At 39.0% G+C, this 72,089-nt stretch overlaps 1 protein-coding gene across 1 annotated transcript; it reads left to right on the forward strand.

Annotated features, from left to right (window-relative positions):
• The first annotated feature begins 1,199 nt into the window (after positions 1-1,199).
• ABCB5 (ATP binding cassette subfamily B member 5) lies at positions 1,200-35,419 on the forward strand. Its single transcript, XM_036378846.1, is given in 30 exon segments — positions 1,200-1,242; positions 1,950-2,040; positions 3,060-3,147; positions 3,285-3,333; positions 4,168-4,312; positions 4,748-4,814; positions 5,032-5,223; positions 6,378-6,549; positions 7,508-7,632; positions 9,967-10,141; positions 10,435-10,548; positions 11,417-11,527; positions 13,877-14,002; positions 15,242-15,445; positions 16,644-16,814; positions 19,215-19,376; positions 19,849-20,082; positions 22,058-22,204; positions 22,735-22,839; positions 23,675-23,731; positions 23,733-23,753; positions 24,268-24,351; positions 26,235-26,438; positions 27,136-27,236; positions 28,527-28,667; positions 29,158-29,314; positions 31,583-31,780; positions 32,697-32,903; positions 33,849-33,995; positions 34,524-35,419. Coding segments are annotated over 29 exon segments (3,951 nt in total). The 5' UTR covers positions 1,200-1,242; positions 1,950-1,991; the 3' UTR covers positions 34,722-35,419.
• The last annotated feature ends 36,670 nt before the right edge of the window (positions 35,420-72,089 follow it).

The following is a 72,089-nucleotide window of genomic DNA, read 5'->3' on the forward strand; positions in this document are numbered from 1 at the left end:
AACTAGCTCAAACCAAGTCTTATTTCTGAAAAAAAAAAAAAACAAAAAACACACAAATTGTTGGGAACAGGTGAGAACCAAATAAGCAAAACACGTTGCTTAGTTTCTCTAAAAACAATTTTGAATTTAGCTGGTTTCAGTTGTCATGTCATTTAGAAGTGGAACAGAAAAGCCTTTATTTAATAACAATTCTTAGTTGAAATTCACCAGCATATCTTCAGTCTTATTTGAAATTCTCCAAGTGCAGTGATGCAATTTCACAAATTTGACAAGACCTTGCAGATAACTTTCCCAAATCTGAATGTTTCCCTGGACAAGCAGCTCTCCAAATACCCCTTCATCTCTGCTTAGCAACTGAGTATTCTAGATTTAAATTCATCTAGTTTTAGTAATGGTGAGACTCTGTGTCCAGTTCCTGGTTTCTCAGCCTAAGAGAGACATGGAGCTTCTGGAGTAGGTCCAGTGTAAGGCAATGAGGATGATGAGAGTTCTGGGGCACCTCACTTATGAGGAAAGGCTGAGGGAGCTGGTCCTGTTTAGCTTGAGAGGGATCTCATGACTGCCTGTGAGTATCTGGTGCCAAGAGGACAGAGCATCTCTTCTCAGTGATGCCAGGCAATAGGGTAAAGGGCAACAAGCAGAAAGTTGAACACAGAAAGTTCCACCTCAACATGTGGAAGAACTTCTGCATTGTGCAGGTGATCAAGCACTCCAACAGGTTTCCCAGAGAGGCTGTGGAGTCCTCCTTCACTGGCAATATTCAAAATATGTCTGTACCTATTAATCCTACCTTATGTCCTCTAGATGACCACTAGAGCAGGGAGGTTGGGCCAGACGACATCCAGTGGTCCCCTTCTAAGATTAACTATTCTGTAAGAGTCAGGACAGAAGCAGTGCTGGGGCAAGGGGCTGATGGGCTCTCCCTGCGCGCTCTGCAGGTTCGCACACCCTCGGGCGGCTTCTGAAAGGCGACAGAGGGCAGGAGCCGGCCGGCATCCCTCTGCAGGCCCCTCATCCTGGGCGGCTCTGCCCGGCTGCGGCACTGACCTTCATCTATGTGCACGGCGAGCCGAGAGCAGCTCTGCCCGGCCGCGGCGCCGACCTCCATCCGCAACCCGAGCCGCGGGCGGGCGGGCGGGCGGGCGGTGCCGCCGCTATAAAGCCCGGGACGGGCGCTGCGGACCCGCCCTGCGGGGACCGCGCCGTCGGGGCCGCAGCCACCTACGCGGGCGGGCTGTGAAGGTGAGCTGAAATAACGAGAGGGGAAAAGCACAGTCAGAAAGCGAACAGGTGTTTGTTGTCGGTTTGGGGTTTTGGCTTTTTTTTCTTTTTTTTTCCCCACTTTATCTGAGATTGATTAAGCATTTTCTTATCAATGTTGTTTTAGGCTTCATCAGATTCATGTGCAGCTTCTTGCTAGGGATTTTGTTGTTGTTGTTGTTCTTTTTTTTGTTTTCTTTTTAACCGGTATATTTGATAGATTAGGAAGGGAAGCCTGGGGGAAACTAAGAGCATCAGTTCTTTACTGCCTCTAAATGCATCCTAGCATAACATGGCATAACAAGTACGTGTCTTATCATTGTACTTGTGACCATGTTATGGCTGTTCGTTTAGTTCTAAATAAACATAAGGTAATGAGGGAAATCATCTATTCTGAAATAGATTGTTTACAGTAATTTTTAAGTTGGTAATTTCAGGATTTATCATAAAAGACTACTAAAACAGGCTACTGACCTAAGTTGCTTAGTAATACTGTGCACTGTTCTTAATATCTCACTACTAGTACTTATTTTTTCATGCTGTTACCTTTTTTTTTTTTTTCTAGTCTTTCTATTTAGGTAGAATCATGTTTAGACCAAAACGTGATGAGTAATGGAAAAATCCACAGATATGAAGTCTTTAAATATTTACTAAATCAAAGTGTTTTGTTGGGGGGGGGCTTATTGCAGGTTCTAATGTGACTCTCTCATAAGCACACAATAAAAAGAACAATGAAGGACTATTCTGCAAATTCCACAGAAGAAAACCTCTCTGATCCTGGTAAGAAGGAACACCACATGAGGGTTTGAAGAATATGCTCCACAGATTTGAATCTAAAGAATGTTGTAAAGCTCTCCTGATTGCCATAGTGATTTTGTAGGTGATGAGTTCCCTATGAATGAGTGAATTGAAGCCACACCTATAAAATATTTTTTGTTTGAATCATTCCATCAAGTTCAACAAAATCGATTTGCATTTGTAAAAGCTATTCAGGAGAGTCCTAGCCTGGGCATGAAAATTCTCCTGAGGTAAGCTGGAAGAACGTTATTGCTTTCAAATTGTTGTCTCAAACAGCCATTGTAGGCCAACTAACCTTAAAACAATAGGTAAAAATTCTATTCATTGTGAGTCAACAGCGAAAGCTAAGATAAACGTAGATTGGGAGTGGCTGGTATGGGGAGACCTTGTCTCTTTTTGTTTTACAGGTGGCTCCCCACTGTGGTTACTCATCTGTTTCTTTACATATGTTTTTATGTCTTATTTGATGCATTTAGAACTATAAGCTTCCTGGGTAGGATTATGCTTTCATCTAACTTTCTGGAGCTCCCAGCCAGCACAAAGGAAGTGGGACATGTAACAACTACTGCAATCGAATAGTGAAGATGTTTATTAGAGTTAAGGACATGATTCTTTAGTTAACTGCCACCTATTCTGTGTTACCTACAGCAATTATAACCTTCACTATAAGCAATTTTGTGAGGACTTCTAATTTGCATTGAGTTGTGCAGGTATTTGAAGGAAGAATTAACTTTCCTTTTCTTTTAGTCTTTGATAATCTGTCTAGATAAATACATTGCAATTATAAAAATGTTGTTTCCATCTCAGAAATGGACATGGAAGCTTTTTCTAGGAATAAAGATGAACTGAAGAGAAAGAACCTGGTGAAGTTTTCTTGAAACTTCCTCCCAAGAGCATGAGAAAAAACTAGTATTTAAATGCAAAAGAATCAGCAGTGAAAGACACAAGAAGGTAGTATGATAGATGGATTAGTATGCTAAGAAAGCCTTTTTATTTCACAGAATCTGGATACAAGGGGTGTGATGATCCTTCTTTCCAGCATGAAGAACATGTAGAACAAATTGACCGGTCAAAGCCCAAGAAGGAAATGTAGGTATTTTTTTAGCTTAAAGTTACCTGGGGTGTATGTCCACATGTCAGAAGTGCAGGGGAAGGAGGAAAAGAGCTTAATATAGGTTTGCTAAAAAATTCCCTCATCTTAATTAGTCTTTTGTACTTTACTCTAGGAAGGAAGATGAGAAGCCAGAGAAACGAATGGTTGGCATTCTTGAGTTGGTTAGTGTCCTGTCTAATGATCTGCTTTATACTTTCTTTTCTTTATTTGACATTGTGAGTTTTTTATGAATGACAATTCATAGGCAACCAAAAATTGGAGAAGAAGCTTGAGGACTACTGATTCTACACCTGCTCTCTGAAAACCAGTGATAATGGTTTTGTGGCAGTTTTCTGTAAGACAGCTATTCCCAAACAAAATAGCTCTTGCATGTGGACTTGATTACTCTGAAACAAGAAAAGTTTTATTCTTCTGTGTTTGATTTCATATATGTTTACACTTTATGAGATGGTCAGGGCAGTCAGGAATAAAATGCTCTGATTTCAGATTAACCACATCCTGGGATATCTATAGCAGTTTAAATTCACACCCTTCCTTAAACAAAACAAAGCTTCAGGGGTAGGCAAGTCTTAAGGTACAATCTATCTCTGCTAAAAACATTTTCTACTGGTAGGTATAAGCCAGGTGCTGGTCAATAACTCACTTTTGTTTACATAGTAGAGGCATTATCTTAGTAAATATGTAACTCAATGGAACACAAAATACAATATATTCTACAAAGGTCATCATCACTTGCAAGCATGTAGTTTTTTCCCAGACAAAGAATCTGTGTCCTGCCAGTGTTCTCTTAGCAGCCTGGGTACTAATTTAAAGATGTGTTGCACTACTACAAAATCCTTATGTACTGAGTTTACTTTCAACTGGAGTGCTGCTCCTTAGAATATGTGGATGGAGCATGTTCTGCAAGTCTGCTGTACTGTAGCAAATGCATGAACTGTCAGGTGTAATGTCACTTTTCTCTCTCTTTTTTTTTTTTCTTTCTAATGCTTACATAGTTTCGTTATGCTGATGGGGTGGATGTCCTGTTGATGATAGTTGGTTTGGTTGCAGCGGCTGCAAATGGTACTGGAATGCCACTTATGATCATTATCTTTGGAGAGATGACAAACAGCTTTGTGCTAAGTGGCGTGCAATCCAATGGTAAAAAGTTTAAATTAAATTTCTCTACATATTGGCTGTGCTTTGCTACTGAGTCTAAGATTCTTCTTTCCCCCCAGACTATACACTGACTCTACATATCTAAGGAAGCATATTATGAGCAACACTCATCCTGCTGGAAATAACCCAGGCATTTCAATCCATCTTTAATGACTACACCAGGACAAAACCAAAGCATTGGATGTGCACTTTATGAATGTACTTTGACTTTGTTAAGATAGAAGGGAGTACAAGTTATCACTAATTGCTTAAAAATAAATGTGTATTTGCCAAATAATTTTGTATTTAAGTTTGTATTGCAAGACTCCACTCCAAAATATAAAACATACCCAAACTTGATGACCCCATATTGTCATGAATCAGTTCCTCTATATAGCACTTCCACAAATATTCCTGCTTTTTATTTCCTTTTCACAGATACTTCAGAAAACAATTCCAGCTGCCCATCAGATCCAGGTGTGGATATAGAAGGTGAAATGACAAAGTAAGGGTCTGTAGTTATCCTGTATATAATGTATTAGAGGGTTTTCTTTTACTGTGTTATCTGTTTGAGAAGAAGGCATGTTTGCCTTCCCAATAATGCACCACAAGCTCCAGTATTTACTTTGGTGTGATTAATGAAGACTAGTTGCTGCTCTGTGTGTCTAACTTCTCTCATGAGCTACAGTGGGATCACATGGGCTTTTATTCCCTTATCCCAGGTTTGCTTACTACTACGTGGGAATTGGCTTTGCTGTGTTGATCCTGAGCATCGTCCAAGTGTGGACATTTTTGGTTACTGCTACAAGGCAAACTGCAAGAATCCGGCAGAAGTTCTTCTTTGCAGTGCTCCATCAAGAGATGGCTTGGTTTGATACTACCCAGATAGGAGCACTGAACACCAGACTGACAGAGTGAGGGCTCTGTTTTGGTTTTTGCACACGTACACACACCCTCAAGTATGGCACTTAAAAGTAAACTGACATTTATCTCAGGAGAATATCCTATAGAGAGTTTAAAAAAACAAAAACAAAACAAAAAAAAATCTACCAAACCTAAAGTGTGACATATTACAACTCAAAGTGAGACATTCATTATCCTTTTCAGCTTCATTTGTGTGTTTGTGGTATGTGCAGTGGAACGGGTTTTTCATTAAATGCCTGACACTGGCTTTCTGAAGTCCATGAAGTACATGTTCAGCCACTGCTAAACAAACAGTTCTGCTGTCTCCACCTAGTTTATACACACCAAAAGCTGACACTTAATTGAATGGAAATGAGCCTGGACTTCAGTATCAGTACTTGTACAAGTACGGCTTGTACTTGTATCTCAGGCAGTATTCAACCTAGCCAGTTAAAGTCCTTGGAGTTGTTCCATAAACTTAAATAGATTTAGGGGTGAGGACTGTAATGCCCTTGTGCTATGGGATTATATGTGTAAACGCTACTTTTTTTTTTTTAATACTTTTTTTTTCTGGATTTTATAGTAGCTTCGCACACAGATCTGTCCTGAAATGTGTGTGAGAAGCTTAAATGAAACCACTCTCAACTCTAACATCTGTGTGTTCTGGGAAGAGAAAATAAGGAAGGAAATTTGTAAGAAAAATTGAGGTTATTCCAAATAATGGTATGATGGAGTGGAGGTAGCTCTTCATCTGAGTCAGTAGCCAAAATTGCAAACATAAAATGCGTCAGAGAGCTGAGCAGAAGAAATCATTTAGAGATGGTCAAGTTGGATGAAGAGGCTGCTTGATTGTTTACTTATATTGCTCCATTTGGATGCCAGATGAGGAAACTAGGTCATTGGTGACCTAGTGACATGGCATAGATACAGCAGAGAATGTTGAGAATACAGAAAATTAATCTTTAAAAACAGGAGGTTTCTGCTGTGTTTTGGCTACAGAAGAGCCTAATGGTACAGTTCAGTAGCTGTGGTCAGAAAATTTCTTTTTCCAGTTAGGAAATGGCAAAGTTCCTGATATGAGGCCACACAGCAAGAAAAGGGGGAGGGAGTCAAAATGAGAGTCATTCTATATTAACAATTTTTTTTTTATTATTGTTATTTAAAGTGACATCAACACCATCCGTGAAGGCATCGGAGACAAGATCAGTATATTTCTGCAGTTTTTTTCCACGTTTGTGTCAGGGCTTATTATAGGATTCATCTACGGGTGGAAGCTGACTCTGGTGGTTATGTCAGTCAGCCCACTTCTTGCTGCATCAGCAGCAGTTTGGTCAACTGTAAGTGTATGGGGATTTTTGAACAAAGAAACCAGAAAAACCTTAAAATTCTTATGCACAGAAAAGGGGCAGAGAATGGGAGAAATCTAGTGTGTTTTTTAAGTTGGGAGGTTGGCCCCTCTCTTACTTTGATTTCTACTCTTCCTCCAGCCTTTCTCTGGGTTCCCAAGCACACTCCTGTAAGTTGTGTTCCTTCTGTCTGCATATCCTGTCCTCATGCCGTGTTGCATGAGGGTAATCTCCATCAGAGCATCTTTCTGGCACAGCAATTTCCTCATGGCAAGCACTGGGGAAGCCCTCACTTTTCCCGCCTAGTGCAAATACCTTTCAGCCTCTTTCCATCTGCACATGCATGTACCACATCTCTTGCAAATAATTTACCAAGTTTCATGCTATGTACAGAATAAATCTATACAGCTATGCAGATACATACAGCTGCTGAAAACTGAAGTGATATAAATCTGTGAAATGGCTGGAGAGGTTTCCCTTTCAGATAGGAAAACTTTCCCCTTATGCACTATTGGCCACATTAATGTGTACGGCTTATACTCCTGAATGGCTATTTATATGATTTTATGGGGTTTTCCTACCTGAAGCATTACAAATAAGCTAAGAAAAAGAATGTTAGAGGCTATAATGTGATTTTCTTCTTACTTCAATATCAGCTGGTGTTCTAGAAAGAGCACTCCCTGCTTCACTCTTCCCAGTGTAGTTTGTAGGCTTGGGAGGAAAGTAGATCGGTCAGGAAGCTCACCTGGTGTTTGTGTAGCCTTTGATTGTAATGAGGAGACAATGATAAATTGAACTCTATTTGAGGGAAATTCAGGACATGGGGAGGAGCTGACCCCCACATTGCTGAGTCTGGTCTTGTGCACCTTGTGGGATTGTTGTTATTCACCAAGACAGTGTGTATATTCTTTCAGTAGGCTGCAATAACAGCTGTTTTCCAACTTTTCAGCTCCTGGCATCCCTTACTGCTAAAGAGCTCTCTGCTTATGCCAAAGCAGGAGCTGTGGCAGAAGAAATTTTGACAGCAATCAGGACTGTTGTGGCTTTCAATGGACAGCAAAAGGCATTAGAGAAGTAAGTTTTAAAATTAATAACTATATTTAAAATATGGCAAGGACATTTAGTTGTGGATTTGTTTTGTGGGGATTTTTTTTTTGGAGGGGCAGAGGGATGAGATTCTCCTTTGTGTCATTTTGTCTTTCTATAAGTGATCAAATAATCTGAAAACGAAGGTGTGCAAATAGACCTAGTCAGTGAATACAGAGTACTTGGTGTTGTCACTGCAGCAGAGATGAAAATTTCTCCTTTGATTGAGATCTGGAGTTGAACTGCATGTGAAAGTGGTGGGAAGGTTACCTTTACCCATGAGTCAGACGCAGCAAAGCATGCAATAAGTTGCTTATCTTCTAGAGCATTTGTGCTACTGCTCTGGTCTTTGATTGCTGAGCTTATTTTTAAACTACACTGGATAACAGCCTTGGGTAAAAATACATTACTGCCTTTTACAATGATTTGCAGCTTTAATGATTTGCAAACGACATGTGTAGCTGCCCAGTGTTGGCCGTAGTCATACATACAAGGTGAAATGATTGTTGCTGGCCACAGACTTTTTGACATGCATATCAGATGCATATCAACAAGCATAAGCAATAAATTTTTTTATATAAACACCAGGCAGCACTGATTCCATGCAGCTGGGAAAGGCAAAGCAGATGACCTGATCCATATGCTCCATGAAACTCTTCTATCTTTTTCAACTCATGTTTGCCTTCGTCTTGTGCAGAATTTTTAAGGTGGTGTCAACCCTAGCTTAGGCTCCTATGGCCTGCTCCTGTATTTGCTTCCAGGGACTGAGCTCTGACTATCTTATAGCCCTGTCTTCTTCTTACTGGAATTTGTTTTTAACATGCAACAGTATTTGGACTGTTCCTGTTTGGACAGTAAAGGCAAAAAAAGCCCTAGGATGACCCAGATAAGTTGCCCCCTGCCCTTCTCCCCATATTCTGCAATTACCAGTGTCTGAAAATTAAATGACAGGACCTGTCAATATTAATTCAAAATACTTTCTAAAGACAAAATAACTGATACCTGAGTCAAGTAAGGCCTTTCCTTTTTATGATTGACCAGTCAGCCTCTTCTACAGTTCTACTTCCATTTATACTAAAAAGCCCAAACAAACATAGTGGCTCCCCTAGGAATATCTTCTACTAGGGACAAGCTCCTACCAGGGAGTGCATTTTTCAGATAGTGGATTGTGACTCCTACACAGCTCTTGAATGCTGACCTCAGAGTTAGGAAAAGCATCCTTTCACTGCACAGTGCTTCCACTGACAGCAAAAGTTTACTCTTGCAAGGGATCTTCAGTCACCTTCAGTTTCTGGCAGTGGCTTGGCTTTTCCTCAGTATTTGAGTGATCACCTGTATTTATCACACTACTTAAATGCAGTACCCATTTCCCTGGAAGAACTATGATGCTGCTGACTCAAAATTAGGGCCTGGTTTTAAGAGCACAATCAAGTCAAAATATTTCAATATGTTTGACTAAAAAATACAGCACTGGTGGCATCTTAGAAATTTACATGAACAAAATGAATGCAGTTTTTTTTAAGATTGCTTCCCAGCTGAATGAATTGCATGTTTTCCTATAATGGGGTTGTACTTTATTGAAAATACGTACCAGGACAAGAGTGCAAGCTACTGACCATGTTGATTATGGGTAGAAAGTTACAGTATTCCTAGGCTGCAGTTTGCATAAAGAGCTTGAGTAAATGAAAGCTATTTGTTGAAAACTATGGAATTAATTTGAACCATCCTTGGAAAAAATAATTCTCTAGTTGAACTTGTTAGTCTCTACACTGATCTTCTGTGTCCACTGGTTATATATGTTAATCAGTAAACTGACCTAAGGGAAAAATACTTGACATCCCAAAATGGCCAGTAAGAGAACAAGTTCCCATTTGGAGGGAGCTCTCATTTTTCTCCTTCTCTATTGCCTGGGGTTTTTGGAGGATTTTCTTTTTATTTTGCTTGTTTTAAATGTGGACAACTAACTTTTATCTTTCTGATGAACCCTGCTGCTAAAACCTTTTAAAGGTTTCCTTTCAGGATTAATGGAAACAATGAGTTCAAGAGTGCTATTGCATTTTCCATCATGTCAATATTTTTGGCATATGTCAGAGCAAATTTATTCAAATTAATTATCTCCCTAATAGTCCTCTATAAAAAAAAACACCACACCAAAAAAAACCAAAACAAAACAAAACAAAAAAACCCCACCCTGTATTCTCTTTGAGATTTTAATTGTTTTTCTTACATAAATCCTGCTAATTAAAAACAGGGCACTGGAAAGTATTCACCAGAATGGCATGTGGTACCTGTCAAATTAATGGGTTTTTTACTCACTTTCAGATATGATGCTAACTTAGAGATGGCTAAACGTGTTGGAATGAAAAAATCCATTACCACTAACACATGCCTAGGTCTTTCACAATTTTTTATCTTTGGATCCTATGCCCTTGCATTTTGGTACGGGACCAAGCTCACTGCTGAGGATCCACATTATGACATTGGCCGTGTGTTAATTGTAAGTACAGCAATGCACCTTTGAAAAATGCTCTGTATCTTCAGGGAAAGTTATATAAGTGATGTCTTTGTTTTCTGCCACATGCTTGCTAAATTAGCTCTTAGAGGCTCACTTAGTATAAAACAACTGAATGGTATTCATCTTGCCTAACTTTCAATAAAACAAGTTTGATTGTCTTGGACTCTGTTTGTAAGGTGGGATGAATAACCTAGAGCTGGTGTTTAAGTCTTTCTAGTGCCCATGTAGGCATTAATGTAATCATTAATTGCAATGCTCCTCTCTGTCTCCCACAGGTGTTCTTCTCTGTGCTTGTCGGAGCTTTCTCCCTGGGCCAGGCAGCTCCTAACCTGGAGAGTGTGGCCAATGCACGTGGGGCTGCCTATGAAGTATATAAGATTATCAATAAGGTAAACATCTAACTGTATAGAATAGAAGCCTTTCAACCAACTTAGCTTCCACTTCTTCTCCTTTTTATTTTTTTCCCTTGAGAAATGGAACAAAAGCACTCTAAAGCCCCAAATCATCAACTCTATAGATGTTTGCTACAGAAACTCATAATATTTTCATTGATCTAAAAAAACTCAGCCTCTTTGTTACAGTGAAAGCTGGAAAACCTGGCATGTGTGTCTGAGATATCTGGTTGAGGTTTTTCTCTAATATTAGACTTTCAGCACCAGAGGGAAAGTAGTATGGCACTATTCTAATTTTTAAAAATGCATGTATGCACAAATTCAGCTGAGATGGGGTTTACTGGGGAGGGGGAATTGGTGAAGAGGGATTAGTATCACTATTGAAAGTTATAACAATAATAATCTGTAATGCTCATGTTGCTGTAAAAAAGGTTTTCCATATCATTATCTTGACTTTGCTGTGCTATGCAGCAATTGCATATCTGTGTTTATAAAATATTTTAAAGTAGGAATCAAAAGTTCATGGAGAAATGGCTACATCATTCTTTTTGATATGAGTATAAAACCCTCCTATACAGATTACTGAGGCCCATGTTTTGGTTGCAAGATTATGCATCTAAGTTCTGCAATTATAGATTTTCTGCTATGGATTTTGTTGCTTTTGAAATGCACTATATTTGTCAAGTAAAATTTACAATTTGATGTTCCCCCATATTCAGCATTCTGCAGGTAAAATGCAGCAGTTCTGCAACGACGTACTGCAGTGCAAACCAGCATCTGAGAAAGTAAAGACCAATGCATGTAGCAGAAATAACAGTTCCAAAAGTGAAATAACCACCAATATATTTTACAAACCTCTTTCCAGAAACGGCTCATAGATAGCAGTTCTAAGGAAGGCTACAAGCCAGACAAACTCGTAGGAGAAATTGAATTCAGAAACATCCATTTCAGTTACCCTTCCAGACCTGATGTTAAAGTAAGTGTTCTGCTTCTTATACTGAACTTATTCAACTTGTGTCCATGTTGTTTGGCTAATTTTGTTCTTGAATGCGAAATGCATTCCTCTTTTGGGGGATGTGGCATAATTTTCCCCCCAGTGATGCACAAAGACAAAGCTCTAGATCTACTGTCATTGTGTATCTCATTCTCTTCTGCAGGACAAATCTGATATGTGTTGCCCCTAGTCTGAATTTCTATGAAAAAGAGTTTTGATAAATCAAATAAGATTATTCAAAATCTTTCATTAAGGCTTCTAGACTTTAAGCAGTTAAACCAGAAAATTACTTTTTTCCAGTTTCTTGGCTCTTTGGAGTTACGACATCCTGTGTGAAAAATTATCAGAGAAAGACTTTCAATACATTGATAGTGTATTTTTGTGAACATATCATCCTAAATGCACATTTGGCAGTCAAACATTGTTTTGGGAATATGTTAAAACTGCTGTTCAAGAAACTGTTGTGCCTGCTCTTTGCTAGTTCAGTTTCCATTAGTGACCTGTGTCCATCATGTCATGGTGATTACTTTTGTGGTGACACTCTTGGTTTGACCTCTCTGCTTACAGCATTTGCTTACAATCTTTTAAACACCTTGATGAAAGTGAAAGAGAAAGAACAGCAGCAAATTCCTTTCTTCCTCGGTGAAGAACAAGGTGGAAATAGAGATTTCAAATGTCAACAATTAAAAACTTGACATGCTAATTTAGTGGTGAACATGGGAATGTTTATACCTCTCTGGCTATTTTTTCAGGTGGCTGTTCCCAACTCAGTCATCTGAGGTCTATCCCATTGTGCATCAAATCTGTTTCCAGGACACTGGGATATCTGGAGGGCAGATTCAGAGCGGGGCCTTCTCCTTAACTGGATTTTGTACAATGCATCTTCTATCCCTCTTGGCTCAGAAATCAGAAGGCACAGAGCAGAGTCCTCATCCTTCTTCCTAAAAATCCTATTCAGGCTGCTGAGCTATGTTGTGGGTCAACACACCAAATGGGAGGGAAATAATAAGAAATATTTCTCATCCTTCCCAAATCTGAGTTAACAGCTCTCCCTACTAAGAACATCAATGTTATTTAGTAGAGCCAAAGGAATCAGCAAAGCTGTGTAGAAGTTACCCATAATCTCTCAAGCAGTTGATGCAACACATAATCTTCCCTGTCCCCTGTCCAGGTTAAACCAAATCAAAGAGATCTAAAGAGTACAGTTTCTATTAGTTTAATCTTGGCAATACCTTGCCTGATGAAAGAGAGTTAGAACTAGCCTAGTGTGTGGTAGTAATTAGTTGCATCTGGAAATGTTGTGGTATCTAGAATAAAGTTCATTCTTGATAATGCAGGCACCAGGATATCAGCTTCCTGGAGATGTAAAACTGGGTGGATGTAATACAGGGAGAGGAGAGGAATATTGCAACTATTTTAATCTCTCATTGCAAAAACATGTGTAGGCAAACTTATAAATCAGCCTGGTATAAACAAGAAGAGTTCCCATAGCAGCCAAATATTTTGGCAACTACACAGCATTACTTGTAATGACATGGGCATCTTTTGAGGTAAAATGTTCTCTAAATGTGAAAATAGCAAAAATTATATCATTAACTGCAGCTACTCTCCACACTGCTGAGGTTGTTAAAAATAAGGAATGGGACTTATTAAGGGCTTCCCAGCAATTACTTTGTCAAAACAGCCATTTATATTTTAAAAATAGAAGAAAGCAGGCTTGGTTTTCAGTGATACCTTTTAGCACCTGAAAATAATTTTCTGTGAGATTCATAATTATTACGCTCTGGAAAATGGAGGACAGCAGGATAATTTAAAACCCCAAGCCTGCTACTAGATCACACAAATTGGAGAAAATTAGCTATGAAGTTCAGAGTAATATGGCTGTGTCTATATTAGTTTGACTGTGCTGGGGAATTTTCCCAGGCAATGGAATGCAATAGTCTATGCAAGGGAACTCTTGAAATGTTTCTTGGCATGAACTTGGCCTGTTCCAATTATCAATCTTAAAAAATTCCCAGGCTTGTTTTGGTAGCCAGAAGGATCTAGGGGCCGTTCCCAAAAGGCAGGTTGCAAGCAGCCATCCTCTTTCAAAGGCTAATACATTTCACAAGCATAGGTGAAGACTTTTTCCTATCAGTGCTCCAGGATATTCCCAGGTACATTATATTATTGTTGTCAATTATACAATTATATTATTAATGTTACCATACCTTTAAACTATGTCCCTTACTACTGCCTTGATAGAAACAGCTACACTTACCTTGACAGACTGTTCTCTATTCAAACTTGTTAAACTAAGATATATACCTATTTTTTTTTATTTATTTGCAGATCCTCAAAGGTCTAAACTTGAAAGTTCAAACTGGGAAGACCATTGCTTTAGTTGGTGCCAGTGGCTGTGGAAAAAGCACTACTGTTCAGTTGCTGCAGAGATTCTATGATCCTGACCAGGGAGAAGTGAGTGTCTGCAAAGGAATTGTAAAAACTCAGAACTATTAGGACATGCATGAATTTCCCATATTGACTGAACCTTGTTTTCTAATTTGACTGAATTACACCATATATCTGTATAGTTCATATTTCCACAATTTACATTTCAAATGAACTATCTTCTCTTGTTAACTTGAGTTCATTATTCTCCTCCTTCTTACAGTACTACATCACAAATAGCAAATGCCACAAGTTTTGGAGTAGACTTGCAAAATCTGAATTTAAAGTAATTATCAACTGTTCATTTTTAAAATTCCCTAAACATTTTTAGGCAAAGCATAATCCAACAGAGTCCTGCTGTATTTTGCTTCCTTTTCATTGAATGTAAGCTAAAACCTGGAGAGAGTTTTCCTGTTTTAAATGGTTGATTTCTTGGCCTGTTTTTCACTATCTGCTAACCCACAGAAGTTTCCATCATTAAGCATTGTATGTGTTTTACCACTAAACACTAAATCCAGTTGTTAAGTGGTAAATATGTCCCACATGAAATTTCCAAAGGAAAAAAATGAGGTAAATGAAACAATGTATTTTTAAGAAAATTTGATATTTGAAGGATGCTACTTAATAGTTACCACTGCTAGTTGAAAATAGCTAAACATTTCAAATATTAAAAATTGAACTATCAGTATTTAAGGTATCAAGGCAGCTGTTTTCAATACAGCTCTTTCTTAAACTTAATTTTCCTGTGGCTGTTCATTCCTGCCCCCATGCCTCATTTTGCTGTGTCAATGCCAACGTTCATAGGACCACACTGCAAATTACCTAGGTTAAAAATAACTTTCCCTTTCCTTTTAGTCAATTTGACTCTCTTTGATCTGGTGTTATGCACAGCCACAGAGATGATTGTGTAGCCGCAACTATGAGGACATCAAACTGGCATAAGGGCACGAGAATCACAGTAAAAAGTGTGCAAGGAAGCTGTGAAATTCTTAAGCCAACTCAGACATGATGGTTATTGGGGGATAACATACAGGGGGGAAAAAGCCCCTGATGTCTTCTCTGTTTATGCCACTCATCATAATTTTCCATCTTGTGCAACAAATGGAAAAACTGCAATTGTAGCTTCTCCCCCAACATAGCTCTCTATTAAAGACTTTTTTTTTTCTTGACCTTGTGGCTGATACTTCATTCAAGTAAGAGTAATTAATTGCTTTATTATGAACAGAGTGCATTTCCTTGATTTCTTTGACATTCTTTTCCTCTCAGATTACCTTAGATGGTCGGGATATTCGGACCCTTAATATAAAGTGGCTACGAGAAAATATTGGCATTGTGAGCCAAGAGCCTGTTTTGTTTGCAACCACAATAGCTGAGAACATTCGCTATGGCAGAGAAGACATTTCTGATGCTGAAATTGAGCAAGCAGCCAAGGAAGCCAATGCTTTTGACTTTATATCTAGACTGCCTGATGTAAGTTCCTGAACTCACTTTGAATGTAAGAACGAAAGGTCTGTTTAGGCTGGTGTCCTGTTTCTGAGAGGCAGAGCATGGGAATCAAAGTTATATTACAACTTCTCAAAATATACTTATTGCCTCAAGCAGCTTTCAGTTTAGAGAGTTTTTCTACTAGAGATTGTGTATTTGGTTGCTCTCAAAGGACTTGTACTGGAGTCTGGGAAAAAATGTCAGTGCCTTAACTCAGGAGAAAGGAAGCTTCACAGCTGTATTGCCATCCCTACCCATCCCGTGAGGCATAGAAGAGTTGGTTTTTAAAAAGAAGAACCAGATATCCAGAGCCCTTTGTCAGGAGCTGTCTGTACATTCACAGGAAATAGCAGGGAGTGGGTGGAGGTAAATAAATATGACCTGAAGTAAATAATTATGCTCTTTTAGCAGCTACAAAGCTCTTCCTCTGCCTGAGATTCACAGCTTTGAGCCATCTCTTAGCAGTAGGTGCCTTACTCCATTCAGGAGGAGACTGAGAAGCAAGGTCAAGAATTCTAAACACATCCTCATAAATGGCTAATATGTCTTTGTCTTTGCTCCTGAAGTTAAAAAACATGGGAAAAGTGCCCACCTGGAATTTGATTTCAAATCCTTTTACTACTTTAGAGAGGTTGGCCCCATCTCCCAAGCATGTGCCATTTCAAACATATCAATCTGTTCCAAGGTTCCTTGTTCTGAGGAAGAGAGATTTGTTCATATTTACTCTTAAATAGCTATGTAATAAAAAAACTAGAGTGGACTTTGAGACTTATGACTTTGCAGTAAGTGATATGGTCAGTAGGAACTAAACCAAAGCTCCAAGGAGGAGGCACACTATTGGTGTGTCCCTATAATTCCAACCCTTTTGGAAAGGTAGGCAATCCTCAGAAAATATAGAGATCCCTTTTACAGGCTTGCTTTGAGAAACCCCAGGGTTTGGAGCACTGAGTGAGCAATAAAGATCTTTAAAGAACCATAAGTTCAAAGTTGGGCAGGCACAATATGTGGGGTAGGAGGGTTTGGCTAAGGGCTGGTTGGATGGACGTCCTTCCATGTTTGCTCTGCCTGTGCTCAAGTCAGCTGGAAGAAGCTACATTTTCCAGAAGATGAGTACTTAGGGTTGCACTGAGAAGTGAGGATTTGAGGTGTCTCACAACTTCTGTTCTGTTGTCCCCTTTATCAGAAATTTAACACCATGGTGGGTGAAAGAGGGGCTCAGCTGAGTGGAGGACAGAAGCAACGAATAGCTATTGCCCGTGCCCTAGCAAGAAATCCCAAGATTCTTCTTCTGGATGAAGCTACATCTGCATTAGATACTCAGAGTGAATCCATAGTGCAAGCAGCTCTGGATAAGGTAGGACTCGCTGAAGCTAGCAGCTGCCATGAAAAAGAGCAACAAGCACTTAAGGAAACTTAGTGTACAATTTTCAGGGCAGGCTTCCATCAGAATCAAGAACATTGGAAAATAAAATTTGGATGGATGCTCAATTTCAGTGTTTTAACAAGGAGTTTGAACCATCAAAAATTTATTTGAAAATTGGGTGTGATTTTTAGGGGTTTTGGTTTTGCATTATTAATAATTATGAAGACACTTAGTCATGTGGAACTGTAACTTAGGTCTCCTGCACTCCCTTTCTCAAATCATAATTGTTCATTTGCTGATAAAACATTGATGGCATCTTATCAAGGCATGTTATGAGGACAGAATGGCCTTTTCCAGGTGGATTACTAGAAAAGTATATGTTATTGGTATCCCTAGTATTTGTTCTTTATTGGATAGTTGCTTCAAAATTTTAAGAAAACTCTTGAAATTTAGCTATTTTTATTTTTTCCTGCTTTTAGCAGCCCCACAGCTCTAGGGTGGGTGCTGCTGCAGAGCAGAGCTGTCAGATCTTGTACCCATGTCTCTGACCAGCACACGATACCTTCCTCACAGCCCACCTTCTTCATCTGTTTCCATCAACATACAGTAGAACCCATAGGCTTTGATTGAAAAGGAACTTCATGGTTTGGCTTGAATATTTTTTCTTTTGTCTAATATTTGTTTTAATATATTTTTTTAAATTAGGTGAAAAATCCCGCCTTTCATTTCAGTAGTTATGCAGAGAAAGACAAATTACCATTACGGCTCAAGGGAAACACAGAATTTGTCATCTTCACTTGCTAGTGAGTTTAAATCTGAGGTAGAGTGCAGCTCTTTGTTATAGTCTTGTAATTCTGGTGATTAATATTGAGGTAACATGTAGAATGCAAAAATAATATTAATATTATCTTTCTTCTGCATGCTTTGGTTTTGTTTTTTGTTTGTTTGGTTTTTTTTTAATTTTGTAACCAAGTACTTAGCTTTTCCAGAAGCTTAATGTTTCATTGAGTGCATAACAGAGGGAGGTCACTCAATTAATTGAACTCTTTCTCATCCTTCTTCATATTCTCAGAACACACCAAAATGAGCCCTGAATCATGACTTAGTCATGTTTTCACAGCATTTTCATGTCCATCAGTGTAGTCCCCTAATGAGATTTCCAAATTTCATTTCAACATCCCTGAGCGGAAAAAGTGGTGCTACTATTGTTCATTATTTTTACAGCTGAGGAGCAGAGATGCTAACCTCATGAACGCTCACAGTTTCAAGGCATTCATGTGCAGCTCCTTGTAGCCAGCTGTTTTTAGATAACTTTGCACCCTATAAAGCATTTTGCTAGTTCTGATCACAGCTCCCAGCTGTTGTGGTGAGGCTTTGTGTGCTAGGCCAGAGGCATAAAAACCGCACTGTGGCAAACTTCCTGGGAGTGACTTGCATCAGGTCCATGAGAATGGCGGGTGTAGGGGGAAGAATTCAAACCTCCATGGTAGCAGTCCTCTACTGCAGATGGCCTCATTATCTTCATGCCCCTGTTCCTGTATGATGTACAACTTCTGTAGTAAGAAACTTCCAGCAGGTTCCAGGTTCACAGAACATACTTGCTGCATGAGGTTCCTTTGGACTTCTCCTCCTGCCAAGCTGCCATCTGCTCCAGGCATTAGGGTGGAGGGAAGCCAGCCTCTCCAGCAGTCACAAGGTGTCCTGTGCTCATTTGCTGCATGGGAGCTGTGTGTGCCTCTGGTCTGTGTGAGGATGCTGGAGAGGGGTGGAACATGTAACCTGCTGACTGAGAATTCAGCAGCTATTCCTGCCAAATCCCAGTAGGATTACTGTCAAATAAGTTTGTTTCGGAAGGGAGTGGCTCAAACCCATTTTTGATGTAAATTTGCTCCTCTGTGCTTTCCTGCTAAGTCTTGTCAGAAATTATGCTGATGTTGTACTTCCAAACATTTGCAGGGACAGAGAAAATATCTGCTCTTTATATATTTGTTATCCTAGTTTTTTTTTTCAGAAAGTTCTAACAACTCTTACAGCATTTCCCCATCATGCTTACGTGCACATGGAAACACTTTGTGAGCAACTTTAGCTCAAACAGTTCAAATATTATAAAAGTCAAATAATAAATGAATTTTAATAATGGTCTTTAATACTTGTTGCCTGTCTAAAAGACTAATGTGGCTTTCTCTATCTAAATTAGTCAAATGAAACTGTCCTTGAACTGCTAAACAAGGACACGAAGCCAGGAAAAAATAACAATCTTTGCTTTTAAAAGAAAGAAAAGTATTTTTAAAGTTTCAATTTACTATATATTACAGGTGACTAAAATAACTTTATTTCTGTGCTATTTTCTTGCACAACTTAACTGTAACTGGGTTTTGTGTGTTTGTGTAGGCTCGGGCTGGACGTACCACCATTGTGATTGCTCACAGACTGTCTACCATCAGGACTGCTGACACTATCGCTGGATTTGAGAAAGGTGTCGTGGTTGAGCAAGGGACACACAGTGAACTGATGCTGCAGAAAGGAGTCTACTATTCCCTTGTAATGCAGCAGGTAAAGGCAAATTTATTTACTTTCTTTCTCCATTTCACAACGTTGTCAAATGGTTGGTGGAGTTATTTTCTCTCTAGTTCCTGCATGTTATCCAGCTGGCAGCTGCTCAGTTATTCTAGTCTGGGCACCGACACAGGCTTGGAATTCTTGGAGGTTTTACCCATAAGTGTTTCATATTTATGTAATCCACTATGACAGAAACATAAGTGAGTTTAAGGCACAGACTACATCATTATGCATAACCATAGAGGTGTTATGTTCCAGGTGGATTCCATAGATGGCTTTAAAGGAAAAGAGGGGGACAAAATCAGAATCAAATAGTCTACTGCTCTGCAATTGCAGACTGAAATATATGTGGCCTATAGACAACTACAGTTACACAATTGAAACAGCAGTATTCAGGAGAAAAAAAAAAATGTTTCTTTCTAGTCAAAATGCCTTGTAAATGTATATGCACCTGAATTCTCACTAGGGTTGTACCAGTGATGTTCAAGATGATGGCACATCAGAAGATAGTGAAGGCTCAGGAGCTGAGGAATATGAGGAAAACATAAATCCTGTGGAAGAGTTGACTCTTCAAAATCATTTTGAAATCTCTGTGATACCAGAGAAAGGCAGCATACGAAGAAGATCCAGCCGATATAAGAGCAAGAGGAGTTCATCTAAAAATCCCTTTGGAAAAAAGAAGAAACAAAAGGAGGTGGAGGTTGGTATTAGAACTTCAGTTTAGAATTTTAAGATGTAAGCCTAAACAAAAGCCACGTAACTTGGATTACATTTAGATAGTTGTCTTTTATGCAACCTCTACTCAGGTACTATTGCAGTCAGTACTCACCAGACTGAGGATAATTTGTCTTAACAAAGATCTTCATTTTAATGCTACTGAGTTAATGTGGAACTTGAAAAAAACTGCTATTGGTTTGCACATTTCTTTGTACAATTTAAGAGAATTATTTCAGTGGTACAGATTTTTTTTTTAATTCTTTATTTTAATTCTATCTAATTGAAACTAGTTATGTGATTTTATTTGCAAGATTCTTTACTCCCTGGTACTTACTGTTGCAAATATTGCTGGATAATATAATCCCTGGAGTGTGCGTGCCCAAATTGAAGGCACTTTTGAGTATCATACTACATTTATGTCAAGCAAAAAAACAAAAAAGAATTGAACCCCTGACATTTTGAAGAGCATTTCCATTAAAAGAGATGTTAATCTTTCTGGTTTAGTATATGCTTCAGTTTTGCAGGGTTTTTACAGATAAAACAACTTGATTGACATAATCAATAAAAGTCATGTCAGAAGTTTGTAGGGTTATGTAGGGTTAAGAAAAAGTCATGTAGGGCTAAGAAAAATTATTTTATTTCAAAGTTGAATAAAACTTGCTCATAGCATCAAAAAGAGCAGATTTCTAGTGCATTCTGGAACACACTTTAGATGAGCAGCTCAACAGAAACTTGATTTTGTTTTCTAGTTTGTAGTACTTTTTTCATGAAACACATTGGAAGAGTGATTTGCTATATTAAGGTTGCTTGCATTTTTTTGTTTAGTTTTTGAGGGTTTTTGCCTGATTTCAAGACCTTTGAAGTGAAGAACTAAAATATAAATTGTGAAGTAAAACCATTAATTCTTCTAAGTCTGTGGAAGTTAGGATCTCATCTGTAATAAATATTTAATAATTATGAAATCCTTAGTATGATTTTATCTGTAGATTTTTCTCCTCTCTAAAATTCATCTTCCAGCTAATGAATATTTCAAATAGCAAGAACTAGCTGGACCCATTCCCATTATCATATAAAATGTCATATAACTTCAAAAGATACTTTTTGGTTGTATATTAATACTCCTTAAGACCTTAGAGGAAGTAGTGGGTGTTCATGCTCAAGAATACAATATTCATCACATTCATAAAAAATGAAGTCAAACATCTAGCAGTTGTAAGTATTTCAGAGAAAAATCAGCCCACTTTTATAGTTGAGATTTAGCCACCTTCATTCAGCATCTAAAAAGCAGGATAAAGTAACCAGGGAGCAAGAGCAAATTGCTTATAATCCTGACTAATATTTTGCCTCATTTCTGATGCTTTCATTATTTACTTTTCCAGAAATATCCCTTTGGAGGCATAAGCACTTAAATAAAGTGGTAAAGCAAGACAGAGCATTTTTTGTGCCTTGAAAGCACAAATAGGCTAACTGACTCTCACAAATGCCTCGTTCCTGGCTTTGGTAATGATACATTGGATATAGTTTGCCAAAGAGTAAAAATGACCTCTCTACCCAATTGCTCTATTGCCAGCCCACTAGCATTTAGCTGAATTGGAGGGGTCTCTTCTGTCCTTTGAACTGTGAGATGTTCAGTTCTTTATAATGATTGAAATATTAATTGCCATTCATGGTGACCAGTCCTATCTGGCTTTCAGTGAACTGTCCTGGCCCCTCTCCCCTCATGACTTAGCCTTTTGTTAAGTTTTTTGCCTACACATTTTTACAGTGCAGTTCACGTTCTAGGACACGAAACAGCAAAGCAGCAAATCTCCAGCATGTTTGCTTGATCTGAGTGCACAGAGAGTGCTTTCAGCATTTTACCAAAACAGTTCACTGCTCAAGGCCTAATGAACACCCACTGTCTGAAGAATTTTATGTTCTCTGACTTTCCAAGGAAAACTTACAACTTTTTCCTGTAGGAAGAAAATCTCCCTGCTGTGCCTTACTTAAAAATCCTGGCTCTGAACAAACCTGAGTGGTTCTATGTACTGCTGGGAGTGATTGCTGCTGCTGTCATAGGTGCAGTTCATCCTGCATTTGCTGTTATATTTGGAAAAATCATTGGGGTAAGTTTTTTTGGTTTTTGAGTTTTTTTGGTTTTTTTTTTGTTTTGTTTTGTTTATTTCTTTGGAGTTTTTTGGGGGGGAGTTGTTTTTGTTTTGTTTTGTTTTTTTTATTTTGTTTGGGTGGGGTTTTTTTTGCAACTGGAAGTTGCAGTCCTGAGCTTTCTTCATGATCAACCACTCACTTCTTTCCGTGTAAGTCTCTGAGTGGGATTAACTTCTATAAATACATCCATTGAAAAATGTTGAAGGGACTCTCTAGAAGCAGAGGATGGTGGAACTGCACCTGACTAGTGGAGGAAAGGAGGAGCATTGATGGATCTGGGAGAACAAATTAATGCAATGTAGGTTAAACAGAAAGTTGGACTATTTGCTGGGTCCTCAAAAGAAAGTTTACTGCAGACTGATTTTAGAATCCAGGATACTTGCTAAAAGAAATTAAAATAGGCAGACAAGCTTCTTGAGGTGAAGGCTGGCTTATGTAGTGGATGTTTGTCTATGTAGTCATTTTTGTGGGTTTTTTCTTTTCATAGGCTTTTCAAGAAAGAGATCCAGAAAAAAGGAGTAAAAACACTGTATTACTTTCTTTAATATTTCTTTTGCTTGGAGTGATTATCTTAGCAGCGTACATAATCCAAGTAAGTGTCACTACACTGAAATCTTAGAAGCTCTGACCTTTCCAGCAGGCTGCAGGTATAACTTGCATTAACACAATCTGAGAAGTAAAAAGCCAATCATAGTTTACAAAAATATGCACAAGTGCCAGGGTCTTCCTGAGATACATAGCTTTAATGTTTACCTAAAGACATGGGTCTGTATTTGCTCTTGGTTTAAATAATCCACTGAAGGAAATGTTAATTCAACATGATTGAAATCAAAGTTGAGGGTCTGGCCTTAAAAGTCAAAGTTAATACTGATATTTCTCACTGACTAGTCTATAGGCTCTTGCCAAAGTAAGTATAAAACAGAGTCACTCTTTCCATTGCAGACAGTGCTTTTCAAACCATCAAGTAAATTCCATAATTTCCTGCACTCTTAAAGCTTGCAGAAAGCACCGCATGCTCTCTGATGTCCACATCATAAAAATCCATCAGAATGACTGCTGTGAGTGAATGTTTCTGGTCACAGTCAGGATAGGGAAGCCAATCACTAGACAGGTTGATTTATATTGTAGTGTTGCTGTCTGTGTGTGCAAGATTGACCAGAAAAGTTTAATCTCCCTTTGCTTGGGTGGTTGTGATTCAAGTGTGTAATATATAGATGCCTTCCTTGCTATGTTGCTTCCTTCCTGTGAGAAAATCAAGTTTCAGGTTCAGGAATGTGAATGATGCTTTTCCCAGGACATATATATTCACAGGGGGTTGTATGTGTGATGGCTTTTGTTGAGCTTCTTGGTGTGATTACTTTTGTTGAGCAGATTAATAAACAGTTACAGCATCAGATGAGAAAATGTGACTGGTTTACCTCCCCCAGGGATTCATGTTTGGGAAGTCTGGAGAAACCCTAACAATGAGACTGCGCTCTTTGTCCTTTCAGAGCATTACTTCAGCAGGTATGAATTAGGCAGTTAGGATAAAATGGAGAGGAGGGAAATGGGTGTGGACAAGAACCTGTGTGTTTGTAGAAACATCTGAAAGGGACCAGTAAATTGGTGATTGGAAGAAAAAAGAACCCTACCATAGCCTTTGCAAATAAAAAAAAATCTTCCTTTCCTTTCTGTATGTACAAATCCTTGTGGGTCCCTTCCAACCCAGGATATTCTATGATTCTGTAGCTGATGGAGAGGTAATTTGTAAAAGAATAGTTAACCTCTTCAGGACCAAGGAATGTCTAAATAAATGGGGACTATAATAAAAGTTTCTAAATAGGCATGTCCAGGAAAACATCATAGCCAAGAACACCTTGATTACAAACAATTAGATGTCCACAAAATAATAATATTTTTTAAGCTTTTTCTTTTCATTTATTTGGAAATGCTGACTACACAGAGAGAATATTCAGTTAGACATCCTGTTTTGTACTTTCAGGTAATTTTTTGAAACAAAAATCAATATCTTTTCTTGTAGGAGATTGGATGGTATGATGACCAGAAAAATGCTGTTGGTGTTCTACTAACTCGTCTTGCTACAGATGCTTCCCAAGTTAAAGGCGTATGTTGATTCTTTTATGTGTATTTTTCAAATATCTTTTTTCTTACAAATATTAATTGCAATTGGCAAGGAAATCCAAGATTATTTCAGAAAAAAAAGTAGGAAATCTACTCCACAGACTGGTAGATGCCTTTACATAGCATGCTACAGAAACATTGGAAATGGTTTCTCAGCTGATAATTTACAACTATCAAAAATCCAGCTGATGTTCATGTACCTTTCATGTACCTCCCTGCAAGGCTTTAAGATAAATTTATAACTGTAGAGCATTTCACTGTGCAAAGTGAAATCTTCATATTTGCTTGCACCACAGCCACTGGACCCTAGGTTTTTACACCATCTTATGAGTGTCCCCCGAATGCCACAAAGAGGTTGCATTTGCGGAGGATACAAACCCTTACTCACCTGAAGGTGAGTGAAGAGAATTCTTCTTCCCGTTGCTACAAAATGTGCTTCACAAACAGTAAGAAATAGACCAGCACAATTTAAAAGTGCCACGGAGGGCAATGGCCAAGGAGGGGAACTACTCAAGAAGCTGATATAAGAGAGGTAGCCACTGGACACTGGTGAGAGAATGTGGCAAATTCTGCACAGTTCCTTCAACTTCTCATCGCACCCACAGAACCTGACAATCTGCCAAACATTTCTGTTCCTTTCTGTCTCTTTGTGGAGAAAAGCAAATCACTGCAGGACTTGTGGGGGAAGGTTTACTAATGCATTTTTTTCCCCTTCATATTTGTACATCACTAATCCTTTAATCCCTATATTTTCCAGTCTTCATAGGTTTTTGTTTCTCTCCAGCCCTCCTTCATTATGGGCTTGCAAGGATGAAATAGTCTTTGACAAAATTTAGTCATCTTTACCTTTTAAAGTTTGTTTGCTTCAGTGGGAATGAAGTCTATCATCCTGTCAGGGCAGTAAAAAGAAGGGGTGCACACAGCTCCCTAACTACAAAAAACAACTAAGGCATGAATGGATCTCCAGAGCTATAATGATGCCTGGAGTACCAGACATCTTTATGTCCAACCCCTAGAACATATGGCAACAATTCACCTTGGCATTGGTTTAATTGTTAATATTTTAAATTTATGGAACAAGAAAAGTCTTCTCAGGGCAGGAAACCCTTTGGCAAAAGAAAGAAGACTATTTGCTTCCCACCCAAGAGGTTTTGTTTTTACCACCACGCCAAGGTCTGGAAGATGAACTATTTCCACAGGACTATTTGCAGAAGTTCTTTCCGTAGACCAGAGCCCACCCTGATGCTGGATGCTAATCAACTCTCATTTAGAAAATTTTTTGGTGAAAAGGTTATATAGGCCGGGAGGAGGTGAAAATTCTTCAGTCAGAGTTAGTTTTTCCTTCTCATTATCCCACTGAGATAAAACATTTCTACAGGGTGGCCAAATTCAGATTTCTTTTCTCTAAGAACACAACCTCAAGTGCAGCAATGTAAGAAGCTGAAGATGAATATTTTTCACCACTGTTATTGTGGAGGGTCTCAGTGGCTGGCTGCTGTTAGAACCAAGCCACTCTCACCTACTGCCGGACATCGAACTGCCAACTCGCCCTACTCTCACAGTGGTCACAATTTTCTCTAACTTGGGTAGAGTGTGAAGTCCCAGATACATTTCATTAAACAACTGTCATGTCCATCTCTCTAGACTACATTAATACCTCTTGAAGACCTGAATGCTGGCAGGTGTGAGGAATCTCTAGGAATGGTTACAGAAGTTGGTGCATAATGCCCACACATGTGATTGCACATGGCTTCATTTTCCAGCCAAACCTTTGGCCTTGATTACAGCAATTTGAAGTTGTAATTTAAGCAACAAAATTTAAAAATCTTATTACATATATTTGGGGGGTTTCTGGGGTTTTCTTAGGCAACTGGAAGCCGACTTGCACTGATGACTATGACTGTCTTTACCCTTGTGACTGCCATCATTATTGCATTTGCATACGGCTGGCAGCTAACTTTGCTTATCCTGGCCTGCATTCCTTTTATTGTTGGTGCAAATGCTGTGAGTGCCAGCTCTATGTCTGGTCATGCTGCAGAAGACCAAAAAGCTTTGGAAGAGGCTGGAAGAGTAAGTTCTTCAGTTTTAACTACAGAGTTCTGTGTGAGATCACTTTTAAGAACAACACTGTAATTATACTATAGCTGACTCAATTGTCCAAGATAAATGAAGGGTGTTGAGAGGAATATTTATATATCTTCAAGAAAAGCAAAATGCAGATAACACAAACCACCTGCAAATTAGAATATAGAAATGCATTTGAAAGCCTCCATAGTGGATTTCTGGACAGGGGCAGCTGCAGCAGAAGCAGTCCCAGCACTGGTGCCTAGGGTGAGCAACATGGCTCTGCACTGCTCTGCTGCAGCCAGAAGTGTTGCAGCATTGATACCTTCCTATTCTGTAATAAAGGCAAGCCATTGATGTGCTCAAGAGTTTCAGGGTACTGCCTTCACTCACCTGATAGTGCTCTTCTAAGAGACAGAAGTAGTCCATGCAAAAGAGCAAGCTGTGTTCAGATTACTAGTGCTTGTCCCCATTTTATTAGATTTGGTTTAATTCATGAGGGCCACAACCCATGGTAAGGAAAGACACTGCTGATGAATACTTTCATTGCTTAGGACTTTCCTTCATCTTCATCATTACTCTTAAACAAGCACATTCTGATCTAAAATAATAAATGCTAGAAAAGAAATCAAGTGTTCAGAAGATATCTTGCAGATTGCAGTTGTAAGTGATTACCTCTTATTTTTTTAATCTCTTTGTTTAGATTTCAACAGAATCCGTTGAAAACATAAGAACTGTAGCTTCACTAACCAAGGAAGAAGCATTTTATGAAAGATATGCTGCTTGTTTGAATCATACATATAGGTGGGGTTTTTTTCTTTACAGTGCACTTTAGTCTTTCAGATTTACTGTAAATACCTTTCTTGGAACCTAGCTAATACCCAAAAGACTGGAAAGAATATCAATAGTTGTTCATATAGCTTTGGAATTTGTATAATCTCTATATTTTAATATACATTATTAAGTGTAGAGTGAAAAAAACATTTGCAGGATTTGTCTTTTATTATGCTAACACTTTAGAAGCTCCATTCTCTGCATATGTGTTACAGAACATTGTGTTTGCTTACAATATAGGATATAGTTCATTCCATGTCAGTGTATTGCACTGATGCTACTTAACTTAGGAACTGACAGTTCAACCACACCCTTTATAGCATAAACAAATTTTATTCCCCTCATATGACTTTGAAACCTTGGAAAGAACTTCATACATTTCCCTTATTTGATCCACTACATCCCACTGGCTTTTCTCTGCTGAAATGCATTTGAATCACTACAGTTGCCAGATGTTTCTAGCTCCATTTTAATTAAATAAAATAGCCCAAAATCTAAATTGTTTCTAATGTAAAAGAAGGAATTGAAAGTGATGTATTGCACAATCTGTCCTCAACCAAAATAGTGTTAAAATTCAATGTCTGGTGAACTGCTAAGAGCCCATATTTGGGCAGGGTGCTTGTTTGGACTGTCAAAGGTCTGATTTACAGCTCAAACTAGAAAGGAGATTTCCTCTTCCTCTGAGAGCATCCTAAACAATGAGGATAAAGAGTTCACCAGATTCTTATTTGGTGTGTGTTCAATTAGCTACACAAAATGAAACCCTTCCAGAGGGATAGATTGAGAAATAGTGGCATAGTCTGAATTCTAGTGGGGATACCCAGCAATGTGTCTGTGCTCTGCTCAGATGGGATGAGCTGGTGGAAGCCTGCAAGCATCTCTCAGGCCAGGCTTAAGCCTGATTGTTTTCTTAATAAAATGGGTCATATGGGGTAGTTATTAACTTATTTCATTTTAACTAATTGCTCTAGTGACCTGTCCTGCTATCAAAGCAAAGGAAGGGTATTCAATTTAACATGACTGAGGATCAAGGTTTTCATTGCTTTCTGTCCTAAGGGTGGTTCTATGTCGTGAAGCCAGGGGCTCCTCGGGTCTGGCAAGGATTATTTGTGAGTGTGTGTGTTGTGGGCTGATTTGTTGTGGTTTTGGGGGTGAGCTGGATTGCTTGAAGACTTTATTCCAGAAGTCTGGCTGTCCCCCAGCCAGTGTCTGTTGTTTTTCTTTTACAAGTAATTTATGGAAAGTCTCTTCTTTTATCAGAAAATCTCTGAGAAAAGCTCCTTTCTATGGATTTACCTATGGAATAGCTCAATGTTCAGAGTACTTTATTAATGCAGCAGTCTTCAGATTTGGAGCATGGCTCATTGCTAATTGTCTGACCAACTTTGAAAATGTCTTTATGTGAGTATACTTTATAAAACATAAAAAAAGATCAAAATTAGTACGCAGTGTAGTGATTTGAATGCATGCAAATTATTTAATCAAATTACAGAGGTAATGGGGCATGGGAATCCAGGAACTCAGTCTGGTTGGAAGTTTCCTTTGGGCATAAGGGCTGTTTTGGGGAAAGGTGCTCCTTTGGGCAGTGAAACAGCAAAAGTGAGCAGCAAGCTCAGCACATCTACTTTGGAGAAGCCTTTGCCCTTTGATGTCCCTTCCAGGCAGAGGGTGTTAAAAAGAAAAGTAATATGATACTGATGTCCAGCTATAAAGTAGCTATGGGAGCAAGCTGACCTTTCCAAGTACTGGATGACATCTTGGGGTATGAGGACTCCAGAAATATCATAACCTAAAGATGCTAACAAGCTTTATTCTGAAGGTGTGTTTTATGCAGTGGGAAGCAAATGCATTGTTCCACCTGGAAAATCACGCTTTGTCCTTTGCTTTTTAGAGTCTTCTCTTCTGTCATATTTGCAGCTATGAATGTTGGGCAGTCTTCTTCCATGGCACCAGACTATGGCAAAGCTCGAATGTCAGCTCAAAGAATTTTTCAGCTTTTGGACAGAAAACCTCTAATTGACAGTTACAGTGAACAAGGTGAAAAATTGGTAAGGGTTGGTGTTATTTTGCATGGGAGCTTGGCAGGATATTGGAGATCTGTTTCTTTGGGGTTTTGGGTGTATTTTTTTGGAAGGAGTATTCTTTTTTCACAGGAAAAAATGTTGTAACAAACTAAATTAGTAATTATTGTCAGCAATTGTATTCACAGGTGACACCCTAAGAAATAGGCACCTTTTGTGACACTCTAAGGAAAAGGCACCTTAGGGTGTCACAGAAGGATGCTGAATTAGGATGGCCTAATTGTGACCTGAAAGGAGCCTACAAGAAAGATGGAGAGGGACTTGTTACAAGAGCATGCAGTGATGGTACAAGGAGGAATGGCTTCAGACTGAAAGAGAGTAGACTCAGATGAGATACTAGAAATTAATTCTTTCCTGTGAGGATGGGGTGAGTTGCCCAGAGAAGTTGTGGATATCCCATCCCTGGAGGTGTTCAAGGCCAGGCTGGATGGATCTCTGAGCAATCTGGTCCAGTGAAAGGTGTCCCCGCCCATGGCAGGGGGGTTGGAACTAGATGTTCTTTAAGGCCCCATCCAATCCAAACCGTTCTATGGTTCTGTCAAAAGACAGACACTATATAAACATTATTTAGGGACCATATTATTTCTGGGTTTCAGACAAAATTGCATGGCCTTTAAGGTAGTTTTTCTCTAAATTATTAAAAAAAATCCTTTTCATTCTACTGACTCAGTGTAAATGGCTTCAGGAAAACACTGATAATGTCACTTCCAATAAAAGTTTTGTTGTCTTTGTAAGAGTTTATAGGAGAAATAAAGTACTAATGCATTTTTCTAATTATTATGTAAATAAGAGAGATTAGTTCCTTTACAGACAGGCACTTTGCCAAAAGCCATCCTATTCTATCTGTGGAAACTTTTACAATTAAAAATGTGCTCTTGTGAAGTCAAAACAAGCTTAATGAATAATTTAGTTTGCTCTAAAGTTGGGGGAGGAAAGACAAGAAACAAAAACCAATAAAAAGTAAAAATCAGAAAACACTAAAAAATTCCCCAATGAGCCTTGCTTCTAAACCAAAATTGTCATTAAGGAGCCTGACCTCAGCACTTGTCAAATTTCTGCATGTAATGCTTTCAATTTACTTGTTCTGGAAGGATTACAATGGCATATCCAGGTTCATCTGAATTTAAAATTAACTTCCCATGCAGGTTTAGAAGGTAGCTCCTACTCAGGAAGCCATAATCCAGTTTTCTAAAACTTCAAGCTTATATACAGGATTTTCAACCTTTAAAGTTCTGAGCATGCTTGCATATTTTCTTGAACCAGGGTTCTCTGACACAGACATTGAAAGACTTGGCAGAAGGTCTCTAGTAAAATAAAACTTTAATGAAAACACTTTTATTGTGGACTGGACTTAACTGCCAGTGATGACTATGACTTAGCAAGGAAAATGTTTGAGTCCATCAAATTAGGTTATTACCTGCTGTGAGAGCATCGTGTTAGTGGTGCTGCTGGCATGTACAGGGGGCTGGCTCATACCCCAAAGAACAGGACAGCCTTGGCATATTCCCCCTTTCTTCCACTTGTGCTTAAATATCAACCTGCCTAGGACGCCTAATTAACTATCACTGCTTTTTTAAACACAGCTTGTCCTTTGTGGTCGTGAATAACCTACTGAAGAATTTAGCTGTGCTATCTTAATCTCTGATTTTGACCTTGTGTTACATTTGTTCAAATTGTGCTACCTGCAGGGTAAGATCAGGAAAGCACAAGAAGAAGTATCTCAATTAAATGTATTAGAAATGAAAAATCTGGATATTTTTCACTTTTCTTAAGAGGATGGTTGAACACTGGAACAGGGCCCCCCAGGGAAGCTGTCACAGCACCAAGCCTGACAGAGTCCAAGAACTGTTTGGACAATGCTCTCAGGCACATGGTGTGGTTCTTGGGAATGGTTCCCAGCAGGGCCAGGATTTGGACTCTGATCCTGGAGAGTCCCTTCCACCTCAGCTTATTCTGTGCTTCTGTGATACTGTTTTCAAAGATTAAGTGAAAAATAGACATAAGAGATGCAGAAAACTTCTCCAGAAGGATGTAGTGACTTGAAGATCATCCTGTAACTAGTGATACTATGCTCAGTCCAATATGTCATTTAAAAGAATTTCAAAAGCACTTTTGAAAACACCTTCCCAAACTTTCTTGGATCTCTCACTTTAATAACCAAGTCCTAACAAGTATTGTAATAGTTAATGCTAATAAATGTTAATATGAGCATGTGAACTCTCTACTCCTTTTCAGAGCCATTTTGAAGGCAACATTGAATTCAGAAACGTTCATTTTGTATATCCAACAAGGCCAGAAGTTCAGGTTTTGCAAGGACTTAATGTGAAAGTTAAAAAAGGACAGACTCTGGCATTAGTAGGAAGCAGTGGCTGTGGCAAAAGTACATCCATTCAGCTCTTGGAGAGATTTTATGACCCTGTGGAAGGACAAGTGGTAAGAATAGATTTGTGTGGCTATTAATAGTAATTAGATCTACAGAACTCTTTATCTGCCAAGGTTTCAGAGGCTTTTGACAAGCCTGGCAGTCCCTCTGTTGAGATACCTTTTTTTAGAGGTGTGAGTTAGAGGCTGTGCCTCCAGTGGATCTGTAGATGATCCCAAACCCCTGTCATTGCCTGCCCTGGGCATTTGTCCACATGTAGCAGCAGTAGCATCCATGCTGGCACAGTGTGCATCCTCAGGTCATAGATTTTGCCTGGGAAACGAACAACCAGGTCTGACTGCATTTCCTCCCCAAGGCTCCTCACACCCTGGTCAGACAGGGGCATAACACTAATGTATCTTGCTTGTCAGTGTGTAAGTTTTCTTGCTGAATTGAACTAACACATTAGAGACAGATACATGCTTCAGATAACACAAATGTAATGGATGTCATTGTTTCACCATCAGGAGGTCCCAATGGGCTTTTGGATACAACCCTTGTTGCTGGGTATAAAAAGTGGAAAGAAACCTCCTTTGGAGGTTGCAAGATGGAAAGGCCTACAGCTGAGGATATTTATTTTTGTGCTCAGCTTCTTAAGGGGCAAGGGGCAGCATTTCCCATGAGCTTCCTGGTGCTTCTTGTGGTCACTAGGGCTGGAAGGACTGCAAGAACGACCTGTTATCTGCAGGTTGTTTCTGCTTGCTAGCAAATGGAAGCAAAACACAAAATTAAAAACTAATGCAGGAAAACATTTTGTCTATTCTGCTGGTTCATTTTCATTTAGCATGCAAAAAATTTACTTGATTACATCTGGTAAAATAACACATAATGGGCTTTGTCTTAGAATTCACGTTTCCTGTTTACAGCAGACATGTGTGGATGAGCTCAGTAGCCAGCTTGGCATCATGTTTCTCTTGCTTTTTCTAGCTAGCAGATGGATTTGATACCAAATCTCTGCATTTACGATGGCTGAGGTCCAGGCTGGGCCTGGTGTCACAGGAGCCCATTTTGTTTGACTGCAGCATTGCTGAAAATATCCAATATGGAGACAACAGTAGGGAGGTTAGTCAGGAGGAAATTGAAGAAGCAGCTAAAGCAGCAAATATTCATGCCTTCATTGAAAAGCTGCCAGAGGTAAGAGACAGTGATGTTCTCTTCACAGTAAGATCATACACTTGGAATGATATAGAGATATCAAGGCAGTGCTCACTTTTGTTCTCCCTAATATAATAGCCTTTATGCTTTTAAATGTCGGTGTGTTTCAAGCTTAAAATCCTTTTTTTTGTTAAAAAAAAGCCAATGTTTTCATAATTACAGTGGTATACAACCCGTAATATTTGGGGGTTGAGGAGAGGGAAATGAGAGGATGTTCTATGTATAAGTGCTCATAATAATTTTTTTTCTATCTTTTTCTTTTGACAGCAGAAACTCTGCAAGTTACTCTGATAAAGATATTTTATTTTTCTAAAAAAAATTAGTAAAATAAAGAACTCTTTCTAACTGAATGGATATGCAGAGAGAGTCTTTCTTAATAAATACAAAGGGGTAGTAAATCAGAACTGAATGGCATGGCATTTGACCTTCATGCCCGACAAGAATTTGGTTCTAACAAGGAAAAATTCTTTGATAGCTTGTTTTCACTATAGTTCTGGGTACCTGAAACTGAGGGAATAATGCTGAAAAATATTTAATTTTCATTACTACTAATAATTTTTGAGATTCTTAATTCACAGGCATTGCAACTTCAAATTCTTTGTGAGTATGTCAGTAAGAATGAAATTGTGAGTTAATCTTATGGACATATGCTCTTTGGATGCCTCACTTCTGGTACTATTCAAGACCTATTCCAGCTTTGAGGGAGTAAATTTTCAGACTGGCTATGAGTATGTGTGGCTGTATAGATAACTGCCTTGTACTAGAGATGTTTATAAAGCCTTAACTTTCTTAAAACCACTTTCACTATTCTTTCTTTCAAGATGAAAATGCTTAACTTTTATAACCAGGAAAAAATTTTATTTCTCCAATCTTCCTTCTCTAAAAGTATTCACTGGTGATCTTTTTTGTTTTTTTAATATCCAGAAATATAATACACGGGTGGGTGAGAAAGGGACACAACTTTCTGGAGGTCAAAAACAAAGAATAGCAATTGCCCGTGCTCTGGTTCGTAATCCTGCTGTTCTGCTTCTGGACGAAGCTACCTCTGCTCTTGACACTGAAAGTGAAAAGGTGAATAATGATTGTTATGTGAAATACTTATGCCTATTTTAATGGCTAGTTGCTCTCTGTAGAATAAAATTAAAGCAAACGTGCTACAAATGCTCAATTGTGAAACAAGTCAGGTGTATCACAGTAGCTTTTCCACCTGAAAGGTTTGAATTGAACTGTACTAGAAAGATGTTTATATTTGCTGAATAAAAAGTAGAAAAAACCTGAAACTTTAAGTATAAAACTCCACATTGATCTGATACGCATCAGTTGTCTTCCTATCAGATGTATTTGATAGGAAATACTGAATTTGTCTTCTAACCCAAGCTGGGAGCCCAAGAACCCACTTCTCCATGTCTGACATTTGTTTGATCAGGCTCCTTGACCTCAGTGAGAAATCCTGTTGAGTTAAGGTTTCCCATGTGCACTGACATGTATATCTGTAGGGCATGTATTCAGGTGATAAGAGAGTGAGAAATCAAAGGTAGTTCCTAGGGCAGGGGAAGGCTTTTCAGGTGCTAACAGTACTGCTGTGTTCTCTGTGGACAGATTGTCCAGAAAGCTCTGGATAACGCCCGGCAAGGTCGGACCTGCATCGTCATTGCTCATCGCCTGTCCACCGTGCAGACAGCCGACATCATCGTGGTGATCCAGAACGGCAGGGTGGTCGAGCAGGGCACCCACAGCCAGCTGCTGGCCAAGGAAGGACACTACTATGCCCTTGTAAATGCACAAGTCTCTAATTAGTACTACTTGCTGAATTGTTGGGGTTTTTTTATTTTGTTTTGGTTTTTTTAATGGGAAGACATTAAAATCTCTACAGAGGATTACTGTGGCTGTGCTTGTGCTGACTGAGCAGGAGCTGTGTTGCAGCCTGGTTGCTGTATCCAGTGTAGCCCTTGGCCCACACATCCATGGGGATGAGCAGTGCATGCCCAGTGCTGGGTCACAGAAGGGGCACAGAGGAGTCCTAGGGACTGAATGTGTTGAGCAGTTTGGTGTGTCACATGCTCTGCAGGGTGTCACACCTGGTGTAGTGTCACCCACAGCTCAGGTGGGTACCCTGCTCTCCCCGTCCCCCCAAACCCTGGCCCACAGCAGCTGCCATAGACCAAGGTGATGGCAGAGTATGACAGCAGTTAAGCATCACGGATAAACAAAAAGCTGGTGCTTGTGATTGCTTTTTGGGTTTCTTCATCAGCCAGATGAAGTCATAAAGTCTTCTTTAGGTAAAGATGATTATCACTGAAAACTGAGATTCCAAAAAAAAATTACATTAAAGAGAAAAATGTTGATGCATGGGTTTGGTTTTTTTTCCCCTACTTTATGCCACATTTCTCATATTACTGTGCTTCACACATTTCTTGGATATTCAGTACTCTAATTCAGACAATAATTATAATAGTTACAACTTTTCCATGTCGAAATAAACTGCATAAAAGATACCATTGTTTTGTTTAGTATTTTTCAAATGCTGACCTAACAGAATTTAGTCATTCTTTGTATCCATCAAGATAATTTCAAAAGTTTCATGGGGAGCAAGGATGGCATCTATTGGAGTGAATTCCTGTCAGCCATGTAAACAGCTTTTCTTTAAAATAAAGAAAAAAGGAAAAGTTGTTTTCAATATAAGTTCCTTTCTTTTTAATAGGCATAGTAGTTAGGGTGATGGTTTAGTAGTGGACCTGATGGTGTTAGGTTAACATTTGGACTTGATAATTTAAAGAGTCTTTGCCATTCTAAATGAGTTTGTTATTCTATGAATAATTTCAAAGATTTTTTTAAGTGTTGGCAAAGCTTGTTTATACATGTGCTGTAATAATTTTTTAGTCCTCTGGTATATTCCTCTGGGTGCTGTAAGACATCCTTTAACTGTTGAAGAATATGTACTATGTAGTCAGAGTGACTCAGCAGCTGGGGTTTTTTGGCTGGTTAAACCCAATTGCAGCATTTCAATTTTCCAAGGCTTTGCACGAGGCTTTGGGTTAGGATTTATAGCCTGGAGCAACCTGCAGTACTTTATAATTTCCAGATTGTAGCAGACAAACTTACAGTAATTACCATCTCCTTTGCTCATTTCAATTATTTTCCGGTATCAGGATCTGCAAGGGGAATAAAACAGACACAAAAAAAATCCGATCTCAGATTTGCCAAAATAAATACAATTGTTCTCCCTCACAGTTTTTCTCAGAGACTGTTTGAAGAGGAATTTTTACTCATTCAGGCATCCCTCTTGTGTGATCTCTTAATTTTCTTGTGATAAGTACATGTTATGGAACTGCTGCCCTTATTACATTTCCAATTATCTAATGTGGGCTCCAATTAATTCCCTTTTCCCTATTTTGTTTCTGCACTGCAGTTAAAATTACAAGCACTAGATTTTGATTCTCAGTTTTGAAAATAAAAAAGGGAAGTAACTACTACTTTTCTTAGCAGTGGGAAAGGGAATTTTTGCTCAATTCCCTTTCCCATTACCAGTCTCAATTTTTTGGAGCTTTCCAGTTGTGGAGGTTGGAAACAGCTCCCCATTCTGAGGATCTTACCAGACCTCTACCTCTGTAACAGCCAGCCTGATCCTCAGGGATCTGAGGATGCTGCATCGATGGCCAAAGGGCTGAGGAGGTGTAAACTGCTTTGATAGCTCTTTTGTTCTGCCTCGGGGTCGCCATGAAAGGAACCCTCTCCCTGGTGCAGGACCAGTGCAGACACCCAGGCCCTTGACACTGCTGCGCCTGTCCACTAGCACACAGATTGAGCTGGGTCACTTTACTGACTCCGTGAGATATAAAGAGATAAATGTGTTCAGCTTGTAGGCACTAATAGTAAACTCTATGCTCTGAGTGTTGGTTTCAGATCATCCAAGTCACCTTCCTAACTGGGTATGCCCGTAGAGCTTGCAAACTCATTAAAAGCAGAGCTAAATTAAGAGAGAAATGTACGTCAAAAGCACCTATTTCAGCACCAGGGCCTATATATATTACAGAGATCAAAAGAATAAACCTTGACAGAGGATTTGTTGGCTCCACTAAGTAGACACTCAATTTTTCCTTCAAAAAGCCTTCTGAATGCTTTCTCTGAAGTCTTCGCTTTCTTTTCTGGGAAGTCGTATCTTAATAATTCCATAGAAGACTTAGATCAGTGCTGGCATTAAACAGGTTTCTGAGCTAAGTGCTTCTCTTCTAGTCATGAATGAAGCCTTTGGTGTTCCTTGACAAGCACAGGCCAATATGTTCCCTTCACCCCTATCCTTGTGGCAGTCATTTTAGGGATGAAGTCTCCAGTGACATCGGCAGTGACTCACCATATTATGGGCATGTTTGGAGAACACCAACACTTGTGCAGAGTTAGGGGAGACTTTTAATTCTGACATCTGGAATGTAAAGCAGCACAGAGCAAACATTTCAGAAAAAAAAAAAAAAGTCAGTATGAACATGTCCTGGTTCTGGCCAGGATAGGGTTAGTTTTTGCAGCAGCAAGGAGGGGGCCTGGCCAGGACCCAAAGGTTATTCTTTACCACCTCATCATCTGAGTGTGGGGCAAACAGAGTTTATTTTGGGAAGAAGGTGTTCTTTCTGGTCAAGTAAGTGTGGTTTTGTTTTAGCAATGCTCCAGCTTGGCCCCCATTTAGGGCTCATCTGCTGCCTGCAACCATGGGCACTCTGCCCAGGGAGAAACAAACAGCTTACCTAAGGGAGACCAACAAGAAAGCTGGAGAGGGACTTTCTACAAGGACATGCAGTGGTAGGCCAAGGCTTTAAACTGAGAAAGTAGATTAAGAACAGATATTAGGAAGAAATTCTTTACTGTGGGTGGTAAAATGCTGACATGAGCTGCCAGGAGAAGAGTGGATGCCCCATCCCTGGAAGTGTTCAAGGCCAAGGTGGATGGGGCTGTGAACAAAGTGGTCTGTGGAAGGTGTTCCTGCCCATGGTGGGGAGGCTGGGACTGGATGATCTTCCATGTCCCTTCCAACCCAAACCAACCAGTGATTCCATGGAGACCAGAAGAATTACCACAGTTTATCTGGAGATGTGGTTGTGTCTTGCTGAAGCAGGAAATACAGTGGCAGCTTTTCCAAGGTATTTCCAAACTCTTCTGTTTCTTAATGGATTTGGATAATATTAGAGGAATGGGGTCTGGCAATCACTAGAACTGTATCCAAATTGCAATTAACTGGATAAAACAATGGATAAAAGCCTGTGCTTTAGCTCTTTCTGTGTGTCCCTGCTGCTGCATGTAAACAAACCAGACTTCTGTAAAACACATCTTCTCCTTGTCTGAGACATTAAAGTGTTTCTAAGATCATCAATGTAGTAAAGAAGAGAAACAGCTGGGCAACAAGGTCACAAACAGCATCTGTGTAGTTTCTTCTTACAAAATGTACTTGAGGGGCTTATTTTGTTTAGTCCTGATCTTTAGGTAAGTACCTAAGTAAATGACTGGTAATTTTAGATGCAAAGGTAGAAGAATCCAGTTGCCTTGTTATCATTTATCACCTTCCAGCTGCCCTATATATAAGCTTCACCACATGTTGCCCATCACCCTGACATTTTCCAGGGTTATGGCTCTCCCTGACTGCTCTCTTCCAGTTACCTGGGCTGCTTTTCCTCCTCAACCACCTTGCCTAGCACACACAACAGATGCTGCACCATGTGCAAAACACAGACAGAGATTGAGAGGGGAAGTGTCCAAAACAATAGCAAAGCTAAAGAATTACTTTCTAAAATTAACAAAAATTTCTCAGCAGAAAACTAGTCACTGCATTCAGTAAATTAATCACTTACATTGGATTGCTTTCATCTGCCTCTGTGCTGTGCTTTGTTATCCAGAGTGCAGACAGCTCCCACCTATCTGAAACTCAAGCAATTAGCTCATTTTAGCATTTTACTGCCTACCTGGTTCATCAGCAGTTAAGTCCAGGAACTATTTTCTGAAGTGTATCTTTCCATTTGGAAATAATATTTTTTTTTTGCCCTAGGGAAGCTCACACATCCGCTGGACTTATCCCCAGCCTGCTCAGTGACATCAGTATTACAAGCTCCAAAGCAAGCTTGCTGAGCCTTCCTGTATTTCTCCTGACGATGCCAGTCTTTACTGAATGCTTTCACAGAAAGATGTTTTGAAGTCATGTTTGCTCAACAAATAGATTTTGTGGACAATATACTTTTCATTGCACTGTTCTTTCCATAGGAGTAACATTATCATTTCTTTCTAATCGTTATGATCAGAATGTGGTTTTACTGCCCTCTCTCTCCTATGTTATCCAAAGGAACCACCTTGCAGTCAATCACCACTGGAAGAGTCCCTTTTGTTACGGTCCTTAAAGTCTGAAAGAATGACTATATGAATATGGTTATTTTTGTGGAAATAATTGTACAAGTTCACCCCAAGGAGAAAAGGATATCCTCAGTATTTGATCCACTGTGAGCAGCATTCATGGAGAATGCACATGTTCTTCTACCAAGAGGGCAACAAGGGGGAAGAGACATGGCTGTGGGACACTTACCATTTAACTGCAGACATCTGGGTCTGAAGCAATCAATCAGATTGCCTTTAAAGTCCTCTAAGACATGATTCTTCTGTTTCCAAATGTCTGCCTGAACAGACAGTGAACTACATCAGGGAAGTGCCTATTTCTTACCATAAATTGAAAAGAAGAGTATCAGTTTTTAGTCAGAGTATGCATTTACATGTGACAGTGTTCACAAGGGTTCTTGGATGAGGGGAGAGACGAGGATCTGACTCCATGTTTCAGAAGGCTTGATTTATTATTTTATGATATACATTACATTAAAACTACACTAAAAGAATAGAAGAAAAAGTTTCATCAGAAGGCTAGCTAAGAATAGAATAGGAAGGAATCACAACAAAGGTTTGTGGCTCTGGCGCTCTGTCCGAGCCAGCTGGGCTGTGATTGGCCATTAATTACAAACATCCAACACACAATCTGGGCCAATCACAGATCCACCTGTTGCATTCCCCAGCAGCAGATAATCAATGTTTACATTTTGTTCTTGAGGCCTCTCAGCTTCTCAGGAGGAAAAATCCTAAGGAAAGGATTTTTCATAAAAGATGTCTGAGACATTTACATTTCCATCAGGTGAAGGGAGTTCAACTCCAAATCTTTTATCTCTCTAAAAGGGATGGCTAGGTTAGTTTATCACTCCCACAAATAATTCTCAGAGATCCTTACCTGGGATCTCCAGGCCTCTCTGGATAGGCACTGGGGAGCCCAGTCTTGCAGAAAAGTGCTTTGAGGAAGAGGAAGGGTCTATGCAGTAAACAAGGCCAAGTTTTCTTCATCTAGATATTAGGGGTGCAAGAAGCTTTGGAGTGAAGGAAGAACATTCAGGAACCAGGAAATATTTGTCCAGAATGTGTAAAAATGGAAAGGAAACATAGAGGTTGCAGAATAACCCAAACCAGCCTTTAACTGTGACTGAATTAGGAGAATCTGCATTTTTTTCCCTCTTGGATGGCATGTGGAAAATTTAAACAAGGAGTTAAAATTTTCAGGAATTAAAATAGTTGATGTCTCCATCTACATATAATGCCTTTTATGAAATCACACTAAAAATTATGAATTCCTATTTTCACATCTGTTACTCATATGAACATATCCCTGACAATGCAGTGTGTGTGTTTCTTCAAACTCAACCAAAAAAATTATCACTTTATACAGCACTAATAGGTTTGGTTATATACTCACTATATGTGTTTACTACAAATGAAGTGTATATCAGCAACATTGAATATGTAAACAAAATTATAATGGGTGACTTTTATTATTCCAGAGCAATATGAGGAGATATCTGTAATTTGGTTTTCTTTTCAGTATTCAGTAATGTAGTTTTAGTTGGAATAAATTTAGTTTTAGTTGGAATAAATACACAGTGATAGTGTATTTTGATAAATTTGTCTGCACCCACCACCATCATTTAATCTTTGGATCTATCACTTCATAATTGTTTTTAACAAATAAACACAGTTATGAATATGCTTTTTCTAACAGGAAGATGTCTAATCTGCCCCATTTATAAAAAAGAGGAAAGCTGAAATTTTTCAAATATATGCAAGAGCATACTTAAATGGTTATATAGTTCTATATATATGAAATATATATTACTGTATACTTATATACATTGTAGATTGCTTTATGATAAGAAGTTTGAAAATTATCCAGGAAAAAATTCAAATTAATCATGGGAAAATTCCATTTGCTGTCAGCATTTTAGTTCAATTTTGCAGAGTCAAAACTATCTTTTTCTCCTGCAAATCTCTCTCATCAAGCTTTGATGATGCAATTTCTCTTTTCAGCTTAGTCAGACTCTTGAGTTCTCCCTTGACTCACATACTGCACTTGCCCACATGATGCCAGTGACTCACACGTATTTATTCAATTTTTCAGTAGATGAAACATTATTAGTTTTATGTCTAGGCCTTTTAGCTGTGCCTCATGAGAAAGCAATTAAACCCCTTGCACTTGAAAAGCCCAGACAGCTCAGACTATGAAAGCAGCAGAGGGTCTGTCCAGCTGCCCCCGGCTTTCATGAGACAGTGTTATGTAAAAACTACACAACTCAAAGCAGCTTATCTGAAAATATTTACAGCAAAATTAAACCTTTCCTCATCTCTCTGCTTTGCCAGAGGCTTCCTTTCTTCCAGAAAGCATAACTTTCCTGTGAAGGCTTCATATTTCATTCTTCCCCATCCATCCTACAGTTACACATCATTCTTGAACAACTGGGGAACAGAAATGACCTGCTGCTGTTCAGGACTCCACTCAATGTAAGAAAATGCTCAGCACAGAAGAAGCCTAGAAGTGCTGCCCACCATGGCCAACACCCTCACACTGAATGTCCTTAAAAACTGTGTCAAGCCAATGGCAGCACAGTTTATCCCACCCTGGTCATCATCACACAGTGCTGCCCAGCACCAGTGAAGAAATGTGTTGTGTAGTGATATTTAAAATGCATTACATTAAAGTTCAGCTTTTGCTGTGGCTTCTTTTGCTTGTTTTCATCTTGAAGGGGAGCATAGTTCACATAAAACCACCTTTTATCCTCTTTCATTTTAAGTACACTCAATCATAATGCCACTAGGAGTGGCATATTTGCATAAACATCCACAGGTCTTTATAATAGACTTGTGCTAACACTAGTCATGTCTTGTCTGAATCTCAGATTTTTAATAAAAAAACCACAAAGGACAGGAACAGACATTGATTTTTTAATGTTGGCTATAAAATGTTGTGTTCTTTGATTAAAAGTGATTTGTAAAGAGCAGAACATTGCTAAAAACGACCTACTGCATTACATACATAGGCGTTTGGGGTTTTTTTAATACCAGTAGCTCTATTTGTTTTCCCCAAAATCTGATGGGATTTTCTTCATCTCCACTATTTATTCTCAGACTGCCCCAGGTTTTAGTCAGTGCTTCAGTGGCAAAAGTTGCCACACAGGAAGAAACTAAGGTATCCTGTTAGCTCCATCCTTTACTAAGACTAGCACGGCCCCATTTAGTTAAACATTACTTGAAATAATGTTTCTCTGAAAACAGAGGCACACAAAAAGTGACCTGCTCTGTTTTATCTACTGTGCAGGGAGATAAAGTTGTCCTGATCAACTGTTAGAACTGGAAATGTCTGGGAACTTCCAGTACTGAGAGGCAGTTACTGCATGTAAACCTTGAGTGATGGCAAGTCAGAGTCAGATGGGACTTTACTGTAATTGTTACCATATTTATTATTTGGACAATTGCCTATAAAATGTACCAGCCTTGTTCTGATGAAGCAAGGAAAATCCTTTCCCAAATGAGATCAATCTAACAAAAAATAAAACAGGAAAAAACCCCAAACCTTAAATACTTGAAGGGCATGGATAGGTAAATACACACAAACAGCAGTGTCTTCAAATCTTTCTCAGGACTCTGCACTATTTTAACTTTTAAAAAAAACTTGGCAACTATTCAAGGTTGAATTGAATGATAGTCAGATGTGGGTGTTTTCTGGAAATATTTCATGAGGCTTGAGGCGTAAATTATGTTCTACAAGGACATTACCCATCCATCTTTCCCGTGGCCTTCCTTCTTTCAGCTCATCACATTCTCTTGTCCTATCTTGCTTCAGAATAAATGGCAAGCATGTCAAGAGAGGGGGAGGAATTTCCCCAGGTTGTTTGTGAAATGACTGGCACCATCCAGCTTCAGCCCTGCCAGAATACTTTCAGGCACGAGAAACACAATAATAACCCTCAGTGTGCCTCTCCCAGTGCTCACCACACAAAAACTGGTTTTGTCATGATGAGGGTCTCTGTGTCTCTCTGAACCTGCCCAGCACAGCCACCACCTGCACTGTCCCAGGGAACCCTTGCAGTGCTGCTCTTTCCCCACCCTTCTCCCATGGGAGACTGCTGGGGTCCAGGGCTGCTGGCAGTGCCTGTATGGACCATCTGAGCAAGCCTTGCCCCCTGGTCTGGAGAAGGAAAGCTATCACCTATATTTTCATCCTGATTTAATTTGATTTTCTGATTTTAACACTTTTACTATTAAAAAAACAACACCCAATTTCCTCTTATTGATGAAGTGCCACCTTTCCTCCTTCCTTAACACCGGTCCAAGAACTCTCAGGGCCTTTTAATGCTTCAGCTGATAGTCAAATATTTCAAAGTTGCCATAAATCCATGTTTTTACCCAAAATAGGTCTTGAGCTACATTTTAATGAGAAATTGTCTGGATCCTCAATGCAGGATATATCTGAGATTCCTGAAGAAGAACAGCATTAACAGAGCAAGGTGATGATACTCAGCCTGCACGTCCTGGTTTTGTTATTGAGATGAGAAAGGTTTCAAGGCAGCTTAAGTTTAAGGAATTCTGGCTTCTGACGTAAGTTTAGTAGCTCATACGCTCCAACAATTAAATTCCAACAATTTATCAGAAAGGTCTTTTTAACTTGGACAGAGAAAAGGATAATTGGATATAATAGCCCTGACTTAAATTTTCATCTGTTTTTTTTCCTTTTTTTATCTTTGAGTATATCTCTTGCGAGTTGCATGACATACAGTATGACTGGGGAGAGGAAAGAAAAGGAAAACAAACAAAAAATTCAGGAGAGCAAAACCTCTCACCCATTGGGCATTTTTGTGTAATTTACAAGGCAACTTCCTCAGGTCAGAGTCTCATCTTCGGGGATTTTCAACTTCCCCACTCTTGAGGAGAGCAGAGGCTATTGCACATGAGCACACACTGACCCCCCACAGAGAACTGAACTGTCAGATTAGAGATTGCTTTCCTTCCCTCCAAGCTCCCAGGAAGGTATGCAGTGCACAGAGCAGTGTTTGTATTACTGCTGAAGGGAAGGATTTCAGCCAAAAGAAATTGCCAGCCCTGGCTTTTTAATGAACCATGTGCTGACAAGCCTGGTTGTGAACTGTTACAGATGTGCACTGGACAGTCTAATGAGACACAGGAAATTCAGGAGGCCAAAAAATCTCAGAATTTTCTGCTGTGGTGGTAGTATCAAAACTGCTTGTGCTCTACCTGGCATTGCCAAGCAAGGGGTGCACCAGCTGTCCTTAATCAAAACATTTCCATTTGGGGTAAAGGCACTGATGTGTGTTGATTGCCATAAGGGGGAATAAAAGGAGGGCTGAGTCACTCGTCAAGAATGAGAGCACAGGCAGGACAGGATCCTGCAGTGGCACATTAATTATAGTAACATTTTCTGTGATTCCCCTGCTACATAACCACGGATGCAGGAGCATGAGTGCGGGCTGCAGTGGAAAAGGAATTGGCCAGGATGAGTTATGTGGCAAGTCAGAGAAAACAAACCCCTGGTGAGAGAACAAAAACCCCTGAAAATTTCTCCTTCCTGCATAGTGGAGTCTCCCACTGATGTGTCCAGTGAGGAAGAGGCACCTTTTCCCAGTGCTTCAGCAGAGGAGTGCTCTGGTATTTCTCTTAGAGCATGAGTAAGACCCAGGGGTTGCCAAGAATACATGCCAAGTCCTGCTCTCAGTTACGTGTGCCCACAACAACTCAGCCCATGAGCAGCATCAACTGAGCCATCAGAGCAGCTGTGGGCTGCTCTGTGCAGCTCTGCAGCTCCTCCATTTCACCTCTGTTCTCTCTCTGAAGTCTGATTAGCAACAGGATTGCAGATGGTATTGCTAATTGTCTGGCCTGCAAATTTAATCAGATCAATGAAAGAAGTCTGCTTTTACTGTTATTTGACAGATCAAACTTATTTATAACTATCTAACTGATGAAGAACTGGCCAGCAGATGCCCCAGCTCACTTGCTCTTTGTCATATGGACAGGCTTAGATGCAAAACAAAAAAAACATAGACAAGAGCCCATGAAACAAAACAGGACACATACACAGATCTTTCCCAGTAGAGCTAGCACTTGCCATAACTGTAAAGCTACATAAGATATGTAACACTGACATCTGTTGGCAAACAAACTGTGTACTGATCTCTGCTTGTTTATTCTGTGGCAATAATTTTAGCTGCATTAGCAGCACCGTGAGTGCATGGCCCACGCTGTTGCAGTAGCAACTCCAGGGCACAGCCCCACAAAACTGGCAGAGCTGCCCTGTAAACAGCCTCTGGGATAACTTGCCAGTAGGACAATGAAAAATTCACTCTAGACTGTGAATGGCCTTTTCCCTTTGCACAATATGAACTGCAGAGTCCATGTTTCTGCAATCCCCACTCACAGTGGGCCCCCTCTTTTTTAGCTTTTTTTTTTTTTTAAGACATTTCTACTTGTGTAAACATTCACTTGTAGCAACAACATTGTCTTGTAACATGCTGTATTCTGGGGAATTCTGGAGAATGCTGTACTCTGGGGAAAGACTTCACTTCAAGAATCTCTTCTCTCTTGGAAACCCAGTGCTTCTCCAAGGGCCAGGAAGTTAGAAATGAGACGGCTAGTAAAACTATTCCCACTAGATGTAAAATCTTTGAGGTTACATGTAAGTTCCACCACAGGGTACTGCAATGTTTTTCAACCTTCTGATTTCCCACTCCAAGAGGTAATTATTAGCTTGTGAATTTTGAAAGTTCTGGGTTGGAGTTTTAAGATCACTTGACTTGCCATGCCCATATGTTCAAAAAACAAAATTTGCACCACAGTAGTAACTTTCCTGAGGAATAATCCCAGGAAGTTTTGCAGTCAGATCCTGTGCTACATCTGTTTCTCAATAAGCCTGTTCACTGAGAGGAGAAACGAGATTTAGTCAAGGCAATAGTTAGCACATGAGCACTGGAGACTTTATCTGCTGCTCCTGGCCTGGCTGTGGACAATAAGCAGGTAGTTTTATTTCTTGCTTATCATTGTAGTCTCAAGTCTTCTTCTTTAGGGTGGCATGCTTTGAGTGTTTGGAGGTTTGCTTCTACATGAAGCTGCCTGCTTCCTGAGACACCAAAGTAATGGTTTTAGCTGAGTATGTGGTTTAATAGATATTAGCTCCTGGTTATCTTTCCTCTTTTTTCCCATAATTATATCTTCACTGAGTAATTCAATGCCAGAAGATAAACTGAGTTCCTGGAATAAAGTGTGCTTTAGTATTTTAGGAGTATTGAGTCAGTTTAAATCTTCTATTCTGCTAGGGTTTTAGGGTTTTTAAAGGCTTCCTTCAGTGACATTATTTTCTGATTATCTCATTTGCAAGGAATTCACCCACTACCATGTGGGTCTGAAGAGATGTTGGGAAAACTTAAAGGATTATATACTTTAATCAAGAAACATTAGTTTGCTTTGCTTATGTCAGCAGAGAAACCTGGGAAAAAAAGAGAAGAGATCCTATAAAACTGATTTTCCATTTTACCTATTTCTGGTAATAAAGTGTTGTCAAGTTTTATTGTATGAATGAGTTTTAGGTTTCTCACCTCCAAGCCAGCTGTCTGTAAAGAAACCTAAGCTGATTAAGACTGCACATCATGAACTTCATGAAATCTTCTCTATCAAAAGCAGAGAAGGCAAGCACAGTGAGGGGACTAGATTTCCATTGATGTTTTCTCAGGAGAAGCAATAGCTGATGCATTTACTGCTAATGACTAATAAAATGGAGCCCAAGCAGAGAAAAATACTGCCTTTGGAAGAAGAGAGTAGCTTTCCTACATAGCAATGCAAAAAAACCCCCACTAAGCAGTCAGGGCTGTCAGTGGCATCAGAGCTGTCCTGAGTGAAAAGTTGTATGCATGTAGGACATGATAATACCCCCTGGGTGACAAGTCTTTCCCTCTTTCCATGAGTGATGATCCTGCTATGTAGCCACTTGCTAAGGATTCCCTGCAGCCAGAGTCAAAGAAAGGCTAGGAAGAGCAAATTCAGTTTTTCACAAAGCTTCATTCGCTTCTTTTATTTCTTATTAAAATTAAAATATTGATTTTTATCTGAGTGTTTTCTACAGATCTCATAATTGGTTATATTTGTGAATTCAGACATGCGGCTCTTGATCCTGACTGTAACCTGAGTCACTATTTTAGGACCTACAATGACACACACAGATTAGATGATCCACCATTGCAAAGCAAAGGGAAGAAGCCAGAGTCATCAAGGTATTTTGTTAATCACCTACATTTCTTTATGAAACGTTCATTAAATTGCAGTACTTTCTTCATCAGTTTTGCAGATAAGCTTGGCTTTTAAAAGTCTCTGCAGCAAAACCAGCAATATCTGGCAGCAAAGACAGTTTGCTAGAGTTCAGAAAAACCCTTCTTGTTTCCTCCTTGGCTTCTTTCTTGCACACATGTCCTTCCTTGATAAAGCTTTCCAGCACAGCATTGCCTGGGGAGCCATCAAGCAAAGCATTCCATCAGCAACATGAGGATTAGGGGGACCAGCCAGTGAAATTAATGTTAAAAAAATAGTAACATGGAGAAAAGTGTGATGAGAAAAGACCCCATAGAATTAAAGGGTAGTCCAACAGGTTCTCTACTTTGCTCCAAATTTAACTTGGTGGCTTTTCCTGAGGTGTCAAAACTATTACTCACAGAATCACAGAATTTTCTCTGTTGGAAGGGACCCACAAGGATCATTGAGTTTTAGGTGAATACAGGATCAAACCCATGACATCACCATTATTAGTCAGAGCCTAGGCATGGAAAGAAGTCCTAATCTTTAGTTTTGTCCCTAAAATGAAATCTTGACAGGTATTGACGTGTGTGATGAATTTGGAGAGCTGGAATGGACTCTGGGTGCTTGAAGATGGACATTATTGCAAGGAGAGATGGACATGCAACTTTTTGTATTTTTTTCATTCATTTGTTTTTTCCAATATGTTCTGCAAAGAATATTGTTTTATAGGGTTGAAACACAGGGTCCCTCTCAAGCCATGCTTACACGTGTGTCTTGCTGAGAGGAAGAAAAATTGTAGGAGAAATGTCCTAAATAACAAATCTTCTCCAAAATGTATCATATCTATCCTTTATCCAAGTATAGCAACTTTCCTAATTCTGGAAAAAAAGGGCTTGTCATTTAAAAATAATTGTATTGTTTCAGAAAACATCTTCCTGCTCCAGGCTCCAAGCTGTCTTCAGGCGTGTTCCTTCCATCGTTTCAAATTAAATATGTTAAAATATGAAGCTTGTTTTTGTGGTGTATGGTCATGAACTTTTTATTCATTTTTGTCAGCATGGGAATGTTTACTTCCAACAGAATTTTCTTGTAAATTCACTAACCCAGAAAATAAAAAAAGAAAAAAAAATGGGAAAAAAAGAGAAAAAAAAGAAAAAAAAACCCAAAGAAAAAAAAGAAAAGTAAAAAGTTTTAATCCAAAAAAGTAAAAATCTGAGAAGATATCCCACTGAATTTATGTTTTAGCCAATTATTCATTATATACTCGGGTTCAAATGCTTCACCAAGAAACGCAGGTAAGATACTAAAAAGAAAACCCTTGCAATACATCAATTGAAGAGTTGGCAGAATTCCTCTAGGAGTCAAGAGTATTCATCTTGGTGAAGGGACAAGAAAGGTCTGTGTGGGATCTGTTCAGAAAAGAAATATAATTTGCTGGTATTTCAAAGGAAAAGTGCAAAAAAACAACAATGCTCATTAGTCAAAAGAAAGCCTGTAAGCACAACATGAAAAAATAGATCACAGTTCTTAAGTTATACTCTAAAATCAAAGATTTAATTAACTCATGAAGAAAATGCCATATACTGACCCAAATCTCTGTACTCCTGGAGAAACAAATGTATATATATCTTCAGACAGAAGAAAATATTAATTTTATAGCACATACAGGGTGCATAAATATATACCATATGCAATGATACATTTAGTTCATTTAATAATTACATGTCCTAAAAGTATATCATAAAATTGTGGTAGTATTTATTTCATTGCAAAATAGAAATGTGTAAGTAGGTTAAAGTAATTCACAGAATTTTGATAGAATCATTAAGGTTGGAAAAGACTTTTAAGATCATCAGGTCTAACTGTCAATCTAGAGCCACTGCCATGTTCACCATTAAACTATGTCCTCGAGTGCCGTATCCATACATTTTTGAGCACTTCAGGATGGTGACTCCACCACTTCAAATAGAAACATTTTTCAGAAGAGTGTATTTATAACCATAGCTCTTTGTAAATCAGGTTGTGTTCTCTACGCCTCATGTGAATTGCATCATTTATTATGTTATATTTATATATGTGTATTTATGAATTAGCAGTCCTAGAGGTGCTCAAATACCAGATAAAGGCACCAGTGAAATAATAATTTCTGGTCTGAGCATCTGTTTTATATCCAAGAGTAGTGGTATGAATCACTAGCCTTAAACAGGAACTTCATATACTATAATATATTGAATTCAAAGGATTTACAGATTTTATTTTGTCATATCTTATGAATGCTGCTGGTGGTGGCCAGTCTTTATTCTACACCAGTAAAAAGGGGTTTTTTTTCTGGATTTACAAGTCATACTCATCTTTGGCCTAACACAGAAAACTTGTACAAAAAATCCTTCTACATATTGGAAGGTCCTCTTTGCTTAACCTGGTGATTTAAAATTCAATTTTTTGCTGATGTGGGAAATGTTCATTAAATTAAAATACTGGTCATCAATTTGAATATAAATTGCACTTTCCCTTGATTTGTCTAACACATATTATTTATTCAGTAAAATAAATTTAGGATTGCCTAAACTGTTCGCATAAGCCTAGAATATGACTCAGTCATTTTTAATCAGTTTCTTCACATCCAAAAAAAGTTGTGATGTCTGTTTTCTGCCAAGTAAAGCATGTGATGTACCTCTGCTGTACCCAGAATGTCCCAAACTGGCTGCCTCTGGGCAGAATCACAGATGTCATTTCCTTTCCGGAACAGAGATTATCCAAGCTGAGCCCACAGGCTCCCTGACCATGGTCATTTCCATTTCCATGCTGTCTGACCCCTTTGTGATTCTGCCTTTCCCACACACATGACATCATCAGTTTCCTGGGAAGCTGAGACAAGGTAATAACTTTGTAGTTACCTAATGCCTACATTATGCAGTCGTGGTGGAGGCAATTATACACAATGGCCTTGCTTCTCCTTTCATTTTCTCTCTCTGTGTCTTGAGAACTACTTGATATTTGGTTTAATTTTTTGCAGAATCCTCATCTGCTTGATTTGACATTATTCTAGCTTCATTTTTATGATCCTGACATCCAAAATATACCTACATTAGATGATAAATATATTTTCCCCTTTCCCCAGCTTCTTTTTTTTTTTCTTTTTTTTGAGATGAGTATTTGACCTAAGGCAGTTTAACTCTTGTTATTTTTTGCTTCTTCTGAATACAACAACCTTTCAAATTCAGTCTCTGAGCTCTATATCCCAATTGACTTTGCTTGATATTCAATCTACCTGAATAAAAATTTATAATAAACTTTTTCAGTTAGCATATTTATGATCCTGATAACAGGTGAACTAAATGGAGGAATAGTATGGGACAGTTGGAAAATGAATCCATCTGTCTTTCAGTTTTAACAACACATCCCATCTATTGCTAACTTTGTGTTGCCAATCATCCTAAAATTAATTCAAGAAAACTTTTTCAGGACTACAGTCTTTTCTGTCTTGGTATGGATCTGCAGTACTTCAGTGGTGAAGTTCATGGATTAGGTATCATCATATATTTTAAAAGTATCTTCAACCACATTTTATCCTCTGTCTTGGAGATTCCATCCCATGTTCATTTCCCTGCAGTAGAATTGGAAGCAAGAGATGTGCCAGTTTTTCTTACTCTGCAGTGCTTGTCATTTTTTATACTGACACACTTACCCCTGCCAGTTCTTCACCCTTACACCTCTGACAGCTCTTTTCAGCTCACAGGTGAGTCAGCTGGGGGCAACACCTGGCCTCCTAGCACAACTAGCATAAACATACTTGAAACAATGCTGTGGAGTGGTGTAATGGTTTAATTTGATTCTAGAGGTAAAATACAGAGGTATGAAAATGCAGATCTGGAAGTGCAAACGGTCTCAAGAGGTTGTTTTCAAGGAATCCTTCAGCCCTCAAATTTAAATTGTCACAGGACAGCCTCAGGAGTTCTTAGGGACCCTCAACTACTGTCAGCAGCAAAGGCTCAGGATGCCAAAGAAGCCATCTTTGTGAGTGCCCTCTTGTCCACCACATGCAAAGCCAGCAGCTTGGCTGGAGGACTTTGATTTAAATGGGTTTTCTTGGCATAGATGGCACAACAGGCTGTATCTGCCAGAGAAGCTGGTCTTTCTCTATGTTTTTCTTATCAGTCCCTAAGACTTTACTTTCATAATATTTTGCACCAGCTCTTTCAACACATCTTTTGCTATGATTTTTTGCTTGTAAAATAAAAGGCAACAGTATTATTTCTCCCTTTATATGCAGTCTGAATAAATCCATTTTTCCAAGTTAATGTTTGCTTTGATAAACTGAAGGCGGTGCGCCTGCAGCTACCACAACACAGTAAAGAAATAACCCAAGTTTAAAATAGACTAATGCAAAATAATGTCCCAAGGCAAAGAGCAGGAAATTGGTTACAGTTGAACTAATATTTCTCTTGAAATGATCTGTAGCTGCTATTTTTTACACAGCTCCTGCTCATCCCTGGGCAATTCCGGATGCCTTTGGAAAACCCTCTCAAACTTCATGCTGTGCTGCCTATATATGGTGTAATTCCTCATGTTTGCAACCCTTTGGTAGAGAAGAAATGTGTGCCTTTATATTTGAGGGCTGTAGAAAGTGTCTATTGTACGAGATGACTCATTCATAGTATTTCCCCTTTGAGTGAAGAATAAAGGAAGTGCATGACAAAACTGGGAACTTCCATTCAGACTTGTAAACTCTTCTCTCCTGGATGTTTCAAATAGATAAACTGAGGGAACATTACACAAAAATACATGGATGATCCAGTACAATGTAACCTACTCTACAAGCTTGAAACAAATTTTGGAAATAGATATCATGTTCATTTACATAAGTGAAGCTTGATTTGCTAGTTGATGCAAGATTATAGATGAAATAGTGATGTTTACAATGTAGCCAATGTAAAATTTGCTGTAATAATAACTCTTGTTTGCTGTAATAGTAACTACTTTTTTAAGCTGATAAATATTTAAGAATTACTTTTTTCTTGTCTTTTTGTGATAATCACTTTTTCTCCACAGGAGATGAGTAATCCTGAAAGCAATCTATTTACCACTCTCTAACATTTCACCCCATAAAGCATTTTTAGTTTAAACTTAATCATTTTTACAATTCATGTGGGCATTATTTTACCTAGCTTTAGCCATTCATCCAGAATTTTGATGTCTAACTATCTGCAGGCATATTTGAACACCCACCTAAAGGAGACATTACTTAATGACTTGTTATTCTGATATCAGATTGCCCTTTCATATATATCAGTCTGATCCAGAGGTGAAAGGTCATAAAATAGAATCTCGTACTTTGATAAAGTGGGGAGTTTTCTGTAGATCATCCTGGAGGAACATAACCTAAAGATTATTTTGCATTAGAGCTTTCTGAGAACTCATAGGCATGGTCAGACAGGCAGCCATCATTTTTTGGACAACTAATAAAACAGGTGTAAGACATGGCAAAGAAAACACAATGTATGAACAAGCTGTAAGCAGAACAACAGGAGAACATGTTTATGTTAACTGAATAGATCTTCTGTTATGGCATTCAAATCTATTTCTTCCTTGGAAATGCATTGAAATGAAGTTCAGTACTGAATAGGAGCTGGGGGTTTTGTCATGTGTGTAGTGGAGTTTTGTGTGCTTTTCTATAAACCAGTTTATCTCTAATTTTTCTCTAAACTCAATGAAATGAAAACAGAGGGGTTTACATGCACACTGGGAATAGAGAAATTAAGATCAGACAGGTAATAAGAACAAAGTCCAAAGCTACAGAGTGGCTGAGTAAATGTAAATGCAGTAGAAATGTTGTTGGAACATCGGAGGGGAAAAGAGAGTTATATGCCACTCCCAAATGGGTCACATCTGCCTCCCTGCAAATCCAGTAAAACACAGGGGGATAGGAGGTGTGTGTATGAATTCAAACCACAAACTGATTTTCTGCAGCCACCTTGTGTCGAAAATGGAAAATGCAGCTCTCAAAATCTGTTTTTGAAAGCCCAGGGCTTCAGCAAGGTGTTGCACCCAAGGGACTTAAAGCTCATTAATATTGCTGTTGCTGCCAGGAGATCTACTCACACATGAGGAGTTTTGCCAGTGGGAAAACACCCTGAATTAGGGTGGATTTTCACTGATGCTCAGTTTCTAGGAGAAAATGTCACCTAGCAAGAAAATATTACTTTTAGATCCCATTCCTTTGCAGCCTGAACTTTGCAGAATCAAAGGGGATCTTGCCACTTATTTTAATGCTCAGTCAGGTTCTATTAGGCATTATTTGTTCACAGTGCAAAAAGTGATAGATCTTATACCCTTTTTCTCAAAATGTGTCAACATTTTGGTTGAAAGAAGAAATCTGCAGAAATCAGTGTTCAGAAACCAGAAATGGCTATTGATTGAGCTTTAGTGTGCAATCCCAAAATTCTCTTACTAGGTAACACTGTATCTGCTCTAGACATAGGCAAGACATTGGTAGCTCACATTGAACTAGGAAAAGTAACTGCTTTGTCATTGATATGTCTCTCATTTTTCTTTTCTCCAATCATGAACTTAATTTAAATTCAGAGAGAAGACACAAGTGACAGTTATCATTTTCCTTGACAGGTTTATAACAAGGACAAGGATTATTTCCCTTTCAGGGCAAAAAGCTGCCTACTGTTCTTCTGTGAAAATATTCTCATCTCTTCCACCTCACCACCACTGCAATAATGATTTCCACCTGGCTTATCTAGGTGGGGGCTGGGCTGGCATAATGGCCCTGAGACAGGAGGAACCCTCACTGCAACACCCCCGACAGTTTAACTGCACTGAGTGTTTAATTCCCAACAGTTCATTAGAAAGAAAACTGAGTAAGATGCATTTTGGAAAAGGTCTTTGTCTCTCTTCTTTGGTTATATAGGCAGTCTGCTGGTACTAACCTGTATGTTTGTTTACTCCTGGAAATTTGTCATTTGCACTTATGTGAGGTGAATTGCTTTCCTCCATAAATTACCAAATTACAACCTCTAGATTTTTTTGTGTGGCAAAAGAAGCCCAAAGCCGCCTATTTAAGGCAAACAGATTGCCTTCAGCCAGATAATGCTGAGCAACATTTAGCAGTGGCAAACAACTGGTGTCATGCTGTTAGAATCTGTGAGACACTGGGAGCACACGTGTCCCTCACCGGTGAACCATTCGCTGTGGAAATGCTCCCAACTTTGTACATCTTGGCTGGGCTTTTCAACAGCATTTTAAAAAACATACTCCAAGGAAAGCAGAGGCAGACAATAAGCCAAAAGAGAGAACAGGTGATGACTTCAGCCTGCCAGGGAAAGGAGCATGTTGTCATTTAAGTTAGCTGGGAGAGAATCATGGATTATACGGATATTCAGCAGATGGGATCAATGGGATGTAACAGCAGTATCAATATGACAAATTAGAGGAATTACTCCAAACTACAAAACAAAAGGGGACATGAATTACAGTTTGGTGTTTTGTTTACAGGCCACACGAGGTCAAACTACTCTTATTATTGCTCATTGGCTCTCCACTGCTCAGACTGTGGCTGTAACAGTGGGCACTGTGCATGGCACAGTGGTTGAAATGGGAACGCACACAGAGCTGATAGGGAAAAAGGAGCCATATTATTCACTTGTAGCCTCACAGGTATGTTGATTTTCATTGTTTTTATTGTTTGCATAGTATGCAGGCTGGATATACCATGGATCAAATCCCTACTGAGCCATATTTTAGATATGGGAGCTAGAAATATGATCACGAATAGATACATTTGTCACACAGCAATTTTACAAATGCTGGTTTTTTGTATGCATCATTGTGACTCTGCTAATTTCTGAATGGCTCAGATGACCTTCAAAATACAAAATGACCCATGATTCAAGCATAATCTGGCATGTGCTTTGAAGTGACACACAGAGACGTGGACACACAGACCTAGCAGCTACATCATGGCCACCATCAGGAAAACCCCTTGGTGCTCCTCTATCAGTGCTGCCTGGTACTGGGATACCAAAATCAAGTCACCTCCAAATAAGATTGCACCACTTTATATCATTTCTCTGCAATCTCCTGGAAACAATTTTGCCTGCAGTCTCAGTTAGAAGTGTGGGTGAAGGTTTCCACTGTTCAGAGTGGGCTGTAAGGACAAGAGCAGTATCTGAGGCTGTAATTCTGAACCCTGTATGTACGGAGGAGCCAAACTGAAAGCAAAATCAAGAGGACGCAGAAAACATTCCATCTTTTTTTTTTTTTTTGTGCAGAAGTATTAACAGTTTGGACCTTTTTTCCATACTTATCTACCTCCAACAGCAAAATGAAAGGTACAAATTGAAGTATTTGGTAGGCATGGTTCTGGCATTGATGTCAGCATGCTCTGGCCAGGGTTTTTCAGGCATACTGTCTAGAATTAAAACTGTGGGGGGAAAGGTGGCTAAAACTAGGACTCACAAAGAAAATGACTGCAAAATTTTAAGGGTGAAATCTGGCTCTACTTGACTTAATGTTAGCTTTGGTAGACTGTAGACACTGACAAAAAGGTACTTGCAAATTGCAGCAGCCACCAAAAACATTTCATCAAGAATTTGACAAAATTGCAGAACATGGAATTAAAAGTTGTCAATGGTTATAAGAATCTATTGTTTGCTTGCAAACTTGGTAATTTGAAGAAGTGCTAAGGAAATTTTACATCATTGTAGTCAATGGATACTTGCAGGAACCTTTCAAAGGTTAACTAATTAATTAACAGAAATAATCCCATTGAGGCAAAAAAAAACCTGTTTTCCTAGGTCTTTAAAAAACATATTTGCCCTTTTTTTCCTATACCGTAGACTTGTATATGGATTCCTAATGAATAAGGGAAATTTTTATAATGTTACATAGAATCATAGACTTGTTAGGTTGTAAAAGACATCTAAGATCACCAGGTCCCATAAGAAATAGCTTTTAGAAGTTAGGCTAATTTGGTGAGATGAATAAATCTAAAACTTAATATCAGCATACTTATGTGAAACTACAAAGAGAAATCAGCCCACTTTCCAGAGCTTCAGTGACCAACACAATACATTTCTGACTGATTGAATTTTTTTCATGTCTTGTCCTCCTTGAATTAGTTTGAATGGATGTTACTAGAGGAACTAGTGACCAAAGAAGATCCTAAGGGTGGATCAAGCATCAACCGTTTGAAGCCAAATAGAGCAAAAGCGAAATCCTGCTCCATAATAAGAAGATGAATAAACCCCTCAAAAAGTAATGAACCACACAGGCTAAAAGGTCCAGGGATATCACTGAACCCTAAAACAACTGAAATGAAAAGGATAAATATTTATCAAGCAGTGTAAGAGCTTGTGGGCTCTCCATCCTTGGAGCTGGTGAAGCTCCAAGCAGTGAGGCCCCAGGCAGAAGGCTCTGAGTGCAGGGTGTACTGGATGACCTCTGGAGATTCCTTCTGACCAGCAAGATTCTGTGAACTTATGAAAGCTGGTGAGAGCTCCTGCACACCACTTCCCCTTTCACACTGACATGACTTCTTCAGAAGAACACGTCAAGAACTATTTCTGTACTGATCAGGAGGACTGTTTCTTTTTTCTAAAATTAGTGTCAGTGATACAGCACATTTATTAAGGTTGGATTCTGTTGCTATTTGTGGTCCTGAAACAGCATTATAAAATGATTCATACCTGTATCCTCACCCCCGTTCTCTGCTGCCTCAGGATCCTTCTGTTTGATTCCTCCTGCAGCTGATGACAACACTAAAAGCAGTTTATCCTAAAAATGTAGAGATAACTGTAATTTCAAACTATTTTTGATTTCTTATGTCTGAAGGTAATAAAATTAAAGTGTGAAGGATCATTAACTGGTCTGTGAGCACTGACCACAGTTTGAAAGTGGCCTGGTTCTCTGTTTTGCATCACACTTGCTGAAGGTGTAAAGTAATTCCCTTTATTACCATAATTAAATTGAAAAATAAATTCAGTAAAGTAACATGGTAAGTACTTTTAACAGTCTTTGATTATCCATAACACAGGGGAATACCAGTAGAGATGTTTCTTAGACTGATTATTAAACATTATTGCCATCACTTCCCTGGTCTTTAATCCCTTAGCTTAAGAAGAATATGACTGAACTCCAAAATGGTCCTGAATGTGGTCCTGCTTCATTCAGAGACAGAATAAACGGGTTCTGCTACTCAAAATAGTTGTTCTTTACATCGTTTTTTTAATGGCACATTTCCCATTTACAAAGCATGAAGAATTGATGACTGAGCTTTTACAGTACATTTGAGAATACGTTTTCCCAGGAGTACACTTTGCTATGTCTCAGGAGCATAAGAGGCTTTTGCTAATTTTATTTTCCCCTAAAAGTAAATTCCTGGAGACTCCAACTTCCAGTTGGTGTGTTTACACTGCTAAATCATTCCTTTTTCTAGCATCCCTAGCGCAAACAGAAGTATTTCTCAACAGAGAGGCTCGCAGCCCCAGTCCTAAACTGCTGTGTGATTTTATTTGATCCAACCCTTGCTCAAAGCAGAGAGAACTGTGAAACAAGGTCAGGTTACTCAGGGCTCTTGAACACACTCCTGAATATCCCTAGAGCTGGCAAACCCACAGCCCCTCTGGACAGTCTGAGCTACTGCTTGGCCACTCCCCTGTAAATATTGTGCGCCTATCATTCAGTCAGTGTTTCCTTTGTGTAGTAGGTATCTTCTGCCCATCATCCTTTTACTATGCACCCCTAACAAGAATATGGCTCCAGCTCCTCTGGATCTTCCCATTACCCAGCTGGAGACAGCAATCATTGTGCTTGGTTTCTCCAAACTGAGCACACATTTCCCTCAGCATCTCAGTAGCTTCTCATACAGCGTTTTCCAGAGCCCTCTTTGTCTTTGTAGCCTTCTGTGCAGCTCACTTGAAGAGTGTCAATGTCTTTTTTATTTGCAGTAGGAAGCCCAAACCAAAGGGTTCGACAGCTCCTCACATGCTCCCAGTTTCTGAACAGAGCAGAATAATTGCCTCTCTCCACCTTCTGACTGCTCTCCTTCACTAATCACTAATCATATCCCCTGTGCTGGTGTCCTCTTTGCTGGGAGGGCACATTGCTCATCGTGCCCACCTTGCGGTCCACCAGGATCCCCAGATACCTATAAAATAGGGAAGACTGATGATCCAGGAGTGAGAAGCTGAAAAGTGACAGTAAGAAAATCTCACTTAGGGAAGTCAAAGTCATGGTCAAGAAACCTTAAAAGATAATACAAAAAAATGTGTGCATAAAAAATTTCCTGCATGTGACTGAAATCTGTACCTATATGTATACCTAAGTGTATTTTAAATACATATACTCAGTGTAGATAAACCCAAAGTATACTTGTGAGGTCTAAGCAAAACTGTAATGACTGCATATTTTGAACAAAGCTACACATAATCTATTTCTATTTTTATGTTTCTACTGCTGTTTTTCCTATGGAAAAACTCCATGTGTACATAATATTTTTCCTGAATCAGTATCCTAACTTTCAACAGAACACCCTGCTTTAATTCTCCTATCAGCAAGAGTGAACTAATTTTATTGATCAGTCTGTAGGAAAAAAAAAGCAAAATTAATCTTAATATAAACCTACAAAAACTTTCCCCAATATGTGTTGTACATGATCCAGAAATTTCCTTTTTATTTCCATTCTCATTTAATTTCGGCTTCCTTTTTAAGATTTCATCTAAATATTGATGAGTGGGAAACAATTTCCATAAAAGTACTATATATAAATCTTTACTTCAAATTGCGAGTTTCTATATTTTTTCTAATGTAGCAAGCAGCCAAACCCTATTACCCTGAACAGTTTGAAATCATAAATATTTATCTGAGCTCAGTAGTGATTTGTTATAGAGAGGTTAGACCGTGTCTTCAACACAAATTTATTTCCGCAGTTGAAGTTGGAGCTAATGAAGTCCATATTGTCACACTGATGATGTTCTTTCAAAATGCACATTAGAACCCAATGTCTTTTACAGAGTTTGCAACACAAATGTTTTGAAAAATTTTATACTGAGTGCTCATTCTCAATATGGAAATTATCACTCATACAGTATTTTCTTCCCTTCTCTATTCCCCTGTCAAGACTGTGACTGAGAATTGTATAAAATTCATGAACTGCAGCACTCTTCAGTGAGTTATTAAACCAGTATTATTTTTTTGCTAGTTTTCATTTTTTGTACATAAAGAATTATAATTAGGGGACTCAGAAGGAACCAAACGTTTTTTCTATTACATTAGTAATTCTTTACTAATCACTGAAGTCTTGTAGATAGTTCTTAGGTTTAATAGAATAAGATTTATAAGAAGCAGTTTCTAGTCTTCTTGTTTAAATTGGGACAGCTTCAGTTTTAACAGCTGAGGGATCATGACATAAGAGGTGAGGAAGTGTTAGCCTATGCAACTATCTTTATCCAGTTCCTCTAGAATTTACCTGTAATATTCTATTCCTAAAGGTTACTACTAGAGTATGTAAAAATGGCCTATAAATGCAAAAGGAAATATAGTACACACACAGTTGTTTTCTTGCAAGGATTTCATTATAGGAAAGTGGGAGAAATTCTACAAATATTCCTCAGGTGTATAGACTTTAAAGTCTTACTTTAGTTGGTTGTTGTCAAGCACACTACTGAAAACAAAAATCCAACTATTAGTAAATAGTCCTATTTACATTATACTCTCGTCCAGTTCAATTTTATTGTATCAATTTCTGTAATAAAAAAATGATACTTGAAGCATTTGCTAACTACCTACCTTCTGGTGTACCTGTCAGAATCACGGGAGACCTTTGCTAGGTACACCCACAACTGAACACTGTCTTCTCACACAATTTCCTTGACCAATCATGGCACTAAAATGCAGTGGGAATGGAGTTCAGCTTCCTTTTAATAACTGGCTCAACTAACCAAACATGTTGCAGTATGTGTTTGTATGTTTATTCCCAACATACATCATACATATATGTGCTCAAAAAGTTTGCAAGAATCTCCACTATTTGGCCACAATCCCCATTTTGCTGATTAAGACACAAGACATTGTTTCTTATTTTTAGCAGCTGTAACTCTGCCTGCCAAGAGCAAATGATTAATCAGGTCCTTAAAATGACTTAACAGCTGTAAATCAAGTAGTAATTTTAAGAAGCAGAGCTCATGGACAAAATAGCTGTTTCATTTGCCAGGGAGCAGAAAGATATATTTAGTCACCTCTGGATGCTAACATTGCTTCCATCAGATCTTTTAGAAGGTCAAGTTGATTATTCCTCAGGTCTTGTCTGCATGTTGCTACTGAAAAAATCTCACTACAACATACATAGAGTCCAAATTTCTTCAGGGTTTCTGAGTATCACAGCCAAAAGTCTCTTTGAACCTGGACCTTGCTTGAGAAAATAGGAGGCATTTCCCCACATTTCTGGCAGTGTGTCCTGGGCTTCGTTCTTCATGTGTCTCTAAGGCTGTTGTCACTGCCTGCTTTCCATGCTGCTCCTTGCATCCTTACTTCTGCAAATCTGTTAGGTAAGATCAAACAAGCAAATCTGGTTGAAAGTAAAAACTTTTGTCCAGAATTGCCTGTATGTCCCCTTATATTGTATCCCAGTACTCGTGATTATTCTGGGGACTCATTTCTGGCCATCTCAATGCCAGGTTCAGCAGGTTATTTCAGAGTCACTTTACAGAAAACCATTCCCAAGGTGTGCATGGTACACCAGTGACATGCACTTCCCTGGATGGGAATGACTGTGCTTACAAATGTGACCAGGGAAGCAATTTAGGGTGCACATTTAGAATGTGACTAGTTGAAGAGGGAGAAGAATTCCTCTGTATCTATTGCCCAGCAGTATTTGCCATAACCAAATTACTTGCTACAGCTGACCCTCAAATGAGAGTTTATATCATATTATATCATATATCAGTTTTTTTACAACTGACTTTTGTTTAAAAGGCCTGCTTCTCCACCCAACAGTGCCAATGGAGCATCTCTGTATTCTTTAGGGTCAGACTAATCTTATCTCATGTCAAGAAAAATGTCATTTTGTATTTTATGAGCTCTGTGATACATCCACTCAATGCTTTTAGTAATGATTTTGAAACTCCTTCTTTAAACCTCTAGAAGGTTACAAACGTAGAAAAACCTCAAAACCATATTTTTCAGACCACAACATTCCCTAATCAAATGCAACATAGTCCATAGTGACACAATGGAAATAGTCTCAGAAGGAATCAGCATCTACATCAAAATAGCCTGCTCACTGTTAGAGTAGACTTTAAGCTGGACAAATATTTGAAAAATTAAGCCTTTTCCAGATCTTCATTTTGCAGTTGGATTCACTCCAGCCTTGGAAACAGACTGCAGGTTATAGGGCACAGTCCGAGCTCATAGGAAGCATATAGAACTTGTAGGCAATGCAAAATCCAGGTCACCATTAGAGTTAGAAATTGCCTTTACTAGGAGTGAAAAAAGTCAACTGTGTCTATAATTCCACGAGAATGAAAATTCCCAGAAAAAAAAGTGAATAATTCTGTAGCAAATATGAACCAGCATAGTTTGACTGAAGCTTGTGGAGTTATTCCAGTTTACAACAGGTTAAGATCTGGCCTCAGCTGGACATTTGCATGCATAAATCAAGTAATTGCATGCACAAACTGATAGTTATTTTGATTTGCATGTAAGTGTTCATACTAATCAGCAAGAGCACTATTGAACTAATGCTTGTCATAGATTTTTCATGTGCAAACAGATGCATTTGCAGACACTGAAGACTTTGTTAATAGTAACAATGTTGGAAGGAGAGAAGAGGCCTCTTACACTGAATAATCTCTGGAGTTAAAATACAAAGCTAGAGTAGGAGAAGAGAAATTGTGTCATCTCAAAGTGTCCTAACAAGGGCAGTGTGATTCTGTCCTCCAAACCAATCACTTCCAACTCTGTGTGACCAGCAGTTCTGTGCACACAGACTACAGATGCATGCAGCCTGGGAGAGTGTTTTAAAAAATGGTCACTGCCTGGTTGACAGATTGCAATACACATTTCTGTCAGGGGAGATGAGGCCATGGAGAATGACTTCCATGACATGTTCATGGCCTCTTATTTTTCTCCTCTTCATTTCACAACTCTTTTATAGTTCCTGCTGTGATCTAGAGGATGAGATTTTGAATTAATATTTAGCATTCAGTGGTAAACTATTTTTTCTTTAATTTCCTGATTATAGCTTACTGACACAAGACTTAGAGCAGCAATATAAAACATCTCTATCCTTGGTATTTCTGTCATTGTCTCCTTTAAATTGTCTCCTTTATATATGCATAACTGCTGATCTTTTCCATAGCATCTATGCTTCCTGTCACAGGAATGCTGTAAGTGCACAGATCATGTAAGTTCCATGGAAAACCAGGAGGAAAAGGGACTTGCAGGCATGAGGGAAGGCAAGTCAGTGCTACTCCCGATCTTCAGAATTTAAATTTAAACATGAGTCCTTGTTAGGATGTGTTTTCTTTATAACTTTCTTCCCCTTTTTTCTGTGCAATACTTGTCACAGTGACATCTTATAAATGAAGCTCTTTGAGCTGCCACAATGATGACAGCACAGTATAAGGAAAGTAACACAAATGGCCCAAAATTTGCAATATTTTACATACATATATATATATATTATACACACTTGATAATATTGTCAATCAGCTGGGGGGGACATCAACTTTATTTTTGATAAAGAGAATGTTAAAACTCAAAAAATCCACAAGAAAATTACAAGACAGAAGTCAAACACGGTCAGCAAACATAGAGACGACATGTGTAACGCCTGGGGCATGCAGAGGCACATTCCCTTCATTCCCAGTCATATAACCTCAAAGAACAGGACAATTCATAAACTACTCAGAAGCAAAAAGGAGGAGGGAAAAGCTAGCAAAAATCTGTCTGATAGAGATGAGTACAGCGGTTTCTTAGGGAGGAAACAGCCTTCAATACCAATTTGAAACTAAAAATAAAATAATGCAGAAGAAATACAGACCATATGGCATCATACATTGCCATTTTCCATCCCTTTTGTAGCTAGCTATAATAATTCTGGTGACCATAATTTCTCATATTTAGGTAATTCTTATGTGGGAAAGATGTTACATTTGGGTGATTTGAGGTTAAATGCTGACGTCTTAAAAACAGGTGAAAAAAACATTTATTTTTGTAGTTCTGTGACTTCATCCTGCAAATACTTCTACTTTTGTATATGAAAGAAAGGTATCTTTTCCTTTGGGTACCTGAAGCAGATTGAGACCAAGTCCCTGTTGATTTCTTAGAAGCAGAAGGAGAAGTGTTCAGAGTAACTGATCTCTCACTGAAACTGCCAGGAATACACTGACAGAGAGGCTTCCAAGGCATATTCCTAGGAGTGATAGGTTGTTAGCAAACATTGCCCAGATGCCTTGCTTGAAGGATGCTGTTTTTAAAGATTCCAGAAAGCTTTTTTCCTCCTTCTTCAAGTGATGGGGGGCTGTGGTGATATGAGGTTGCGACAGAATCAGGGATTATAGAATTATAGAATCATACAATAGTTTGTGTTGGAAAGGACCTTTAATGGTCATCTAGACCTTGCATTGAGCAGGGACATCTTCAACTAGACTTGGTTCTTCAGAGCCTTTCATCCTGACCTTGAATGTTTCCAGGGATGGGACATACACCCCTAATCTGAGCAATCTGTTCCAGGGCTTTACTACCCTCAGTGTAAGAAACCTCTTCCTTGTATCTAGTCTTAATCTATCTTCTTTTAGTTTAAAATCATTATGCCTTGTCTTGTACCTACAGACCCTACTAAAAAGTTTGTCCTCATCTTTCTTGTAAGGCCCCTTCAAGTACTGAAAGGCTGCTGTAAGGTCTCCCCAGAACTTTCTCTTCTCCAGTCTGACCAGCCCCAGCTCTCTCAGTGTGTCCTCATAGGAAACATATTCTAATTTTGTGATTTTTTTTGTGGCCCTCCTCTGGATCTCGTCCAATGTGGCCATGTCTTTCCTGTCTAAGGACTCTGGAGCTGGATGCAGTACTCCAACTGACTTTTCACAAGTTTGGATCTGTTTCACAAGGGTGGATCTGTACTTATGGGTGCTCTATATTAAATAATGTATTTTCAGGTTTTCACCAAGCAGTCATTTGCACCTGAATTTGTCATATCTTTTACAGACTCCATAGTGAAAGCAATAGAAGATATTAGGAAAGCAATAGAAGATATTAGGAAAGCAATAGAAGAGATTAGAAGAGATCCTGTGTGTCTTAACTGTGCACAGGATCTTGCTGCATATATGAACCACATCTACTAGTGAAGCTGTCTCATTTATGGAACTCCCTGACTCTTCAAATGGAGATGATGTTGGGTTTTCTCAAGTGAGTTATGCTTCTAAATAGTGAGTACTTCAGAAATACTTAGAATAGTGTTGAGATAGGTAGGTCCTGTTAAGGATTCAGGATTGATTTTCTGTATTTCCCCTGTACTAAAGGACTCAGGTTGAGGGTGTATCTAATTATTCAAGTGAGACTGACTGTGAAGGGTGTTTTCAGGCAAGCCATATAAATTAATAAACATAAATGTGTTTATTAAGAATGTGCAGATTTACACCTCCCTTCACATCTTGGAAAATATTTCACTGTCACAAAGATAAATTGCCTTCTGAGTAGAAGGAAATAAATTCTAGTTTATATCTGTATTCTTTTAAACTCTAGAGACTTTCTCAAAATACTTCAGCTCCTATTTCAGCAACAGCTTTTTGGATAAAATTGGAACTCAATTTAGCCATTGTGGTTGAAGAAACAAAAAAAAAATTCTATAAATACTTTGGCTACAAAAAGAGGACTAAGGAGCAGCTCAATCTTTTGCTGGATGCAGAGGGTAGCATAGCATCTGGGGATAAGGAAAGACTAAGGTACTTAATGACTTCTTTGCCTCAGTATTTAATACCAAAACCGGTTGTTCTCAGGTTACCAAACTCCCAGAGCTGGAAGTTAGTGATGGGGAAGAAAGAAGAAAGGATTATGCCTGTTAGGCACCCACAAGTGTATGGGTGAGATGAGTTCAGATCTCCAGATGCGAGAGTAATGAGGGAGCTGGCAAAAAGAATGCCATGCCATTTTCAATCATTTACCAACAGTCCTGGCTGACAGCTGACTGGAAATTAGTAAGTGTAGTGTCCTTCTGTAAGAGAAGTCAGAAGGATGATCCGGGGAACTACAGGCCTGTCAGCCTGATCTTAGTACCAAGAAGGTCATGGAGCAGATCCCTGTCAGCCTGATCTTAGTACCAAGAAGGTCATGGAGCAGATCATCCTGAGTGCCATCACACAGCACATGCAGGATAACCAGGGAAGCAGGCCCAGTCAGCGCTGGTTTACAAAAGGCAGGGCCTGTTGACCAACCTGATCTCCTTCTAGGATGGGGTGACCCACTCAGCAGATGAGGGAAAGGCTGCAGATGCTGCCTACCTAGACTTTGGTAAACCATTTGGCACTACATCCCACAGCATTCTCCTGGAGAAACTGGCTGCTCATGGCTCGGATGGGTGTAGTTGTTGCTGGGTGGAAAACTGGTTGGCCAGGCCCTGAAGTGGTGGTGAATGGAACTAAACACAGCTGGCATACAGCCACTCTGGGGGCTCTCCAGGGTTCAGTGTGGGGGTCAGTCCTGTTTTGTACCTGTATCAATGATTTGGCTGAGTGGTTTGAGCTCGCCCTCTGTCAGTTCACAGCTGACACCAAGTTAGGTGGGAGTGTTATCCACTGGAGGGTAGGAAAGCTCTGAAGGGAAATCTTTGATGGGCTGGATTGATGGGTTGATGATAATTACATGATATTCAATAAGTTCTGGGTCCTGCACTCAGATCACAGCAACCCCCAGGTGGCACTACAGGCTGGGGGAAGACTGGCTTGAGAGCTGCTCAACAGGAAGCAACTTCAGGGTGCTGGCTGACAGCTGGCTGGATATAAGCCAACAGTGTGTCCAGGTGGCCCAGAAGGCCAATGGTATCTTGGCTTGTATCATCAATGGTGTGGCCAGCAGGACCAGGGCAGTGATTGTCCCTCTGCACTCAGCACTGGTGAGGCCACACCTCGAATCCTGAGTTCAGTGTTGGGCCCTTCACTACAAAAAAAAGACATTGAGGCACTGGAGAGTGTCCAGAGAAGGGCAGTGGATGTGGGGAAGGGTCTGGAGCACAAGTCTTACAAGGAGTCGGTGAAAGCTGGTGCTGTTTAATCTGGAGAAGAGGAGGCCTTGTTGATCTCAGTTGTGATGGTACAACATTTTTTATTCACCACAACCACGATCCCAGTATATTTGCACATCCAAAAGGCATGACATGCCTGGAATTGCTCTAACACCACATAGTGTGTCAAGCACACTAATAAGTTGAGGCTGGAGAAAAGGATTTGAATGTTTTTCAGGAAAATATGAAACATGCATTGCTAAGAAATTTACAGTTAAATTGAAACCACCTAAAATAACTTTCTCAGCTTGTGAGTGTTTATTTATCCTCTCTTCAGGCATCCCTTCTGTCCCCTTACCACTGTGCATTTTGTAGTAATTAGTAAAATATGTAGAAATACATTTATTTTAAACTGAAAAACTAAAAGTCTGGGCATTCTCTGCATTTTTATCCAAGGCCTTTCAGTGGATGACACATTTTTGGATCCTGCCTGATTCTGGTATCAAACTTCTGGCAGTAAAATGTATTTACTCTTGTTGTGCCTAATCATATATGCTAGTAATATCTCAGAAGATATTGACAATGTACATGAGACATCTGAAGGACAGATGATCAAAAAATTTAAATAGCTCCTCAAGAGGGGGAGTGTCTGGAAAAGAAGTTTGCCATATTAAAAATGGTTAAGTGCTAAACACAAACATATCTTGTTCCAGACAGATATGTATATTGGTATAATATGACCACCCAGAACCAGGGGAGAGAATTGCATTAGTGGACAGAGTGCATCACAAAGCAAGAGAGAGGCCACTGGTGTGCAGGAATGCGTTTTTAGTAGCTGATTATTAAAATGAAAGCTTATGAAATCTACTTTTTGTCCTCATTTGTCCTCTGGTATTGGCAATGTTGTTTTAAAAGGAGAATTAGGTTAAGCAATAATTTTGTTCCTCCTTTTTGCCATGAGAGGATGAAGCAGTCTTTCCAACCCAGCACCAACGACCCTGACCCTAGGGCACTCCAGCCTTCTGCCACACTGGGCCAGTATCATGAGAGGTCTCTCATCAGGACTGACCAAGTCAATCCTGTGATGAAAATATTTTAATCTGGACAATTCATTGGGAAGAAAAATTCTGGAAAATGTTGTTTTGTATGTCCCTTGAATCTGTTTACACTTAACGCTTTGCCAATGTCTTTTATTATTTTTCCACTGACATATCCAGCTTTAAAATGTCCTCTTAACAACTTAGGGTTTCAGACAGTATAAAAACATGAGAAGGATTAATATATCAGAAAATAGGGCTGTCATTCAGAAGGATCTAGATAGGTTGAAAAAATGGATGGACAGAGACCTCCTGAGGATGCCATAATTGGGACAAAAGTAATGCCAGGGAGCAGGAGAGTTTGGGAGCTGTCTGGCTGGGTGTCACCTTTGCAGAGAAGACCTAAGAGATCCTAGTGGTAAATTGGGTTGTATGACCACCCAATTTACCACCAGAACTTTATTTTATTTTAATTTATTAAATTACCTGGATAGTAAATTGGGTGGTATGACCTTCTGGTTATGAAGACTAACCACATGCCGAGCACCACTTACAATATTGCACCAGCTCAAGAAAATAACCACAGTGCTTGTAAGATCACTCCTGGAGTGCAATGTTCAGTTTCAGAGTGTCCATCAAGAGTTTGACATAATCATAGAATCATAAAATTTTAGGATGGTTTGGGGTGGAAGGAACCTTAAAGATAATCTAGTTCCACCTGCCCTGCTATGGGCAGGGATGTCTTCTATTAGACCAGGTTGCTCAGAGCCTCATTTAGCCTGGCCTTGAAGACTGACAGGGATGGGGCATCCATAACTCCTCTGGGCAACCGGTTCTGGTGCCTCACCACCGTCATAGCAAAGAATTTCTTCCTACCATCTAATCTAAACCTGTTCTCACTTTGAAGCCATTACCCCATGTCCTATTACTAGAGTTCCTAACCAATGGTCTCTCTCCAGCTTCACTGTAGGACCCTTCAGACACTGGAAGTTTGCTCTGAGGTCTCTGCACAACCTTCTCATATCCAGGCTGAACAGCCACAGCTTTCTCAGCCTGTCTTCATAGGGGAAGTGGTCCTATCCTCTTATCAACTTCTAGGCCCTCCTCTGGACTTGCTCCAACAGTTCCACGTCCTTCTTATGTTGGGGGCACCGGAACTGTATGCGATGTGTTAGATTAAGTGTGTTCCAGGAAAATGAGAAAATATGCAATACCAGCATTCTACAGCATAAATCTGACCACTGTAGGGTGGTTTGTAAGTCACACATTCAAACAGCACCACATTTAGAGCTCACAAATAGCACAGCATCCTATGGTTGCTGGGAAGCAGAGCTCAGGCAACAGGTTGATTTGGCAGATATTTCAGATGAGCTTCAAGTAACACAAGGCATATATGGAGAAGGACTACAGGACAGTGTTGCCTTCTTCTGTAGGAGGACAGCAGGATATGTAATACCTCTAACATCTTTAGGCCATTTAAGCCTATGCACTGTCAACTTCCATACATATCAGAGGAAATCTAGCTCTTTGGAGAACTTACCTTTCTGTATGTTGTTTGAAAAAGCAAAATAATCCCCTTGCATCCTACACCTTCGAAAACAGAAAGCAAAACAACGGAGCAAAGACATTTTTTAAATTTCTGTTTTCTGAATTCTCTTTGAAGGCACTTTTTAGCAATGTAATTTCATGTTTCCTTTTTAAAATTATAGGAGTGGTTTTTGCCAAAATATATTATTGTGTCAAAATGTGTCGGTTTTCATTAAAGTACAGGATACAAAATAAATAAGTGGCACTTTACGTGGAAAATAAAATAATTTCTTGGACTGTGGATTACTCATTCCCCTTCTTTGCCTCATTTGAAGGGTTTTGAGAGTAAAAATAAGTATTAAGAGTAATTGTTTATTTCTAGTCTTATCTGCTCAGCTGTATTTTTGGTGGAAGGGCTTGATTTTGTTCTGCATGCAGTCTAAAAATTCAATTTGTTCTGAAGCTATGGTCACTAACCCAAAACAATGTTGTTCTGCTAGTCTGCTTTAGAGCTCAGTATCTCAGAGGAAATGCCTTGATACCTTCTACTTTCATGTGGGGTTAATGCAGAAACAGGTGGTCTGTGTTGTTTCAGTTGCTGCCAAGAGGCAGAATCTACAGAGAAGTGTCTAAGAGAGAAAGAAATACTTGATGCACAGTCATAAACCATGCAGGAGAGCTCCTTTTATTTATTATTTTTGCATTACTGTGAGATACCCTGCTTAATTCCCTACTTCCCTTTCTATCTATTTCCTCAAAGTAACTGCATTACAACTGATAATCCTTTAAAAGTAATACTGTGTTTCTCTCCCATTCCTGAAAACAGATTTTTCCCATTAATTCTTTTACTATAGAAAATCACATTAAGTAAGGTCTGCTCCAAGATCTGCTATCAGGCAAGATAAAAATAACACAGTTTGCTAGACATGTCATGAACTTTGCTATTAAGAATCTTGTGATGAAAAAATAATAATTTTCAAGAATTTTTTTAATGCAAAAATTTCTTTATGTCACAAAACACTGTAAAATTAAAAAAAAAAAAACTAAAGCAGAAACAGCCCAGTAAAAAATGACTGTATGTCCCTGTTGTCTTCAATAACCAGAAAATGTGATCCTTTTCACAGTTGTCTTATAATCTATAAAGATTAAGCACAGATCAAACATTACTTGAGTAAGTGTTTCAATTGCACTTACAGTAAAACAGTCCAGTACAGTATACAACCAGTAGAGAATGCAGTGTATTATTCATGCTGCAGTTTTACTAGTGATAGGAACATCTGATAATATTACATTATATTAAAAGATAACAGAGTTGCTATGTCCTGGAACGATTTTCAAGGAATCATAGACAACAGGGTCTCAGACCACAAATGAGTTGTGTGGTACTTAAATATTATGAGTTTCAAGGCCCAGAGGCTGGTGTAGTTATATTATTGCATCCTATGTGAGCATTTTCAAATTGTTTTGTTTGGGGAGGACACCGCACATTCCCCTACAAATAGACATATATAGTCAAGTTAGCCATTATTTTCCATGCAAACTCCGAACAAATTCTTTTCCTGTAAATGTTAAGAATACAGCTTCAGACCTAAAATTAAAGACTGATTATAGTGGAATGAAACTGAAGAACAGCTAATAAGGGTTATTCAGAATAGTTAGTCACCATTACACCCACATCAGCTTTTCAGGGATATTGCAGAAGTCTTTTGGTGAATATAATACTTCAGGGCATCTGGGTATGACGGAACTACCTAAAAACATATGTCTGCAATAGATTCTTAATCCAACATGAGCATTTTAAGACAAATGACTACATGAAATTATTAGTTTTCAGAACAAAAGTAGCATGTAAGCATTGTTGATCGCATCTCAAAGGGCACATTTGATGGAAGTTTAGAGCTCTGTGACATTTCTTTTGTGTATCAATCTCACTCAGATATCCTCATTCTAGAAGGCTCATCCCTTCAAGTTGAAATTGGACACGTTATCATCTGTTGAAACCTGTGGATAAGGTAAAAGCACTTCTCTTCTGCTGCACTGTAGAAGACTACAATTTGCTGTACTGATGATTTTATTGATTTATCTAACTAGTGCCACAGCTGTGCAAGGAGAGCTACTGTCCAGTCTCAAGTGCTTTACAGGGAGGGTGATTACTCTTGTTAGTTATTACTAACATAGGGAAGTTTCATATTGCAATCTGTAAGAAAACATGCTTTATTTTTACTTATCCATCTTAAAAACTATCAGCAAGTTGCAGATTGAGAGGAGGAGAGCTGTTATTTCATTCTGCTTCACCATGATTCCATAGACTCCAATTAAGTTATACCTGTTTGCATCACATTAGACAGGTAAACTGCCATCATGTCAGTGTGGGTCTCCAATTTCCCTGAGGAATAATTCCAGTTGATATAAGTGGAAATGAAATGCTGCTTTCATGCACTGTGGCAGGAAGGATGATGAAGACTTAATAAAGGGTGGTTCAACTTCAGCAACTGCCACAGCTTTGGATTTTGGAGACTTCTTTTGCCCTCTTGTATTCACATCCTCTCATCCTGTGAACCCTTCGGTCCTTATAAGCGTTCCAGTTCACTAGGATTGTTCTTGAATTTGCTGTTGCTGATATCTAACATAGAAAATCATGTTATCATTCCAGATGTGCTTGACAGGCACATAGACAGCTGTTTTTCAACATCTGCCCTTCCCTGCCTTCTCCAAGGTAAAGCAAAAAAACACCCTGTGATTTTCCCC

The sequence above is a fragment of the Molothrus ater genome, chromosome 1 (assembly GCF_012460135.2).
Source record: "Molothrus ater isolate BHLD 08-10-18 breed brown headed cowbird chromosome 1, BPBGC_Mater_1.1, whole genome shotgun sequence".
NCBI lineage: Eukaryota > Metazoa > Chordata > Aves > Passeriformes > Icteridae > Molothrus > Molothrus ater.